We start from the raw sequence: 72,089 nt of genomic DNA on the forward strand, positions 1-72,089 counted from the left end.
TTCCGTTATATTACAATTTACGTTAATCGTGCAATTTTTGGCGCTGAAATATCTCTCATTATTATGAAGAAAATGACTTGCACATTTTATGCGATAAGTTGTTAACGTCAGCGTCCCCGGTATTACGCCACTTGGTTGCTATAGTGATTAATCATAAGGAAAAACATAGATCTGCAATAAAACTAATTTCATAATATCTTTGCCGTAGATAAAAGAGTGTATTCAGAATTTAAAAAAAAAAACTCTTTAGTAAAATAAAGGACATATAGGGACAGTCCCGTTTATTCTGGATGACCCCTGATATCATATTATCTAAGTGGCCCCTTTCGCTTGAATTGTCATCAAAGACTGTTTACATCTAGATTTCATTTCTTGTTCGGCATTCGAAGAGGGGCTAGCCCTGCATGACAATGTTTTTTGCATATTTTCGTACCCAGCAACCCTTATTATACAGGTATCCGGTTGATAGGCTTGCGCCACATTTGGTATTTTAGTTCATGTGTAAAAGATGCGTGTGAATGTCAATGGTTTTTACTCGATTTTCTGTTTTAATCCAGAATGAAACGACAAAGAGGGTGGGTGCCATTATGCTGCTTGCAACGCATTAACACTGATAAAAACCTGTCATACATCGTCTGTACGTCAAAGCCATACTGAAATTTGGCTTAGCTGATTTTATTTTGATATAATGTACTTTTTGACGTCAGATCATATCGTAAGGCATATTACACACGACGTATGACTTCAATTTATTCAGCGAATCTAATTATGATTTATGCAAGACGATCAATCTTAACTAACATTACTGATTGATAACAAGCTCGTTTTATTTTGATTGATTTAAAAAAAACGCTAACACGATTGATGTAGTTTTTTGCCTCTTAAGCATTATGTTGAAAATAGGTAACAGTTCTTCCCTTAATAATATTCACTGTTTATCAATATTCCAGTAAAAGCATTACTGCGTATGCATGTTTAGACTGTAAAACATTTCAGGTTTAAAATAGTTTATTCACCGAAGCAAATCTGTTTTCTTATATCTCAAACTATCCGGATACCGTATTCTGTTACAAATTCATTTCCCTTTCCATATTAAGATGCAATATAGTTCCGGTAACTCTTGTCGTTTAAATGGCACAAATATTAGTTGCTATTAACCGCATAATAACAAGTTGTTCATTGTCTTTTCAATTTTATATAAGTCAATTTGATTCTTGCTTGACAAAGCGCACGTATTCACCGGTATAAAACATAACTAAAACTTACTTTGTTTTTGCAAAGCTGTATATCTAAAACAGAACTGTTATGAAAGCACCCACATACTAATCTAAGCTGAGAAAACGCATCTTTTAATTCGTTTTCTTGCTACAGTACTTGACTTCAAAATGCGTCTTTTCGGCTCAAGGGACATATAATTAATATGGGAGGAGTATTATTGCTATGCACTAGTAGTTGATTTGGCTATAAAATCAATACAAAATATAAGAAATATAAGCAAATAAGCAGTGGTTTAAATAAATATTACTCGCAAATGGTTAAACATGATGTCGTTTCCTCGTTAACTATTGTTTTAAATTCATTACAATATCTAAGTCGGATCTTCGCAACATCATACATGGTCTGCAGACAGCGAAACACAAACGATTCGAGACGGCCTCGCCGCTAACATAAACACAGTTGATGTGATCCCTGGTGAAGACCAAAATCGCCCCGTCTGCCAGCTACGTAGCTCAACCGTCAGGAGCACCAACAAGCGCCGCGACATTTTGTGCCACATCATACAGCGACGCTCTACCTACGACAATTCGGATGTGCAGGTCGGCTATAGCAAAATCTCGACCTTGGTGAATCAGGCACAGTGTGAACAAGGTATACACCCTTTTGATAAATTCCCATTAGACCAGGATGCAACAATGTATTTATCGCCCAGCATACATAGCCATTTTGGAGACTCAAATTTGGCTTCCATTGAATCTCAGACTATTTCGTGTAGCTTTGTCGATTTAAGTCAATTATTAGACGTAGAACACCCTTAAACGGTCCTGTCATAAAGATAAAAAAGCAGGCTTTACTGATGTTGATAATTTCTCGACAAATTATTTGAATCTTAACGACGCTGCCAATTGTCTACTTGAACAAGGCTCAATATTTGCTGGATAATGGGTTGAACTTAAAATGAATCTCATTTGATACCCGAAAAACGGGTAGCAAATAAGTAGATATAGTTAAATAAAGTTATTTGATACTCTAAACGAAATGCTCTAAATTGATCAATTTCAATGCAGACACATGCTTTATTTCAGGAGAGTATAAATAATAAACCTTGGTTTGGAAAACAATATCGCCTATATTTATAATTTATAAAATTATAATTAAAAGCAAAACGAAATTAGCATAACAACAGAAATACCGATAATACTATCAAATTAGAGAAAGCCAGTGAAAAGAACAAGAGTACAACATTTTGTTAAATCAATAAAAACAATTTCAAACACGATAACAAATTACGAAATACCGAAAGCAATGAGCCCAAGTCTTTCTGGTCGTTTATTGAAAAAATCGCTCCAGTTATAAATGCATTTTTCACGATTTTTTTTTTAAAAAAGTAAGTAATTCGAATGATGCTGGAAATCCTAAAGTCTCCAATTACGGAATCAGAAATTGAGATCATGCTTAATAGTCCAACACTGTCAAATGCTCTTTTATGTTGGATGAAATATGCATCGAATACATGAACTATATAAAAAATACGATGATTAAAATGTACATGTCCCTGTTCAATATAATGTTTGAAAGGGGCGTAATCGAAGGTTATTGGACTACTGGACTTATATGTTCATTTATTAAAGGAAAAGGGTGCTCACTTACACTGGAAAAATACCAACCAATTACTATAACTAGTTGCACAGGTATACTATTCAGGTCTGTTTTGAATGGGCGCCAGGCAAAATTAAGCAGCACGCACGATTGCATTAATGACAATCAAGCTTAAAATCAAAGGTCGTATTCAACCGTAGTCTACGTGTTTACCATTAAATATTCGATAATATTTTCAAATACCGAAAAACACTTGTTCGTTGGCTATGTCGAGTACTCTGGTTTTTTCGATATTATCGGTAGAATTTAAAAGAAAAATCAATGAGGCTCGTGTAGAAGGTATGTTATTCTAGTCATATAAATATTTATTAAAATATTAAGTATTGCGTACAGATGAGGGGCGAAATGTCCTCAGCGGGCTTCGAACCTAATTGTGGAATATTATAAATAGCAAGAGCTTGTTTCGCTTGTTTTTTTTCCATTTTATTCAAATAATTTTCTATACTTTAATAACAACAAAGGTATAAACATAACCTTCAATTCGAATGAGACATATACCTATCTTACTTTGTTAACAATGTTGTTTGCCCAGGTAATATCTTAGTAGCATATTCCCTAGGACAATTAAAAAAAAGTTTTAATGAGTTTTATAGCTGTTGCCAGATTTAAAAATTAAAGGCCAATACTTCAAAATAAAAAATACTTATATCCGAAACTAATCAACGATTATGGCCAAGTAATAATTTTTCATGAGTTAAAATTAAATCAAAATTGTAGATTCTTACAAATATGTTGATGTTGTATTTTGTTAAAAAGCGTAAATGTATCCAGCATTACAATCTAAAATAATAATTATCTTTTCTTAAAAAGAGTCAATTCCTAGCTCTATGCAACTCAATTTTGTTATGTGTCAAAAACAGTTTGTCAGTTTTTGCTTCAGTCATCTTATAAAATAAGTTAGATTTATAAATTCATTTTATTTGTACCATAAATAAATAGCGGAGTATTGTCTGTTTCAGCTAAACATCATTTTTTCCCCATGAATCCCATCTACTGAGAACAAACTAAAGAAAAACAGTGAAGATGACAATTTAAAAATAAATATTTAGATTGACTGATTTAAAAGTAAGGAAAGCTATTCTATTGGCATCAGCATGAAATTTAGACCTTGTTTAAGATATTGCATGTAAGGGTTACTATAAACGCCTTATATCAGAAACCACATTGTTAAGTTTTTTTATGAGTTTTATACGTTCATTCGAATTGCACCAATACTACGTAGAGGAATATTGTCTGTTATAGCTAGATATCATTTCACTGCGTGAATATTGCATGGTGTTAGCATGACAGTCGTTTGTTCATAATTTCTCACCAATCTTAATATCATAATACCCGCGAGGCTAACCACCTTAGGTTGGCATTGTGTAATCATTATCATTTTGATAAAACACAATGTTTTATGCGTTTAACTCTATATTGCCACTGCAATAACTTTTTGTAAAAAACACAATATCTAACTATTCTTGTTTTGATGATCTAAAATATAACGTCATTCAGCAATACAAAAGTTTAAATGAACAGCTTGTGCAAGAACAGAAAACGGTTTCTTTTGCTTTCCTAACGTTCCTTGGATTTAACAAATAAATACGAGACACACAAGATAATTAGTATCTTCAATTTAAGAAAAGCAAACAATTATCAACAACACATGACGTTTAATTATAAATTCGGTATTGTTTGATCGTATCAGGTCCTTTTAAATTCTGAAGTTGTTAGTGTGGCTAATGCCATCTTTTTAAGCTTTATCTTCGTGATAATGGATTGGTTTGTGTACAATAAAAGTATCTTTTATACATATATGTTTTCAAATGAATTAATAAAAACATCTCAATCAAACTTGCTATACGAGAAAAACACACGATATAATGTACTTACACTGATCAAGAAAGCCGCACACACAATCCAGCAATATCTAATTATTTCCGACAAAGGACGCCTTCTTTTGAGGTAAAAGTAAATTTAGTCCAAAGAGCAAGGCGCTAACTTCATTCTTAATTATGACAATCCGCAGTCACGACTATCATATTTATAAAAAAACATTGCACAAACAGGAAAACAATTTTAGTCATTGTCGATCTACCTGCCTTTCCCTATTTGCATATATATATTTTAAGTCAATCGCAATGGGTAAAATACTGAAATTTAATACATCCATTTAAAAGTTTTCAAATGCGGGTTACTCCAGGTTTAGAAACTTTCCTCCTTGTTTTGTATTTAAATGTGTGTTTTGTACGCTCTGGGTGAAATTATTTACTTGTTATTTTATCCTGTTATCGCGTGAGACGTTGTAAGTCTGTTAACATACAAAGGTTCCTGCATGAGTTTGCTGAATCCACATTTTCTATATTTGCTCATACAAACTTTCCTTAATAATATATTCACTGTTTTGGATATAATACTGCCTAATTGAGACGGAAAGAAGTCTCAAAATATTTACACCGGGCATATTTTTTGTGCCTAGTATCACGAATGACCATAAGGGAATTGTGCTCATTTGGCTGAGCCGTAGTATAAAATGTCTGAACCCCTTTTGGTCAGGGCTCACGATTTGAAGAACTGCTAAACTGTGCGTCACGAGGGTTTGAGGTACCAGAAATACGGAAAATATATTCGTATTGTTTAACATTATAAATGTTCTATGAACAAATCTTTACTTTTATAACTGTGGATAACATGTATCAACAAAGAACATATAAGTGTTAAACGTACACGGACTTGTTACGATATTATATTTATAAAGAATAACTGAAAGGACTTTTTCAATAAAACAGCGATCACGATTGTAAAAGACTGGGTTATATACTTTTATGTAGTCATAGAAACGAGAGAGGGCCATATAATATGACAATCGTAATACCGCTTTATTCAATGCGCTTTATTACCTTTTAATATTAATATTACTCATCATTGAAGACGCCGTTTTGTTATCACTGCGGTACGTTCATTTAAAACGTTCACGTGTTTGTGTAAACTTAAACAATAAGTTAAAAAAACACTTTTTTTCTTTCTTTTTTTTTCTTTATTGCTATTTTAGTTCATCTCAATTGTCATAAGTTGTTTTGTCAAAAATACGCTAATCTTAAGAGTGGCGATGATTGAACGAGTTTTACATATCTAGCAAAATGTATGCGATTTTAAAATTTAAATTGAGGATGCATAAAAACGAGTGTTCATACACTGTATATCGGAGCCGGGTGAAAGTCAAAAACATACAATAAGAGTATTTTGAAATTCAACGTTATGCATTTATAAAATGTGTCTGCTCAAATATAATTCAACTTGATGGACATATTAATTAATAAATCAGAATGAAGTCAAAATATCAAAAAAGAATGATGCATCAAACAGGACTAAATCTTATTTATAAAAGCAGCAGTATTACCTTGACGTTAAACCAAGTTCATTCTGAATGATTTCTTAACACGTAAATGAATTTTGATACTGTTATTTTATGCAGATTGCCTCTGTCAATCATCTAGAGTGCAATATCAATTTCTCTCACATATTTTTAAAAAATCAAATAGCGTATTCCAAATTGTGAAGTATATGCTGTAAGAAATATTGTCGTGCTATAAATGTAATTTGTTTCAAACTCTGCGGACGATCAATAAACCGATATCGCACTTTTATGATTGATCAAAGATTGTTTTAAGTTATAATTGGTTACCAGGTTTTTTTTATAAACGAGAAAAGGGACCTAAATTTACTGAGTCTTATCTTAAACGGAAAAGAGCATTTTAAAAATACAGTATATGTTCGTATTTGCATACGAGCTGAAATTATATCATAGTAAGAATTACGTGAAAATAATGATTAAAAATGCTAATAAAAATCCGTCTGATTTCAATGTGTTTCAAGGACACCATGTGAAGCTAAAATAAGAACAAAAACGATTAACACATGCACATTTTAAAAATACCATATGAAATACGAGTTTTTTCTTAAACCGCTGATTCGGGCTTAAAAGATATTTTGATGAATAGCTAAGCTACGCGCGTTTAAATAATACTATTCTCAAACATTTCCATTGAAATCTGAAGTGCGAATATGGATTCTGCATTGTCCCAAAAGCTCCGATTGAGGTACACAAATTAGTTTAACCTGACTTCCTAAGTTATATAAACATCCAATAATAAAAACCTCGTTCCGACATATAATAAATAAAGTTCAGTAAAAGAAAATGTTATAATTAAATTATATATAACCATTACCAGCGAAAGAAAAAAACACGATTTCGAAACCGCTGGCCCGCTTTCAACATAACTTCACAAAATAGGAACCTTGCTGCCAGGACAAGGGCTGTTTTTCACCTTATGTCCTTATGGAAAACTTCTTTTTCTCAGAAACCTGTGGCCAGATTTCAAAACATTTTCACGGAATTTATCCCTATGTGGCCTTTCTCACAGTTACAATGTGCTCTTTTGTGACCTTTTTATCACATTTATATTTTGAAAGTTTTTGAAGCCCTTTTTAAAAACGTTTCGAATGCGGGGTACATGAGGGATTCTTCACGTATGTTGTCCAAACAATAAACTAAGAGACATTTGTTTAAACTGATGAAAAATATAGTTCCTCCTTCATTAATTGAAGTTTTCGTATTTAATGGCAACCCTTCAGTTATTGTTGTGTACCCTGAAAGTCGATCAAAAAATAAAAGAGCGAGACAATTTTAGCCACTAAAGTTAATACCATGTTTTATTAAAAGAAATATTACACACCACTTACGGACGGTCATTCGCATTATAAGGACCGGCCTGTCAGCCCCCGAAGATATATATCGACTTTTCCGATTCCGAACTATTCCCTTGTTTCTTTGTAACAAGAACACCGCTAAAGTAAATGCAAGGGGATGATGACGTTGTAAAACTTCTCATTCCTGTCAATGAACATTGTCATTCAAACCAGAAGTGTTATAGCCTAGCAGAGGATGAGGTGTGATCAAGGAATTACATATCAAGCATGTTTTCACAGAGAAATAAATATTTCCGAGGGCATGTTACGTAAGTCGTTCTTGCAAATTCAAACACTCCATTTGAACGGACGGAGCCTAGTGTTGATCAAAGAAGTTAAAGGGCAACCTTCTTGAGAATTGTAAAACACTTTTGATGTTAGCATCATTCGCAAAATGCAGCTAAATGTTTCAAATGATTCGGTCATAATTTGTGTTCTAATGTTTTGCTTATTCATTAGTCATTGACAAAATAACGGCATGCATATAAGACTTAATTTCAGCCTCATTCGAGCTGGTGCTTTGACAACTTCATCGCATCCCGGTGTAAAAAAAATCAAATTATAATTTCAAAATGGTAGGTATGATGGAAATACGAGTGTATTTCGAATAGCAAAAATGTTGTTCTTTGAAGAACAGTATTCAAAGTATCGTAATTAACGAACTATTAAAGGAGTTAAGGAGTTCATAAGGTGACAGTCATAATCTAAAAAACTGAATGCCCAAAAACGTTATAGCATATAAATAAAGTTCAAGAATACATATAAAAAAGTAATACTGCCAGTTGTAAAATATATGACTGAATATAAAATAAGGTTGAACCAATTTAGGTTGTGACGATACCCAGAAAAGACGACGTTACACAATCAAAGAAACACATAAAACATACTTTTATGATATATAAAAATATAGTATGCTGTAAAGGGCTATTACAGTCTCCCAGAAGTTGCCGAATTTTTTATCTTTACATTGACTGTCTATGCATATGGCTGTTAGTACGCACGCTTTGCTTCGATCTACCTCAACATTAAATAAATCTACATATAACAAACTAGGCTTAAAGTTTAGACTATTCAATTTGATGATGGGCGTTGATTAATAATAAAGTTAATGTTGGCAGACGTTTCACTGTTAACATGTTCATCTAAGAGATCAACCATCACGAACAAAAAGACATAATCTTTGGTGCTACATAAAAAAGCCCATAATAAAGAAGCATATTAAGAAATATTTGAAGAGTTTTTCATACACTTGCATATCAACGAATTTCGCACTCCATTTCTCCCCATTTTTTGTAGTATTTTTATGGGGTTTTATTTTGTCTAATATACATTTTTTTAACATTTGTTTTAAAAAATTGGATTTTTTCGATTAGAATAAGTACACATTTATAACTGATTTGTCTCTTTATATTTCTGATTCTTGTTTTATCATGTCAGGATGAAACATTTTTGTTTGATTGAATTTTGTTCAATGTTTCCTAGGCTATTTTTAACTTTTATTTTATGAAACGTACTATCTTACTCACAGGGTAATATGCATTGAACATTTTTTTTTGTTTTACATAATAAAGCTAATTACCTCTTGCGTTGTTTTTATCCAGTACGATAAACCTTTTGCTTTAGTCGAAACAACTTCAGGATTGGGCTGTATGTCCACTTCGCACATGTTAAAAATACTGTGGTAGTTCACGGCCGTGCATGAAGAGATTTACATTCATTTACGCATTCTTCAAAATCAACATCTTCTACCCAAACTGTCGGACTCTTAATGTTGATTTTGCCATGCAATCCTGTCCCACAACCTTCGTTTATCTCAGATATCTGTCCTTTAGATAAATCAAAGACATGTAACAGTTGTATGTAAACAATTACAATAAATGTATGAATGGATTAAAATGTATATCAACGCTGTCCGATAAATTGTGTTCCATAAAGATCTTAAAGTTTAGAACAATGCTTATTTCTGTTACTCGTGTGAAACATATTCAAAACGTTTGAATAATTCATCAAAAGCTATTAGTTTAAAGTTGCCATATACTAATAAACATAATACGTCGTATTAAGCAGAGTTAGATACTATCACGATCGCTTCACGTATATTTTGCAAAATGAATTATTTTACTGATCGCTTAAGCATTCTCTGTATATCACAAACACAGGATGAAGATACAGTGATGATCAATGACACCTGACTTAAACGAACATTGTACAAAATATACCTGCCAAGTCATTGTTTGAAAACAATTTTGTAAAATGGTATATAAGCTGTTTTAAGCTAAATATAAATATAAATTGTTGTGAACCCAGGAGAACCGTTAATTACTGACCGTTCCAAGACAACACAAAAATGAATTCATAACAGTAATGCGTATGTTATATGTTTTATAAGCCTTTCTCTTTTATTTGATTGTCTCTTGTTGAGTGCTTGCTATGTAATAATCATTGTAGCTTTAGATACGTCCATGCTGAAATAAGAATCATGTGGCTTTTATGCGTGTTCTTGTGGTTGCCATTGCTTTACTATTCGCAGACGAATGGTTATTTGCAACTGCCATTAACATTAACTTATCTTGTTTTATTTCTCTTGAAATATGTCAGTATCTTTAGTTTAAACATATTTATTTTGCAACGATTGTGAAACAAGTTATTACAACATTATATTAATCACTCTCGTTGGCACGATTTTACGCGAAAGTGTGCACGTGGTCTTTTGTTGTGGAGGAAACCGGAGAACCCAGAAAAAGATACTTGTCCGGCTTGATGACCACTAACCAAACTCACATGCGCTCAAGCCTGGAATCGAACCCGGGTAGCCTAGGTGAGAAGCGAGTGTGCTAACCATTGCGCTAACTGGACAACCAAAGAACTGTTGGAATTGTTTTAGCATCAATTTACAAGAAACGGATATGGACAATCAAATACAAAATATAGCTTTAAATCATTCCGAAAGTACACATTTCCACTGTTTTATGCTGAGCAATTCACAATATTATCTTCATATCAACCAAATACCTGATTTATTTTTTACAAAGCTTCAGATCGACAACATTGCTGAAAATTAAGAATCAATAGAGGACGAAACTTCTAACTTCTTAGAAGGAATATGGAACCAACCAAACGAACGAATACAAGCAATACTATCAGTAACAATTAAACGCTACTCTGTTATGAATTTCTGCCCTGTAAATGATCTTATCTACAGATTATTGGTTACAATCGAAACTATGAGTGAAATAATTGTATTTGATGTTGTTTTTTCTGAAACTGGTTAAGAAGGATAAGGTCAGGTCAACTACCCGTTTTGTTAAACGAAATTAGACTGGTAGATTTTAGGCATTACAGACAAAACTTTTCAGTATTAAGGTCAAAAATAAAATGCAATCATTATGTGATTGTTATCATGATATAATACAAATCTACTTTAACATATTAGAAATGTTTGGGAGGTGTGGTTTTACATTTTAAATAGTTTTATTTTTCTGCAAAAAAACGGTAAAATTAATTATTCTCGTAATTTCACCCCTTCTTGATAATTGAAACATAGAAAAGAATTATTGCTTTCCTTTTAATTTGTTCAATTTGATTTGTTGTATCAATTACTAGGTCGTTTATAATATATATAATGTGGGACGATAATGCTTACAATCATCAATTATTTACAAATATATAGTGCTTTAAAAGATGCACTCGAACTCCCACATGATTTTCAGAAATAAATACTATTGTTTTATTGTTCCATAAAGGATGAATAAATATAAAAAAACAATGGTTATATGAAGGATATCTTTCTTAATTTGAAAAATATGTGCATAAAACACAGTTTTCCTACCTCCAAAATATTTAGCATTCACCAACTATTTAATATTTTTTGGCGATTTCAGCTATAAAATATACGGTTACAATCGTATTATCAGTAATTCATATTTTCCATAAATGCATTTTTAGTAAATAGTTTAAGGTTAATCAGTCAAAACGTATGTTTTTTTATACTTTTTTGATTTTGCATAGGCGTGTCACTTTAAGCAAATGCAATGCGTTATAAATGTGGTTTTAACATTTTCCTTCTACAAATATGTCTGAATACGAATAAGAGTCTTATATTAAAACATATTACCTGTCCAAAACAAGATATGCCGTGTGTTGAACTCGAATCTCATATCTACTAAGCTAAATTAGCGGCATTTTAATCTTATACCAAGGTACAATCCTTCAAACATATATTGCCATTTAAAACGAATCAATCAAACTCAAAAGAAGCATTATCAATAAACATGTTTGCAATATTTACACGGACGAATAATAACTGAGCATCTAGTTAACCTGAATACTTCTTCCGAACGTCCAACGCTAAAAAATGTTGCAGTAAACATATAACTTACATAAAGTACAAAATGTACTTCGCAAATAAATTAAGACCTTTTTTGGAATCTGCGAAAAACGACAACTGTAAGCTGTCATTTTAGATAATAAGTGTCTTACATGGCCGAGAGTGTAAGATAGGTTCATCCCGACCCGAGCATAGAGTGTTTTGTGGAAATGAGGTTTACCGCGAGGGTTGGGATGAACCTTAAAACGAGCGGCTATGGTAGATGCTTTTTCTCCCACCTTAGTTAAACAAAACTCAGTAAAAATGTATTGTTTTTGCTGGAACTCTTTTGTGCGTAGTGAACATAAATGCATATGGATATGTGATAGTTTGTGGTTGTCATGGATATGCAGTGATTCAGATTATGTTAATAGTGAAATAGGTCTTTAAATAGGTCTGAGGTGAGTGAAACATTATTTCTTGAAAAGTGCGTAAAAACCTTTTTATGGTGAAATTTGAAGCGAGAAATAATTGATAAGCTTTCTAAATACTGCACCAAGAGAAGGTTTCTATGATGCTACAGACGACAGTCTTCAACAAGGGAGGTAATAACAATGTGGTGACTATTAAAAAGGAGTTCCATACGGGCGTTTTATCTTTGCCCGTGGGCGAGATAATAATTTCTAGCATGGTTAAATTTTTGGATTTACTTACCTGAGGTGGGAAAAAAATCCAAACCGACGAACAAGACGTCTTTGGAAAATAACTTTGATTGTTGATAAAAACATATTACATGTGGTACATTCATAATACGAAAACATTTTCTGCATTTTGTTTTGACTCGTGACCGTACAGTGCCCATATAACGTAAATAGTCATTGACATTTTGATGTTGGAAAAATTCAAGACTTGCTATAACCATGACCGAAACGTATCCAGCTTCCATAAGGTATCTCAAATATTGCCTACATAAATCCCTTGTTATTAAAACGTGGCAATACGTATTGGAAATATTAAAGTCAAATACACGATGGAAGTAGTTTGAATGAGATCCACTTAAGCCTTCCCAGTCGTAACTGCGCCAAACTTAACCCCCAAATATCTCTACCCAAACATATGAAAAAGGGTGAGAGTGGTAAAGCGGAACCGAGCGTGATTCCATCACATTCTATCAGGTTTCTTTACAATCGAGCCGAATCGATGTCATGAAATCACAATTACATATCGCAATTTCCTAAGCCCAAATGCCTGAATAATTTATGCTAAGTCTTGAGAACGTCAATGCCGCAGGAAATTTGAATAAATCAATTAGTTTGGTAATTGAATATCATGTCGAACAGGAGAAATAAAACGACATATTAAATCAGTTATATCAGTAATGATAACCTGTCATCAAAGCATGGATGAATGCGTTGTAAAGAATACAATCTGTTAAAAATGTATATGTAAAAACTACAGAAACAAACTCAGTAGCCAACAGTTTAAACATAAACCACACTTCAGACAAAGGTCACAAAAATACTAATAAACAAGAAACACAGTACAACAGCACAAAACTCCACAAATACACAGTACAAAATTATATACTTTATAGAAAATTAAGTGTGTTTATCAAAGAATGCTAGGTACCGCTTTGGAACGGTCAGTAAAATGTAAATTTCCTGGAGGATTCTGAACGACGTTTTTAATTTGGGTCGCAGTCAAAATTATAGATGAATACAAATACTATCATTTCATGTTTATTTTTTAAACTGATAAAGAACTATAATACCGTGCTAAATTGTAGGCTGTTTCCACACAAAATCAGTTCGGTTATGAAAATAGGAAAAAAATGTTTATGTTTAAATCATGTTTTACTAGTAAGAATAAGTTATTTAAAAATCTTTGTTTTTTATGAGTCTGATGACTTTTTTCAATATAATCCTGTTCAATTTCCCTCACACAAAGTTTCTAATGTGCTAACAAACGACTTAGCTAAGGCCCTGTTGTGTATTCAAGCAATTTCATGGAACATCTTTTAGCGAAATATCAATACCTTTGATAAAGAAACAAGCAGACGTACTTAAAAACGTCAGAGTACATACAATAGTCTCAGGTTATTTTTCTCTTTGATTTTTGAGACATATATTTCATTATTATAATGTGTTGCTATTTGCTCAAATATCAAAGGGTTTAGTTTTGGATTGGACATTTCTAAACATTGCTGAAGGTGCACACGCAAAAAAAGACGGGGCGCACCCGGCGCGCGCCCCTTTTAAAAATTGTGAAAAGGTTACGTTTAATATCAATATCCGAGTAACAATGTGAAAATAATGCACTTGAATGCAATATCACAGACCAAAATGTCTCAATCTTTCTTTAGGGACGACTCCAAGCATACCACGGACAACAAGTCTTAATCTTTAATTAGCACCCTTTTTGTCAATGCATACATCTCATAATTCCTGCATAATCAGGGTAACAAGTATAAACCGATAATAAGTCACCCCTGTATACTGCGGGTGGCCTAAAATGATCACACCTATCTGTTAACCCCTGCATACTCTTGACTACAAGATTGAACTGACCATAATTAACCCCCTTTTGGTCATCCCCGGCTTACTACAGGGCGCCTACAATTATTACTCCCCTTTGTTATACCTAGAATTACAATGGTTACAAGAATGACCCGACAAAATGAACCCCCTATTGTTGTCCCCTGCCTACTGCGGTTAGCAAGAATGAGCCGACCATTATTACCCCCCCCCCCCTATTTTTGCTGGCCCTGCTTACTACGTGCAAAAATGAGCCTTTGTACCAGACCGCCCATTAGTTTCACATTGATACGTTGCAACATCAATACTGTCATTTTTAACGTATCATTGTGAAACTAAGGGGCGGGCTGGTACAATGGCAATTGGATCCTTAAAATTATCGTCTGGATGTGTTTAAAACAACCGGCCATTAACTTGAGGCTTATAATTACAGTTTTTTAAATGTCGAAAACTTACTGTTCAAAATTGACTGTTACTTGATTCCAAAGAGGCTTCATGATCTTGCTTTTAAGAAAGCTTTACTAAATGTATTTGCACACACTTGTAAATGTTCTTTGTAACCTGAACTTCTTCTTTTGGATTTATAAAATGATTATATCAGACTTAACAAGCTGTGTTGTCAATGCATAAACACCTACTATTGAATTGCTTTACCCTTACTGTTTGTTATAAATGCAACGTTTTTGAACAGCATTTAACTATCATATTCCATATCCAATCACATTGATACGTTTGATATAGCTGAAAAAATATGAAATTACTACATATGTATGTAACGTCTACAAAGAAAACACAACCTTTCTAATCAGTCATTTTTCATTTCCCAATAAAATTATATATGAATATAGAAAAAATCACCTGAAATGTGACATCTATAATGACATGCAGTTTATACAACAAACACTTTCAATACGTTGTGATATGCTTTTATTTGTACCATGCTTAAGAAAACCATCATTTAAATAACAATTTTTTTTATTTTTATTTCTTCACCTATTCTTTTTATTTATGGGGTTGTCGTTATAAAGTTAACAATTTTCTTACACGAGCTATAAACAATATGATCATAAAAAATATGTTGCACTGAATTTACTCATACATAAATGACTTATTTTTTTGATGATGGTTATTTAGTTTTTTATTTAGCTAAGTGCTTGGTAACCAATTATGAAATGGGTTCAGTTTACATGAGCGTAAGCCCCTCAACTGGTTTTGAAACTCGTATTCAGAGCATAATTAAGATTAAATTGGTATACAAAGGAGAAGTTTACGGTAATGGTATATGTACTTGGCCCGCATTTACTGACATGTTTTATCTGTTTTGGAGACTTAGTCCGAACTGATGGTTCAATTACATAATCATTAATATACTCGGACGAAAGCGAGAAGGTACTATGCTCATCCAATAAGTAGTGATTCTTCCGTGTGAACTAGTTCCCCTTCCATTGCTCTTTAAACAGATATTTCTTAAGAAACACTTTATGAAGAATTACACCATAACGAAAACTAGGATTTTTAATGTGTATACCCAAAACAATTATGACAACTTTGTTATAATTACACAAATTAATTGCATAAAGTGGCTTTTCAAATAACTGTTATTAGTATTAATTACTAAACCTTCATGCTTACCATCAAGCCATATCTCCCTAAAGGGACATAACACAATGTTGAGTAACCTGAAACAAACATTTTCATCTTTCCTTATAAATATTAAAATAGGAGCGAAGTGGATTCGTTTAACATACAAGAGTATGCGAAAGACTAAACTCAATGAGAATAATAGTAATTATGCACCACAAACCCAACCTTATGATAGCTAATTCGCTTTTCTCGAACATTTATTTACAAAGTAATGTTGCAAAACACATCATTGTTGAACTAACAAATATGTAACAATGGTGTCTAATAACAGCGACGTCATGATATAAATACTACTGAAGGCGCCGACAATCCGATAAATTGATTTTTTCACGGTGTTGACTTCCATTCACGAGGGCTGCAGATGGCGTAACTGTTCTGTACCGTATTGTTACGGAGAACGTATTCGATAGCGTGCGGTTCAAATCAAAAGCATTGACGTTTATCCGTGAATTAATTATATAACTACAGCGGCCAATTTACGTGTTACCGTGGCAATGTGGAAGGTAATGTGTTGCAGTTGATAAAAACAAAGAAAATGAGAAAATACTCTCAACCATTGTACCCTATAAAGCACACCTATTCTCATGTGTGGGTGTGTACCGTGACACAACAATGACTCATAACGTTTATCTGGGGTCCCCTGTGGGCAAGATGTATTTCCGGAACCCATGACTACTGAAACACTTTAAGCGTTCTCTACCATCCAAGCTAAAACACCAGCTATTGCTTATCATTGCGCACAATCAGTCATTTCGAGGAAGTACACACACGATTCAGAATAATATATGTTGGCTGTACAGATTGGTCCAATAAACCTCTTATATTGCTGACCTAGTACAACAATAAGATGCTACTACATTGATTTTACTTAATATACAAATCTCAAAAATAAAACAAAATATAATATTGATTGATAATTTTTACCCCTACCTGCATTATGTTGCACTGGTAACATTGAAAACACCTCGCATCAAAGGTGGCGTTGTTAGCATACAGTGTATGTGATTTACAGGAAGTATCTTACCCAATCTCCACGCGATTTGCACATGTATCAAATATGATAGCTAAGTAGATGTGATGGAATATAGCTACACTAATATCGAACTGTGGCCTATGTATCTTTATCTAAATCCGTTTACTTCTTTTTCATTTTGATTTTGCAAATTATACTTGCAAAGTATCATCGTTAGATAATGTGACTATTCCAGATGATATCAGTTTTGATAGTATAATTATTACTTATATTGTTATCTGGTTTACTCTTACAAACCTCATTCTGAAATCCGCTCTCATATATTGAGAACATATCAACCCGGAAGTATGAATTGAGATATTTTTCATCAAGTATGAATTAGTATGGGAAGATGCGTATACGTCTCTGATTCGTTAATGTTTTGGCTCCTAACATAACTAATATCATAATTTATAATTGTAGTTTGTATATAAAAACAACAAATTCAGGATAAAGTATCAAATTGTTATTAGCATGCTAACCTTATATGAAGGCTGTGGAATATAATTAAGTATACAATTGTATTGGGTATTATTAACATTCGTTTTCAATTCAAACGCTTGAATCAAAACATTTAAAATGTATATCAAAATGCTCATCATAGATGACAGGAAAATACAGTGCTAGGTTCAAGATGGCTCTATCATTGTTATTAATTTTGCATTTTCTTTTCAATTTAATGTTTTTAAAGGCCTGCTACTGTTGATAAAATCTATAACATCCAATGTAATTCCTTTAAATGTTCGGGATTACGTACTCCTTTGTCTGTATATACCTGTTGCCTGGCAGTTTCGTCAGTTCTCAACGTTTGTTTGTTCTAAAAAGGGACATTATATGTCACAGGGGAGTTTGTACTTGCTGACATATAACCATTTATTTTAACCTAAATTACTATTTTATTGAAGTGTTTAAGATTTGGGAATATTATAATGACACCTATTGATTTATTTCTCAAATAATTGTATGATTCGTAAAGAGTAATAAATGTCTCAAGAAAAAATGTTTTACTGCCTATGAATATCAAACGTATCTTATTGTAAGTATGGGCCGTGCTTTCTACGACCATTTTATGTAAAGAGAGATTAAAGAAAGACAATTGAATGATGGATTTACATCATTGTATAAACATTAATACCCTTTTCGAAAACAGTGAACCAAAGGCCGAATTAAGAAACATCTTTTGCAAAACAGAAGAAAATCCCTATGCCGTTCAAAATAAACATCATTTTTGGGTTCTACCTCGACTCGATCGTGAAATTTTATAAGCATGTAGCTGCCAACAAAATTTCGTTAAACTAAGTATATGTATGTATGAACTAGATAAGGGTGAATATTGTAATGGTGTATGTGTAACACTAACGTTGATGGCTAACACGGGAATATTCATGCGTTATATACAGGAATTTTCCCGGAGTTTCCATTGTTTAATTTTGAAAAGAAAAAAAAAACGTTTAGAAACATTTAGTTTAAAAGTTTTATTAGTATAAAGGAAAAAAAAATACGCTACCAATTGCATATGTAGATCAAGCATTAAACACACAGGAACAAGGCTTAGTATAGTTATTATACACAAATATAACTTCTCTGATTACTAATGATTAACATATTCATAAATTGTCTGAAACTTTAAAACATCGACAAACATTTAAACAAAACAAAGAGAAGAACAGTTTAGGAGAAGTTGTACTGCACTGTAATGGCAAATGATAAAGAAAAAAAACAATTATATACAATCAATTGGTAAATTAGTATCTTAAAACAGCATGGTAAACGAAACTCACAAAACATATGCTCACACTGTATTCGATAAACGAGTATGTAAATATAGTTACTTATAGATATATCCAGACTTGACAGGCACTACAAATAATATTAACAGAAGTACTGTGAAATGACAAACAACGAAAATGTGATTGGCAGATATAATTTGTAACGTCATAATTATGATAGAAATATATGTTTGATGTCACATTTTGCTTCCAAGTTTATTTAATGCTAACCAACCTAATACTGAATAATAATCAGATATCAATGTTGAAATTGCACAAAGAAAACCTCACTTACTGTGCACACATCCATTATCTAAAGATCATCGTTATTAGGAGCAATTTGTAAAAATCTAAACAGTTAAAAACAGTAAAATAGGACTTATATAAGCAACAACTTATCACGTAATAAATGATCGAGCCTACTTACACAGAGTGTGTCAGTGTTGTGAATTATAGCACTTACGGGGGCCTGTGTTATCAATTAAAATTCAAATGACTAACATCCAAACATATTAATAAGCACTTAAATTAAAAACAACAATTATGGAACGCTTGGGATCATTAAGGGCTGAAACGGACATATTCACGCGTCATATGCAGCATAGTTCCTGGAATTTCCATTGTATTATTATGAAACGGAAAATACGTCTAGAAAATATGTAATTTAAAAGTTTTATTTCGTATTAGGGGAATTTACAAACTAAGCTGTCAATTTCCTAATATGTTGACCAAAAATTACACACACACGAACAAAAGCTCATGTTATTGATAATATACACAAATATAAACTTCTCTGATTAATTATAATTATGATATTCATACATTGTCTGACACTATATAACGAGAACTAACAATAAACACAAAACAAAAAAGAGCAGTTAAGGAGAAGTTGTACTGCACTGTAATGGCTAGATATAAGGAATGAAGGACATTTAATCATAAAGCCGATCTTCACACTATATTCAAAACATGAGCATTGTCAACAATGTCTCCTATAGATATTTATCAAAACTTAAAAGGCAATACAATTTATACCAACAGTATAACTTTCTGTGCAACGAAAAAAAACATAAACGTGAAAGCCAGGTATAATTTGGATCGTCCTAATAATGTTCAAAATTGATGCCTGAAGTCATATTTTGCTTCCAAATTTAAAGTAATGCTGACCAGCCTAATACTGATTTTAATGTTGAAATTTCTCCAAGAAAAAAAAAAGTGATTACACTTATGATATCAAATTATAATTGGATTACCTCGTTAGGTTTTATGGTTGTTTTTTTAATAAAATTGGCAGTGTTTGAGGTGGCCTGGGCTGATCTGACCAACTGATGCACACTATAATTTAGTGTGTTTCTAATGTCAAAAATTTCTCTTCCAGTTACTGTTAACGCCCTATTATGTCCATATATGAATAACAATCAGCAGGGAGATAAGAAAGATCACAAATTCACTCAAGCGTCTGGTATTGCAGATCGGTGTGAAAGTCGTTATACAAATGTTATACAATGCATAATAATATTTGTTTCTGCAAAAGAAATGGGTATAAAACATTAAAACGAGTATAAAATATTACCATTTCATATCAATCTTGATTACCGTTTAAAGCATTGTTATTAGGAGCAATATTCACGTATCAAAATATTGTGAAATGTAAAAATTAAGCTGAACATATGGCTGTCCATGAAATATCATGCAAAAATATTGTATAAAGATGTTACGCAAAGAAGACAACAACATAAATCAATAGCTATTAAAATGACAACATGAGTTATGCTGATAGAATTGGTGTCAAAAATATGTTTTTAGATTTGTCATGATGTATCTCAACAAAAATATATTATAATGACATATTATATTGAACTTGAATACTTTATATTGAACAGAAGACATGGTAACGTTTGCTTCTATTTGGCTATTGTAGTTCATGAAGACTTCCTTGTATGATGAACTCCCGTCGGTATTATGATGTATAGAACTTTAGGGTGCGCGTGTTATCAATAAAATCCAAATGACTAACGTATTAAATGTTCTTTAATTGAATCTTGTGCAACATGTACGATAATTAAGGACGAATGATGTTTTAACATTTAATAAAGTACAACCATACATACTAGCATTTTTATGTTCAATAGAAACTAGCAATAGTTACATTTTTGCTACATGTACTGTAAATGAGTAAACATTTCACGAAAGTAAATATAGTTGATGTTTATTATAAAGAACGCTTAAGTGGTAGTTAGAGCTTGTTTACCTTTTTTAGCAATACATTTACGGGACATGTTTTGTTTATAGCTCAAATATAATAAGACATATTCAATAATAAATTGAATTTAACAGTTTAACTTACATCTGTCATCTTTCAATTATTGCATAATTTTGTATAAATGTGTGTACAATGGACTGCGCCAAACACTCATACTACTATTTAGATTGTCTATATCCTTAAATATCTCCAGTTTTACACTCGGCAGCCGACTGGACAGCACTTTAAGGTTGCCCCGTTTCATCGTTAAAGTTGGCGTAGACGTCGAAAGAACGAAGATATTCCGAAACGCAGCCATGACAGAACACAAATTGTTCCTGGTAATACAAATGAAAACATGCTTTAATTCAGCAATACTGTCTAATGCATATATAATTGTAGCATAAATGCGTTGCCATGTATGTATTGGACAATAAGTAATATGCTGATAACACTTCGTTAATAAAGGGACTTCCAATCAACTGGAAATCATAAGGAGTCTTTCGAAAGAAACAAAAGTGATACGATATATTATATTTGTAGTATATTTTGTTCGTTATGGTTCGTTTGATAAGATGAATTATTCACCTGATTCGGTATCGCTAGCCTCCGCGTGGTTTTGACCTTCCTTACTGCGTTAAGTACACTAACTTCATGTTCCACCGCCATTTTGTGGAGAAGCAACGATACCACACAGAACAGACCGCTCTTGCCCGCACCGTCACTGTGTTAACGAAATGCTGGTTACTAGCTATACTTATAGTTTCTTATATCCTTAATAAGTATGCAGTCTGGCAATAATAATAACAGATCACATGTGTCATGCACATGACATTAGAAATAGATCATTATAACTAAGAAATACGTGCAAGTTACACCAATTGTAATTACTTAGATATACTCACATGTTACATCACGTTACACCAATTAATTGGATGTATAATTTCAATAGTATGTTAGCCTTTCTTAATGTTTTATGGGTGCATCAACCAGAATTGCACATATCTAAAATATTGATCATTTTTGATGTTGTGTATTAGCAACAAGTTAAAAGTGTGACACTTAAACTTAAAAACCCCACAATGTTTACTTACAAACAATGGACCAATATCGGTCCGTCATCTTGCTGTTTCATGACATTATCTATCACGTTCAGAAATGACAGGAAGTTTGTAGCCGACCGTGGTATGTTCTCCATTTCATCCCAGTCAGTAAATTGAAGATGTGGAATGGTTCGATAAGTGCTCGTCTGAAATGGTCACCATGCACACGTTAGCTGTTGTTGACATTTAACTATACTGTCATTGAATACACAATCAATTGTAAATTGCACCAATGTTTATGTTTTTTATCAATTATTCAAACGATGTATTGAATGTTCAAATATTGTCTAAACTACGTTTGTCGTCAAATTGTCTGCATTTGAAAGGCCAGTGTTATAATAGGAAATATACTTCATAAAGTAGTGGACAGGAATGGTCATATCCTATAGTTTCAGTGTATCAGTGTGCATTTGTTTTGAAGTGATTCAGTAAGAGAAGTAATGAATGTATTGTTACTACTACATCCTACCCCTTTGTGCTGTATTGTCAATGTTCGTTCTGCGTAAAATGTTTTATTTTCCTCTCTTGAGCAGCTGACTTGGAATGTTCCCTTTTTCAAAAGTTCTTGGTTGGCCGCAGGGTAGTATATTCCAATATTCTGCACCATGTGTTATTAAGAAGGATATCAGAAAAAAAATAAGTTGAATGATACTGTATTTAATAATCAAAAGCCACATGGAAATAATCACAATATTGACCACATACATTATTTAACTCAACAGCATTCTATTGTGTAATACTTGGTATATGGTATCGACGAATTGTTTTTCAACGCCTGTTCGGAATCTGATAAGATTACCACGTGTTATAATTCATTAAACTAATTCCTTGATAGACCGGCTAAATGAATGTCTATTTATCCTACCTTTTGTTTGTCCATGTCAGCTTCGAAGCTGACGATACACGAACACCTCTCTTGGACAGCTAGTGTCAAAAAGTCAATAACCGTCTCTGGAAGTGGAGTTTGTGCTACCAGGTAGCGTTTCTTCATTCTGAAGCTCTGTCAAAATGTGACCAAACACAATCCGTATGACTAAGTAACTTTATTACATACAAGACATCTATTCAAGACCCAGCACATGATGATAAGTAACATATATTTATCGGCACGTTTGAAGAAATTTAAAATACGTTAAGACCGAACTAATGAAAACTCGCTTACGTGAATGTACACAGCATTGATGTAATCTGGCGCTCCTGGTTTTAGATGAAGATAAAGTCTTGGCCGGTTTTCATTTCCTACACGAAAGCAAATTTTTAAGCAACAGAGATTGTTTAAAATGTATAATTCGTATTTACGGCGTGGCGATTTCTATCAGACTTTGAATGATATATTATGTATTAAAAAAGTATCTAAATTTTGTTTAAAAACTACACGAACACTTCTGTAATATATGCTTGCAATTTACCCGGGATATCGGCGTTTGCTCTGTTTTTGCTCAGGTGCTGTTTATTTCGCTCCACTGCTTCTGTTTCATCTTTAGATCGTGTTTCGAGCGTCTGCTGCAGATGCTGAAAAAAAACAACAACAGATCATTAGAAGAAGATTATTAATTACCTTAAATCGTTCAGACATAGACAGGAATTATCATTTTATTGATGCAAATGTAATAATATGCATTTACAGAACAGTACAAGCGGATATGTGAGGTACTGTAATGTATTTCAGATAATTCTCACCGACGGTGGCACTATCTTGTGTAACGTTCTTTAGCGGTCTATTTATGAATTTAGTTTTCCTCTTGCTTCATGGCCTTTTGGATTAAAAATCAATGATTCGAAAAATAATTTAAAGTATTCTAGTCGTTAAATAAGAAGATGATTAACATTCTAAGCATCGAAAAAAAAAATAATTGGCTAAAGAAATTGCAAAACTTTACATACTTTAAACACTTCAGCGAGGCGTATTTCAACATCGTTTTCGTGCTACTTGCATTTATAAAGAACTGCCCTCTGTTACACTCTTTTTAATTTCTCAGGACCTCGAAAAGCACCAAAGCCAATGGACTAATGCACCTACTTATTAACAGCGTTTTGAATACCCAACGTGAAATGCGTCAACTTTGGTACAAACTCCCTCTTTCTTTGACAGAACTGAGTAAAAACAAGTGTTCAGGGATGCACTTCCAACGCCAACACCCATAGGAGACCAAAAATCCACAAGGTGAGAACTAAGAATGATCATTTTGAAAGTAAGTGACACGTGTTTCGGATTGATGTAAATTGACTGAATTTTTGGTCCAGACTAGATTTCGGCTTTCCAACATCAATACAGAGCAGATATAAAAAACACAATATTGAAACTAAGAATTATCACTCAAAAAAGGAGTCCTTTTGTCCCAGCTTTGTTAACTGTCTGATGCCCCTTTACAGACTATCTCTTGCAGTGTCTGGCTAGACACTTGAGCCAGACTGAGTTGCAGTTTATTTATGCAAGGAGGTGCATGGAATCAATAGAATCATGGGATAATAATATACGAATTTGCGGCTTGCGCAGACCTCTTTACTACTTACTATTAGTGAGTGGCGTACTTTATGAAATGTATGCAACCTACTTTTAGAACAATCTCATTACTAAATAAAAACTGTACATTATTTAATGTGCTCTAAATCTTTTTTGTTAAGTACTTTGATTATTTAATAATAATTTTCGTCTGCAAAGATACGGTCTTACACTGTATACATATTTACCTCAAATGATAACGAAAGTGTGAGTGAAATCGAAACTTAATCCAGTTTAAAGTAAAGTTATACTATTTTGAAGAAATGCACTCGACCTTATGTTTGAAAATGACAAAAATAACTATATTAAAGCTTGTAACTGATTAGTAATATCTACCTTGTTTATGGCAAAAACTATTCATATAATAAAAAACCTCATCCACTTCAATCATGAGGCGGTTACATTATACTTATAAATTCCAAACTAAAAACAACGGACTCAAAGGATAACCATAATGTAGCTTAGCACAGCTGATACGAATAAAGTTCAAGTCCCTTTTCTTCGGACTGTCGGACTGTCTCATGAAAAGGTTACTTATAATTTGGTTAAAACGTAAGCTCACTGCTTGAAAAAGGTTTCAAATAAAAACTGATATGCATTAATAAGTAATTCTACTTAGAGTACATTTGTAATAAGTAGATAATAACGTATCATATCATTCAAATGAAACAGATACATGAAAACTAGGTTACCATGCATCCACTACACTCATTTTATGTATTCACATGTACTGAAATGTAAACCCTCGGTTGATTTAATGTACCTTAAACTGAGTATTTAGTACTTGTGTTGAGTGTCTGTTCATGTACTCGTTGAAGTTTTCTCCCTTGATTTGTTTGCAGTCGAATGTAAGTGAATAAACCACGGCGGTGTGTAGAAACTGATACTGCCCCTGAAACAAGAATACGACACTCTTTGCCCAGCAGGAAGGCTTTCAATATTTTCTTAATGATAATTTATTTGGAAAACTTATCCATAACTCGACGTGTTCAGCACAATTAAGGTGATCATTTTCCAAACGACCAGTTCCAATTAAATGTTTTCTTTAGTTTGTAGATGACGTTTATAAATAGATAACATCAGAAGTATAGTTTGTACCAGTTTTAGAAAAAAACATTTAACAATGAAAAGGGAGGAAAGGCATTTTTTAACAAAGCCTTTATACGTAATGACTTGTGGCCTTCAATCCGCGAGAGTTTTGCAAATCATAACGAAATGAATTAATAGGATGTTCTTGTTTTGGTTTATATATAAAGTGAATTATGTCTGCTTAATTCGTAGGCATCAATTTTTATTGACGAATAGAGACCCCATTAGATGCATTCGCTTTGTTAAAGTGTTTTGCAATAGCAGGGTAAGCTTCATACAAACTATTAACTTACAATTGTTTGAACCATATTCGGCCTATTCTGACGCATTTTGTGGACACACCCAGAAATGTCTATGGCTTTCTCAGCTTCACCTTCTTTCGTCAGGATATCCAAAGCAATGTAGGTGCCTGTTCTCCCGACACCTGCGCTGTAAAGTAAGAGTAAAACATACTCGTATGTGCATCAAAATTATACAAACCTGTTTATTCAGAATTTCTTAACAAGTATCTTATCTATTTTTATTTAGTATGTCATTTTGTTTTCTTTGATACAGTTAAGATTCTTCATTACCAAGGGTAACTCTTACTGCTCTAAGAACTAGTTCCAGGTAGGAAAATAATAATTTTCTCATTATTTCACGTAAATAAGAGTATATATCTTCAACGAGGTATTAGCTTGTTCCTCAACGGCTTTACTGTTTTTCGTTCAGATACATATTTTAAGAAATATACTCTTAGAATTTTGTTTGGTCATTTAAAAAAAAAACACTTACATTTTTTTCATTAAACAAGTAAGGTCCGATTCAAGAATTAGTGCACTTGTACCAGCGTATACATCATCCATATGCGTAAATCATTAGTTCAAACATGATACTTTACATGAAAGTACTTCGACATAGTTACCCGATATCGTAAGGATATAGGAAGTATGTTAAAATGTTATATTTCTATATTTCTCTAACTGTAGACTTTTAATATGTTATATTTGTACCAACCTGCAATGCACAACAGTTGGTCCATTCAGTGTACTCGGCGTACTCTGAACACGCTGTCTGAACTCTATCATCGCAGTTACATCGTCTGGTATTGCCTTGTCTGGCCAACACGTGAAATGAAGATGATACAACGTCCTTTCCTCCGATCCCTTCAGTTATATGACGGTTCGAATATGATAGTTTTCAAATGATAACGCTATACTAGTAATGCCTATGAATTGTGGTGTGCTCTTGAAACGAAGCTCTAAAACTAGTTTAACTGCCCAGCTTACAATTTTTTGTTTACCATTCCCAGGCAGAGGAGCATGTTATCACGGATTTTTTACATTGCTAAAAAGAAACACAAAATCGGACGAACATTGATTGTGGTTCACCTTTTATTTGTTTGTTTCCTAATTTCGCTTTGGGTTTGAAATTAACATTATACCGTATGAACGTTTCATTTGTTACATGATGCTGTCTTAACATATTCCGGCTTTTGGTGACGGTAGTTCTTAGTGTTAATATACATTTTTAGAAACGTGTGGCATTTCGACATTAAGTAATTACTAAGCTTATAATAAGTTAATGGGTATTTACAAAAGTTTGTAATGAATGTGAAAGGTCAATGGTATTTTTTAAATCGCCTGACTCTACTTCGGATAAAATAGTTCCATCCTACGAATGAGAACTCTTCACATAAAACTGTTTCATTTGATAACATTTATTTCGATTTATTGAAAAATATAATTGCGATTCATTGCGTTTAATTTTGAGATATTTGGACGCAAAAGTAGAAGTTTCAAGTAGATTGTATTGGTACGCGACACTTGAACTATTCATATAAATATATTCTTGCTGTTCGGTAAAGAAGCCTTTATTAAATAATCATTCTCATAATCATCTTAAGCAATTTCTACGTCCAAACTAAATATTCTACGTTGTGGAAAAAGAACAGAACGCACGAAGCCTTTGTTTCGCTGTCGGTGTCATACAAAATCAATAGCAATGGTCACAGATCAATGTTTTTTTAAGATATAGTTACTCAGTAACTGCATATGGTGCAGAATACAATAAACATATGAAGAGCAAAGGCTAAACGTCTGAATTTTATTATTGTCAAACATTCTACCGAAAACAACAAAAACGAGCATAGGAATTTGCAACGTGATACTCTTTTTTGTATATGCGATATTCCTGTAGTACTTCAAATTTGCCCATCATTATATACACTTGAATATTTCAATAGCTCCGAAAATATTCTCTACAGAATGGGGACAGTTCACCTGTGAATATATGTCGGTTGCAACCCCATTATGCACTTCCTTTTTTAAATAAATACTATCTCAGAATTTGAGCGTCATATATTTGTTTATATTTCTATTGTTGTACTTAGAATAAGATAGGCACATGCAGAATTGGGCACTTTACATAATTTTGATATATTCAAAAAGAAACTTTATCTATGATACAAAATTAGTACGGGTTTTCATTTGCGGTGGTCATGTGTAAAACGACACGTTAAACTAATAGCATTGTTAATGTAAACCCGGAAGAAAGGAGTATATTTGCTATCTTAATAATACGCAATTTTTCAATGGGTGTGCTGAGGCATTACGGTTATAATGGATTTCAGATATTTTCTGTATGATCTACCTGTTTCAAATTATATTCCTATATTGATAAAATATTCAATGCAAATGTGAGACATGTTTTAATTCTATAATGATTATACAAAAGTTTGAATTGGGTAAATGTCCAAAGATCATGTCTTATTTCAATTAAGATGTTAACTTAACATTATTCGCTAACTTAACAATATTCACTAAATCAATAGTCTTAAATAGTTTAAATATTAAAAATTATACGTTCAAATCCACGAAGAGTTGACACTACAGTATGGAAACATGTGTTTTATTATTATAACAATTTAACAGGAATTTTGAGTTGAATTCAATTCTGTCAACGACCTTTAACTCTGGCTTTAGTGGTGCGTTATTTTGAAAGCTCTCCACACGAGCATCTTATAGTTTTATTTATTAAATAACAAAAGTGATTGTGTTTATGACCCGATCCCTAATTTCTCAATTGAAATACTATTGTATGCGCTATCGTAATGCGTATTTGACATATTAGGTTGTATTTTGTCCATAAGTTCCATAGTATTGGTTCATGTTAGACGGACAGACGTACAGAATACGATCTATTGACATCCCTCAATTGAAAATTGTTGGCAGTTCATAATGAGAATAACAAAATTCTACATTCAACATACGTACTATTTGTTTTTGCTTTCTTCATCATTTAATGTAATTTTAATTATAGTGCAACATCGTAAGGCAATTACTTAATATTAAAATACACTGACATAAGTGATTGTCCTAGTGTTTACTGTTAACTTTTGAGTAATTTATTTTGTTGTGAAACTGCTTAAATTTGAAAATAACATTTATATATATACAAGTAAAATGATACCTCATATTCTTTCGTATGGGTTTAAGAGTCACAATGAAACAGGTGAATTTATCAAAATTTCAATAATTCATACCCTCTCAATATAATGTGTAACTTAATCTAACAGAGCAATATAATATGGCTTATTATGTCCCCATAGGCAGGTCACAAAAGGCTTCAACTACAATAAGTATGGGTAATTTGTCAAATTAAACCCGGAAGAAAAAGTTTATTCACGTTCAGGTTGTTTTAATCTTAAGATTCATTCATATAACAGAAGGGGGGTCATGTCTTAGTATTGAATGAAATATGTTTTGGTGAATTTCGTACAAAAACGAATTCCCCATGCTTGTATCTGATTTTATTTGAAAGAAAAACGATAACTCGTTAATGTTAACCAAATATTGTGCTTTCGTAAATTAAATAGTTTTGTCCAAATGCATTGTTTGTATTTCCATTAGGCAAGTCGATTTATTTTTTGTTTGTACACAATACGAATGCGAGTGTTATAAGTCATCCTTAGTTTTACTGATACTATTTATGGGACAGTAATCATAAATGTAACATTAAAATTTTCACCTAGTACTAGATAAGCTGTACTTTATTTTCAAGAATGATCAAAACATATTACATGACATTCGATGCGAGATCAAACTTGTCAACTCACCATAGTCACTGTGAAAACTCTCCTAGTAAACTCAGCATACTCATCATCCGAGCAGCTCTCAACTTTTATATCACCATACTTCTTAGTAGTTCCAGGATTTGGCCAGTATTGCTCGCATTTAGGGGACTGAAATAGCACATATAATCGTTATCATCAGGCACCATTTGCAACGTTTAAACAATAATGATTATAGTTATGGTAGTTTCATTAGCAAGGAAGCAATCCTGAATGTGTTTGCTCCCTCAAAATATCGTATTACTTCAACAGGTAAAATACTTTTCACAAACTGCTATATATATATCCAGCTCTTTAAAGTACGTCGGTGTAATTGGGTTCAGGTAAGAAGTTACGTCAGTTAACTTCTCAGACGGACAACGAGACAATTCTAACGGATAAACTGTACACTGATAGACCACGGGTCTATAATGTGCATTTGGACCTGTCAGGTATGCACAAAGGCCACCTTAAACGTGATATACGAGTATTATGACATGTTAGTTTGAAGACAATTAGAACAGACTAAAAAGATATAACAAACATTATTTGAATACATGAAATAACATTAATTAGACGTTATATTGTTAAGACTAATGTTAGATGTGACGTTACGTTGTAAATACCATTACAAAATGTGACGTAACATTGTTAAGACTATTATAAATTGTTAAATGTGACGTATCATTGTAAACACTATAACAACATGTGGCGTTGCGTTGTAAAAACTATTATAACACGAATCATATGATAAAACCTACATTGCGCATTCATACTCATGATATCCACAGTGCAGGTTCTGGGAATTGTATTTTAACGGTCATGACCTTTTTTAAAATGCTATCGTTTCAAGCACTTTTAAAAAAATGCATTTGGTTGTATACTTACTCCCTGTTCAATGAGGTTGGTAACCATGACAATCTTCTCAACCTTTTGTTGCCAAATCATTTTCCAAAATAAGCCGAAATCTCCTATTTGTTGTGACATTGGTCCTAGAAAATAGTTGTGTCCAAACAAAGGATAACATTGAAACATTTACACACAAACTAATGTTACTAATGAGAGGTAAGAACAATTAATATGCCATAATTGTGTCAAATTATTAAATCAATCCAATTGAACAGCTGATAAAAAGGACAAGCATGACATAAATTCATTTGTTTAATTGAACGTGTTACTAGATCTTTTTGTGTTTGGTATCTTTTTCCATGGCAATGTGAGAAGTGTTTATTTCAATTTTCATAACGTTGTTTGTATAGTTTTAAACATAAATGATTTGTTTTTCAATAGAGCATATGGAAATTTTAAATCAACAGATACAGTACAATACAATACGATACATTTTCTCATCCTAAAAATTGTAAACTGAATACGAAAATGCTATGTATTAGTTTTCATGCATTTAAATAACGAAACTAAAGTTCTGCATGTTTAACAAAAAGTCGTTATATATAATGACATCTGACGCCGTGATATGGGTATCATATGTCATTTTACCTCTTACCTAATGTGGCGATATACTGCTTCGGCTTTTTATACCCCTGAAAAGGTGGTTTGAAATGAAGTCGCTATAATTTATGTAATTCTTCTTTCTGAAGGTTTAATAACGATGACAAAGAGTAAATGGGACCGCGATTGAAATACAACAAACAACTAGGAAGTTTTGGAAATAGTATTTTCGCATTTGAAGTACGAATTTTTACCCATTTTATTACGGAGTAAAATATGAGTTATTAAATTGAGGCCGCCTATCCATGATCAGTGCATATGCCGCGACACAATGAACTTATTTAGTAATTTTTACCAACAGACAGAAAAAAATACCAAGGAAGACAAAATTAAAATACATAAAGCTTGTCAAAAAGTCATTACTAGTGACCTCCGTATGTTTATTGCACTGAATATACAATAGTAAAAATGTTTTATATAATAAAATTACATTTCCCACATCCTGAGGTAATTTAGATTTTCCTCAAGCGATTAGGTGCGAGTGGTGTTTCGATCACGAGGGTTGCGGGCAACGAAATTGATTTTGTACCATGTTTTCAACGACAACATTGAAAAAATAGCAAGCGGAACAAGTGAAAATCGTTGCTATTGAATCTTAGTTCGAGAATGATTACGCTCATCTTACGTTATACCATTATAATATGGGAGTTGGTGACTGGACGAAAGCAAAACACAATAGTCAAGGATGCAACAATAACAGTAAACCGTACATACGTCAATAAAGCTTGCGTTTATGTAGTCTGATCCGCAACTGCTTCTAACCTTTACCCTTGAGTCATCGTCTAAAAGGAAGGGAGATAATCAGTGTGTCACATTGTTAATAACTAATTAACTACTTAAATCAGAAAGGGCATTTCATAGCTTGAATTATAAAATAAAACTAAACGGCTTGAATCATTTATTCAAACAATTATTATAACAGTGAAAAACCCATGACAAGTATTAAGTTACAAAGACTATAACTTACATGGATAAATTCCTTTGTATCGATTCTTACTTATATTTTCTTTCTTCTGTGATTCAACATATGGCTTTGATAGACCACTGGAAAATTTCTGTCAACAAAGAAATAAAAAAAACTTAACATATTTAAAGATTACGAACAAGGGGTGTAGTATGCTTGCCAATGACATTTTTGGCAGCATTTGATTATACCCACTTAAGCTCTTCATGTATGGCGCTTTAAAACGTATTCGCTAATAATTATGAACACATGCCCTGAAATGTTATATTAACCTTACATCATTGCCAATATATTCAAATGCACAACACTAAAACAAATGATGGCAATCCAATCGCTCCTGCTATTTACCTCAAATTCTGTCCTGAAGGCCTCATGAGTCTTTCCATCCACATATATGACGAGCTGACTAATGGGTATTTTTGACTTACAAGTGGATGACCCAAGTTCATTATAATACGTCTGGTCGTCTTGAGAAGTATTGTTAAGAGCAGCGCCAGTGCTCTCGTCATCTACATAACACAATACACCAATAAATTAGATATTAGTTGTAAATTATTTTGGGTATTTGTTACACGATCAATTGTTTTGTACACTATAACATAATAGCCTAACTGAATATTAAACGATTATTTTAAATAGTTTGTAATGAATCTGCATCTAACAGATTGAGATATTTTTACTAACATTAGTATTTGACTTGCCCTTTCCTAAATGTCTTTGTAAAACTTACCTATCTCAAGGTCAGTTTCGATTTCTGATGCAGTCACAACATGTGTCGATGTTTTTTTCTGTATTGGTATGAGCTTTTTTGCTGATGGCAGGGACCCAGCTACACTTTGTTGTGTTGATTTCCTCTTGATATGGTCTTCGTTTGCTAATGATAGCAAGTTAAGAATAAAAGATGATTTTCAATGAAATGCAGTTTATATAAACAAGATGCCTTAACTGTTTAATATATTTTACTAGAAAATAAGAAAGCATTTATTGTTATCAGATATGGTCTTACAAATTCATTCATATATAACTTTCCCTTAACAAAATTGATAAGGTAATGACAATGTGGCCTTACTGTGTTTGTTTTCGTCCTCGTAAATGTTACCCAGAAATGTTGTATTGCTGTTTTGTTTGTTTTTGCTGGACGCGGACTGGCGAGCGGATCTAGTAAAATAAATGTCTAGATAAGGATCTTTCAATATCCTAAAACAACATGAACAAATATTACTCTTGATGGCATGAAGTTCATATCATCTTTGTTCAGTATGCATGCTATTTGTATACATATATTTATTAATAATATATAAATAATTATTATAATTGAGCTTTCAATCATCGGTTATTGTGTTGAAATTTGTGTTTATGCTTTTTTGTTTTGTTTAATCCGTGTAAGCATTGGCAACGCATTTGACACGTATAATATTTTTATTGTGTCTATGTTTAATCATCATATTATTTTTTCATCATTGATTACCATGTTTTATACCAACAGTGTGTTATGAATCGTTTTAATGTAGAGCGTTAATTTGACCACGCAAGAATGACGTTTAGAAATATCAAATTATGTATACATCATAAGTGTTTTATGGGAACACACATCATTTGTTTTATAATACTTGTTAAATAACAATTGTAAATTTTACAACTAGTTTTGTTGCTTTGTGGTATCTATACCTAAACGGACAATAGTAAAGTGCGTGCGTAGATGAATGCAACATAAATGATGCTTGTCTTCTGTTACATGTAAGAACTTGCAATATTCAAAAACGCATCAATTGCTAAAATAATAAACTATTAAATACAAAACATAATTTTGGTAACACAATTTTATACCTTCGTCGAAAGACGAATATTGCAACAACGACGCCAATGATGACTACTGCGCTACCACTTAATCCTCCAGCAATAGCTGCTACTGGTGGTCCGGCGCTGACTGCGTCTAATTTAACATATATTACATGTTTGAATATCGGATTACATGATACGTTCAGCTTTGTAAACGTAAGAAACAATGGTGGTGATGATGTAATTGCATAGTCTGTGAATTCTATTTTCGTTGTATGGCCTTTTGTTTGTTTCATTGAACAATTTTAATATGACGAAAATGGCATAATCATATCGATATGAAAAATCTGCACATAAACAGAAAGTTAAAAAAGAGTATATTACCCTATTATCAGTGAAAATAATAAATTTATGTTTAATTGATTATATATTCGAATCACAGTTGGAAAATATTATTAAAGTCTTACCTGAGCAATTATCGCCTTCATAGCCATCAATGCAGCCAAATGTGCAGAACCCATCGGCATTACAACTCGTGTCTGAACCACTTTTCTGACAATTTGCAGGGCAGTTTGTCTGGCATAGAATGCCGAAATTATCTCCAAGGCAACCGTTTAAACAATGGCCAGTACTGCGATCACATTTGCTTTCTTTACATGAGAAGCTGCATGATTCATTGCAATAAACTCCATGGACTGTTTGATATCTACATGAATCACACATACCGAAATGCTGCTTACAAGTTTCACAATTTACACTGCAATCCATATCACATTTGCTCCCCCAAAACATTTCCACACAGCCATTCGTACACTCGCCTGTTTCAGAATTGCACTGCTTGTTTTTACAATTACTATTGCAACTGACACAACTTCCATTGTCATGCGGATAAAGTCCGTTTTTACATTCTAGACACATACCGTCACTCCAGTTACATATTGAACAGTTGGCACTAAAGGACGAACAGCGTATAGAACAATCTAGACCGTAAAAGCCATCAATGCAACCAGACAAACACTCTGGTCCACTTTTGCATACACCACCTTCGCAATTATCTGGACATTTACAACACGCTCCTTTATCAGCATAGTACGTTTGATCCATACATTCAGTACATCTGTCCCCACCACAATATTGTGACTGACACTTACATTGTTGTTTAGGATTAGCGTAACCCTCCGTACACGATGTACATGTATCAGATCCACTTGCACAGTTACAGTTAGGAGGACATCGACATGTTGTTCCAGTGTATCCATTTTTACATGACATGCAGTGTTGTTTATCAGTTTGTAGACATGTTGCGCATGTCAAATCACAAGGGGCTGTGCAATTGTCACCCGTATATCCAGCAACACATCCAGTGCACTTTCCATCATTTCGTGAGCACGTTCCGCCAATGCATGTACCCGAGCAAGGTAAGTCACATAGTTTTCCGTAAAGCCCGGTTTTGCATTGCTCACATGTATCGCCAGAAAAATTGTGAAGACACGCACATGAGCCTTTGGTTTTATCGCATGTCAATTTGATACAACCAGCACTGCATAGCTGACCACAGAGCATACCATACCTTCCATCAACACACGTATCACACATTACTCCCATGAAGTTCGGGCGACATAAACAAGTGCCATCTTTTGCACATGTTCCATTTACACACCCTGCAGAACACGGTTCATCGCAATGTGTACCATAATACCCATGTACACATTCACTGCATGTTCTACCATCAAATCCTTGTATGCATGTGTCACACATAATACCTTCAAAATTTATTTTGCACGGACTACATGTTCCATCGTTATTACATTATTTTCCAGTGCACCCGACTGAACAGCTGTTGGTACAGTTACTATTCAAGTCATAAAATGTGTACTTGCATGTGTAACATGGGCTTCCTGTGCTATGGGCGCACGTAAAACAGTTACCTTTGCAGGAATTATGACATTTGTCGCCAAATATTATGGCAACGCAACCTTTATGACAATAGTTATCTTTAAACCCGTAATGATAACGACATTCTGTCTCGCTGTCTTTACAACACACACAATCATTCGCACAGTCCACCTCCTTCCCGTCTATAGTTATGATCGGCTCTGAATGATTATACAGAAATACAGTTATATTTAATAGTCTTACATGATTTCACAATGTTTATTCTTCTCCATATCATTATTACAGCAAACAATTTTACTGAACTCACATAAAAAACAATAACACGTTAACGCACCTGCAATACATGATCGTACTACGCAGAGAATAACACATATCCAAAGTATCATTGTGTTGTTGTCGTGCTGAAGTCGTTGTCTGCAACGTCAATAATACATGTTTAAAATAACGTACATTTCTTTGTTATGTCTGTTTAATATCATGAAAAACACTTTGTTTCGAGTAAGTTATATGTCAACATCAATGCGCTAATTACCATATTATGAACTAAGGCATGGCCTCCGTGGGTTAAAAGTCTCACTGCCGTAAATGATATGACAAAAGTTTACTACGGAAACGTACCAGGAATAAGAGGGAAACGTTTGTCATATGTTAATGGGACACGCTCATGTTTTGAACATCAATTAGTTTTCCCTGTAAAGCATCTGAAAACTGTTATTTCATCATTGATTTACTCAATGATACCAAAAAATAGAAAAAAAATACTATGGTATAAAAAAGTATTTTATGTTTAGTTGGGTCCGGTAATGACAACAAACCGACGCATTAACCACAAGGCTACCAGGGCTAATACAAACGTGTAGGATATTTTGACAGTTTAATAATACATTGATAACATCACATAATCATTTCAAACATCCAATCACGCAAGAAAAAAGACGCAAATCAGTAACCATTAGCGTGTTAAACGCTCCTGAAAAATGTTGTCTTCAAAGACGATTTTTCAGCAAATTAAATTACAATTTGCTGAAGGGTTTAAACTATTGACATTTTAGTTTTAACACCTCTGATTTGCCACTATTTATTTCGTCATAAAAAGAGCATTTCACGGTCGGATCCATGATTAGAAGCCAGAGGGGGCTTGACTTAGGGATGCTATTTTTTGACATGCGCCCCTCTAGTAGAAACATGAATTATTTTGTATTTGCAATGGGGTTTTTATTAACAATTTCTAGTTCGAAATGGTGCATTTGGGCATATTGTAATACTTTGCTTTCCCAAATACTGAAATTAAAAGTAAACTTGGACAATCTTTTTTTGATTTTCTTCTATTTTAAAAAAATAAATAAAAACAATTGGGGGGGGGGGCGCCGTGTCAGCCCCCTCTGGAGCCGTAAATGAATTTAACAAAACCATGACTGAGTACCTCTTATACAATTTGGATATATTTCATCTAATATTTAATATAAAGCAGCTCTGATGCAGTTGACAAGTTAGTTAATATTATGCAAAATAATAGGGAAAAAATATACTATACATGTATATACAAAACCATGCTCCAAAAAGAGTAACAGTGTTGTCTAATTGTAAAACTTATGTAGAACAGCGGCAACACGACATATTTGAATGCACTAGGTAATAAGAATATATTGAAAACTATGTAATGCAGTATCACAAATGAGTTGTCCCACTCATTTCAACTAAAAAAGATCTATTAAGCATTTGAATAAAATATCGCGACGAGGTACAATGTACCAGATTACAGGTATTTATCCGGCAGCGATTGACTTGGGGAATCTTATACTGTAATATGATACAACAAATAAAACATGTTCAATAGCGTACTAAGGTTTATGATCTATCGCCTCACTTTTAATTTTCAAAGCGCTTTTAATTCGTTATAGTGTAATTTCTCCTGCCGCTTTATTCAGTAATAATATAAATTATTTTAATAATTTCTGCATACATCCTGTCTCATAAAGGTCGCAGTTTATTACGTTTTGTTTGGTGGAGAAAATACAAAATAAAGTATAAACTAATAACAAATTCTCATTTTACCAGACTGAAATTAGTGTATCATAATCCCATTTCCCTTCAAATAAGACCATGCAAAGTAATGTAGTCCATAGTCCATCTTTACAAATCATTAAACTACATAAACTCGTGTTACTTGTGAAGATGAAGATAATATTCAAGCGTACTTAATAAACACAATAATATTGATCTCAGTATTTAGTTCTAAAGTCAAAGTTTGCCCCTATACTTCGACTTTGTATTTAATTATGAATAATGTAAGACATTGATTCTTTACCAACACTTCTGATTGATAACGAGCTCGTCTGACTAATTTGAAAAAACGTTAACACTGAAGATATATTCAATTTGTTGATTATATTGAACTGTTCTTACATAACTAATATCCACTTGTTATCAATGTTCCAGTTAAAGCATCAATGCGTATGTAAATTGAGACTGTACATCGTTTCAAGTTTAAACTAGTTTTGGCACCGATATATGAATTAAATAAAACTGTAAACTAACCAGAAAATATATTATTGTTCTTGTATAATGTATCTTCGCTATAAACTAAATCATGACAATCCAAAGTCATGACAATCATATTACAATTAAATCCCTAAAACAGAAAATATCTCCATTTCTAGTCCTTCTAACCTAACATAATTCAGCAAGATTACTATGCACTGAACAGGGCGGTATAACATAACACAACAAAAGCGTTTTCAAGATCTATGAGTGTTCGCTTTCGAGTTGAGTATAAGTGTTTTTTTTTGTGTTTTTTTTGCGCTATGAATTAAATAGTGCTGTGTTCCTACTTTATTAAGTTACAAGAATACAATATACTTATTAAATAAGCAAACTGAAAATGAATTTAATCATTGCAATTTACAAAAACAAATACGTTATTATAGTGTTACTGCAGGGACTGTGGTATAGGTTACCGCCTCTTATCCAAGAGGTCGTTAGATCCCACTCCACAAGGGCGTAGATCGATATACCCCTCAAAAAGAATGATATGCTTCACGCCAGAAAACGGACACGATATTGGTCATAGTGGCTGATAGTTACCTATACATAGATAAGTTTGAACTAACGGCATGTTTGTAGCTTCAACAACGCATCTAATTGTATGTCATTTTGAAGATGACTTGCAAACTTAACTTCATGAATATTTACTTCGTTTGGATGTCTTGTTAAGTTGGATTGGCGATTCAATGTGCATGAAGGATAAGTTTATTGAGTTACTTACACACTGCATAACGTACCCTTCTTTGTAAAATCATATTGTCTGTATGCAGGCATTTTATACTTGCATTTAAAGAACTGTGTAAATGAAATTACAAGATCAATGGTCGGGCCTGGTTTAACAACATAAAATTGAGTTGCAAAGAAAAAAATCATGTTAGTTTAACAAATTTCCGAGCGTTTTCTGAATATGTTTAACTTTACGATCTCCCCTCGTATATGCATATCAAGTGTTCACCTATACGTTATACTTTAATATGACCTTATTTGTCCATGTATGTAATATAATGTGTGGATGCAAGAAACTTGATTTGACTTCATCGACTTCACTGGAATCCAACATGTATACACCCTTGTAAGTATACGGTTCATAATATTATACAAAAATATACAAATGATTTTATTAACCGTATTATTGAAAGGTTTTATACAATAAATGCATTTCGCTGAGGTCGATTTAGCCGGAGGCTGATATCTTAATCATGCAGGAGAACGTGATTTTAAAGAGTAAAACGGTAGTTATTTCGAATCATACAATGCTGTAATGTGGCAAAAATGAGTTGAATTCGAGATTGCAAAATGACTTGAGTATTTGGGGCCAGGGTTTAATAAACAAACCGGCGAATGCATGTTAGTTCGCATTGACATGTTTCCTCACTCTGTCATGCGGGGACTTCAGCGATTACCCAGACTACATGTCTTGAAACGTTTCTTGCTAGTAGTTGCCATACAAAGTAGTTAAAGCCTCGAGTACACACATGTTCCACTGAACTCGTGATTCACTGACCGTTACCAGGCGGTAGTTAGAATATTGTCTGTACATAGGTTTATACCTTCTTTTCAGTTATTTGCTGACTAATTATTAACTTATGTTATTGTTGTCCAAATTTAATACAACATTGCCTTCAATGCTTGGGACAGTGCATCTGATAATATTGATGTGTATAAAGTTAAAATAAATTGAATTAAGAGAACTATCATTTATGTACTAATGGTAATACGGACGACAAAGAATACTTCTACCCAATACAATATATTGCTGTGATCGTATGATTTGGTGTTATTCTATTATGCAATTTATTTTGTACCCTAATTATATTTTTTAATGTTTTTTGTCATCATCATTTTCGTTCTCATGGACATTCTGCCTTTATATACTAGTAGGAAGGAAGACTATGCGGAAAGGATTCCGGCGGCAAGATTGACTTTGTTTTTATCAGATACTAAATAGGTATCATTCATACCTTATAGCGATTTTTATGTTTCTTTACTGTTTAAATGCATCAATGATTCCAATCCCATAATTAAAACAACTGAAGGAATCTCAAATTCCAAACGAGTAGGTCGGCCTTTATATTAACAATACATAATGAATGACAAGAGTACAACAGACTTTGTTCAAATATTGTGTTTGTAGTGCATGACAGTAAAGATAACCTTATTTGTTCTAAATATTGAGATTGGAAGTGATGTACCGAGTTTAAGAAATTAACCTTAAGATTGTCTGGCTGAAAATACGATAAAGGGGATGTGTTTGCGGCCAATCAGACAGCCAGACACTATTGGTTAGAAACAAGATACAAGAAAAATTATTTCACGTCTAATACCCATATATTACCGCAGTAACTCACATAGTAGCTTTTCAACAAAATACATATAACATTATTTGTAGTTGGTGTCCGAAGTATTTTGATCTAAAACCCCGACTGATATATGTATGATGTACCCTTCACATCAAAATGGACTGGAAATACCGTTGAAACATGATAAACCAATTTAAAAAGCGAACTCAAGGTTTATAAATGGACGTATCCGTTTTGAAGCTAATTGAGCTTTTTATGCGTTGTAAAATTAGTAATTCTTTGAATACTACTGTATTATTAATTGTTATTTTCGGCCTTATGCTATCGTTGTTGCACGAACTTTGAAACGTTATTGTTTGTGCAACGAATAATAACAAAATCCTTGTTTAATATGATAAAGAAACATCGTATGGAAACTTCAATTTAATTTCCGTTACAGTATCATTTATCCTCTTATCTAAGTGGCCCTTTACGCCTGAATATTGTAATCATAACTGTTTATATGTTGATCTTATTTCAAGTTTTACATTCGAATTGGGGCTAACCCTGCATGACAATGTTTAGACATATTTTGGTACCCAGCAACCCTTTTATACATATGTGGTAATTTGGGTTATGTGTAAAACATACGTGTAAATGTTAATGGTTTTTACTCGATGTTCCGTTTTTATCCGGAATGAAACGACAAAGAGCTAGCACCTATGTCCCCTCTGACAATTGTTTGTCGTTGCACATCATGTAAGGGTGGGCTTGCATGTTCTTAGCGTCACTGCCTAACAGGACATTGTGTTATGTAAGTGGATCTTTATCCTATTCTCACCACAGCCGTTCACTATGTTCATGATTAAACCGTCAAGTACGACTTGATTTGGTGAGTCATAGAATGCTGCTTGCAACACATTACCACTGATAAAACAATTTCTACATCAAACGTACGTCAAAGCAAATGATTTACGTTAGTATATATCGGATTTTGTAGTTCGGTTAAATATTTACATGATTAAATAAAACAAAAATCATTTAAACAACAACTTCCATCATTATACGATATTAAAATTTTTCTTAGCTGCTTTTATATTGAAGTAATGTATTTTTTGACGTCAGATCATGATTGTTATTATCCATCAAAGTATATTACATACAACGCATAACTTGAATTAATTCAGCGAATCTAATTATGATTTATGCAAGACGATCGGTCTTAACTAACAGTACTGATTGATAACAAGCTCGTTTGATTTTTATTAATTTAAAGAACGTTATCACGAATTATTTAGCCTTTTGCCTCTTTACAATGAGTTGAAAATAGGTAACAATTCTTACCTGAATAATAACCACTATTTATCAATATTCCAGTAAAAGCATTATTGCGAATGTATGTTGGTTATGTTAAACCTTTCAGGTTTAAAATATTTTTATGCACCAAAACAAACCTGTTAATTTATTATTCAAGCGGTAGTTTTTCTTCTAAATTGTGCCTCCGCTAAAGAAGTAATGTTATCAAAAGTATGATAATTCCAAATGGAAATGCACTAACCTCAGACTAAATAATGTCGATTCGCAGTCGCGACTATCATGTAAGATTTAAATCTCTGAAACAGGAAGAAAATATCGCAGCCATTGTTAGCCATACTCACCTAACAAGATTTCGCAATGCACTGTATAAAGTTTTGTAACATGAAAAAACAACTTTTCAAAAGCGTTTTCAATAGTTATAAGTGTTCGCAATCGATTCGATTATAAGTGTTTGTTTTAGACGCTATGAATTAAATAATGTTGTGAACCTACTATAAATTAATTATATATACTTATTAAATTAGAAACTTAAAAATGAAATGTATTAAATAATTGCAATTTACAAAAACATATACCTAATGACATTGTTGATACAGGGTCTATTGTCTTTTAGATTGTTGATGCAGGGCCTGTTGTCTATTAAATTGTTGATGCAGGGTCTGATGTCTATTAAATTGTTGATGCAGGGTCTGATGTCTATTAAATTGTTGATGCAGGGCCTGTTGTCTATTAAATTGTTGATGTAGGGTCTGATGTCTATCAAATTGTTGATGCAGGGCCTGTTGTCTATTAAATTGTTGTTGCAGGGCCTGTTGTCTATGAATTTGTTGATGCAGGGCCTGTTGTCTATTAAATTGTTGATGTAGGGTCTGATGTCTATCAAATTGTCGATGCAGGGCCTGTTGTCTATTAAATTGTTGTTGCAGGGCCTGTTGTCTATGAATTTGTTGATGCAGGGACTGTTGTCTAAGTTATTGTTGTTTCAGGCACTGTTTTCTAGTAAGTGTTGCTGCCGGGATTGCTGTCTTAGTCATTATTCTTTCAGGGACTGTCGTCTGAATTAGTATTGTTGTCTATTTTTTATTGTTGTAGGGACTGCTGTCTAAGTTAATGTTGTTTGAGGGATTTTCATCTTAAGTATTTTCGCTGCAAAAACTGCTGTCGATTTTATCAAATACAGGAACTGTTGTCAAAGGTATTGTTGTTGTAGATACTGGTGTATCATTTATTGCTATTGCAGAAACTGTGTGTTGTCTTAGTTATGGTTGTTGGTGATACTGGTGTCTATGGTATTGATAATGAATCTATTATTGTCTTATTTATTGTTATTGCAGCAATTCCGAAAATTGCAAATGATAGATGGTCAACACTTAATGGCTCTACGGCCTTGGTCTCCGTTTCGAATATCTCAACTAATATATAGATAATACTTTATTAATGGGGCCTTTAGAAATTTGAAATTGAATAGAAAGTGAACAAATTTTGCTTGAGACGTGAATGGCTTCTCAGTCGAATAAGAAGATGGTTATCGTTGGCAAATTATTACATGCCGTTTTGCAAGCCCAGTATTGAAATGCATATTAATGTAATATATGGTTAACGTTTGTTTCGACAATGGTTGTATATATGATTTGATACGTTACAGTGTGCTATGGAAAGTCGATTTTGTGGTCATGAGACATGTTTGTTGGATTCTCATTGGTTTTCTAATTGTTTATGAATCTTTCTTGTGAATAAACCTTCTTGAATAAGAAACCTGATTTTAAAGCACCTTATATTCAGGTCCAGTGGCAAGTATGACAAACCACAGATAATCATATATTTTATAAACGTATAGAAACTACTTCAAAGTCTAATAGTAAGTAAACGCTATTCAAACTTATAATCAAAATAAGGTCATGCCTGTTTGGCAGATATAATAAAACACTAATTATAACAATGGGATACTTTACATTTCATGCATAACGTCGAATTAAGCTCGTGTTTTTCACGGTGTAAATTATATTCGTCGCTTAATAACCAGGTTTAAACAAAATGCATGTGAATATTAATGGATTCTACTAGACACTCAGTTTGAATCCCGAATGAAACGACATAGAGCTAGCACCTATGTCTCCTTTGGCTATTGTTGATCTTTGTACATTCTGTCTGGGTGGTCATGCATGTTCTTAGCGTCACTGTCTAACAGGAATTCGTATTATAGAAGTGGATTTTTAGCAATTTTCTAACAAAACTGTTCACAATTTTATGTTTAAACAATCATTTTGGGCTTGACTGCGTAGTTTCATCATGCTGCTTGCAATGCATTACCACTGATAACTCGTTTCATACATCAAACATGCGTCAAGCAAAAGACATTCGTTGCATATCAGAGTTTGCGGTTTGGTTTATTGTTTACATGATGAAATGAAGTATTATTCTCAAACGGTCATGATAAGATAGTACAATAAGGCTTTGCTATTTGTATATTTAAGTTATATAACTTTTGAAATCAGACCCTTACCCATATGATTGTAAGAATGTTGCAAATACTTAATGAATAGTATTGCATATTATTGTATATGTTAGAGTAAACATGTTACAAATGTTAAACACTTCTGAGTGATAATGTTTATAGCTGTTTTACACATGCAATCAATATTGCATTAAATGAGTTATAAATGTTCATGATTTCTAAGTACCTGTGTTACTGTTATTCTCAAATGTTTGATGTTACAGTCGGTTTGAAACAGGGGGGGGGGGGCGTTATCTCCCCTTTTATTCATGTTATTTATAAATGATATATATGAAAATATTGATTTCAACTCACTCTGTACTAAACACCTTGAACACCTTGAACTACTATCTATGTATATGATACTATTTGCAGATGATATTTTGCTTTTTACTACTGATGCAGCCAGTCTCCAAGCTCAGATTAACTCTATCTTTAATTATCAAATGGGGTTTAAAAATTAATGTTAACAAAACAAAAGTTTGTATATTTAAAAAAGGAAGCAATACAGAAATATTGAGTTCTTTATAAATAATGAGATTATTGAAGTTCTTGATAATTTTACGTACTTAGGTACTTACGTACGTAGGTATTAATTTTATGTATTCAGGCAATATGTCAAGTGCTGTTAAAATGTTACATGATCAAGCCCTTAGGGCATATAATAGTCTCCTGATGTTGTTCGATCGAGTCAAATTAGATGTCAAGACCAAGTTATTGTTGTTCAATACTATGATGGTGCCTATTCTTTTATACGGGTCAGAAGTCTGGGGAGTTTATAATTTTAAAGAAGTTGATAAACTGCAAATAAGATTTTTAAAGCATTTACTTTGTGTCAAAAAACAAACTCCTAACTATGCTGAATACGGTGAATTTGGAGAAATTCCATTATCTATCGTTTGCATGCAAGGAAAGGGCAATCAAATTCTGGTTAAAGATTATGAAAAATGGTGACTGTCCAATGAATAATGTGTCTCGATCAGTGTAATAATATTAATGGCCCTTCCTGGGCGACTAAGATGAAATCTATTATAAACATTTTAGGATTAAATTTTCTTACTGATAATTTTGATGTAAATGCCGAATACTTTCCTTTGTTAAAAGCTGGACTCCGTGACCAGTTAATCCAAGATCAGTGCGGATCGATAAATAGCATGACTAAATTAGAAACATATTGCTCATTGAAAACAAATTTTGAATATGAAGAACATCTTGATAGAATTGAAAATGATATTTTACGCAAACATTTTTCTTCCATGAGGTTGTCTGCTCACAAGTTAGAAATCGAAGTCGGTAGATATACCGGTATTGCAAGAGAAAACAGACTTTGCAATTGCTGTAACGCTAATGTTATAGAAAATGAATACCATTTGTATTATGCTGTAGTAAAGTTAGACTCTTACGCTTAAAATATCTAGGTAATATATCATGGCAAATTTAAATATGTTTCAACGACTAATGTTAAGCAAAAGACAAACTAAGATAGCAATCTACATTAAAGAAGCCATGAATCTGAGAAAGACTTTCCTTGTACAATAGTAATGCTCCTTATGTTAACCTTTGTTTATTTATGCTTTTTCCCTCTAAGTGTTTAACAATTTATATTGTCATATTTAATAACATGATGTATATTTATTATTATTCCGTTACTGTTTATAGTTGATTTATGTTTTTACCATATTTATGTTGTTAATGGTCAAAGGGTATTTTATGCTGAGCTGCCAATAAACTTTGAAACTAGTATGTTAATTGTATAATCCAACCAAGCATATTATCGACGACGTGTGATTTCTAATATGTAAGCGGATTTAATTATGATTTATGCAAGATGACCAGTCTTAACCAAAATTACTGATTGATAATGAGCTCGTTTGATTAATTTGAACAACTTAAACACCCTTTCCCATAAGTATTAACTTGAAAGATTCATGCAATACGTTGATTATATGGAACAGTTCTTACCTTAATTATATCCACTTTCTATCAATATTCCATTTTAATAATTAATGCGTATGTATATTTACACTGTACATCGTTTCATGTATAAACTAGTTTAGGCACCGATATAGGAATCAAACAATCATTGAATGGATAATATATTTTTTTTCTTGTAGAATGTATCTTCGATATTAATGTAATGTTATGATGATAAATCCAAATGGAGATGCACAAACCTCAGTCTAAATCATGATAATACGCGGTCACCACACTCATTTTACATTTAAATCCCTTAAACAGGAAGAAAATATTTCCATAGCTAGTCTTACTTACCTTACTCAATTTCGCAAGATTAACATGAACTGAAAAGAACGGTGTAACATGATTAAACATTTTCAAAAGCGTTTTCAAGATTTATGAGTGTTCGCAATCGATTCGATTATAAGTGTTTGTTTGTTTTGCGCTATGAAATTAATAATGATGCATACCTACTTTTCAAGCATATAATACTTTTTCAATTAAAAACCATAATTTAAATGTATTAAATCATTTGGTTTTACAAAAACAAAAATACACTTAAATTTTGTATGTAGGGACTATTGTCTAAATAGTATTGTTGCAGGGATTTTTGCATAAGGTTTTATAGGAAAAGGGACTGCTGTCTAAGTTAATGTCATTGCAAGGATTTCGATCTAAATTAATGTCGTTGCAGGAACTGTTGTATACGCTATTGTCGGTGCATGGACTTGTAAATAAAATATTGCTATTGCATGGACTGTTGTCGTAGTTATTGCTATTGAAGAGACTGTTGTCTAAGTTATTATTGTTGCAGGCACTGTTTTCTAAATGGTTGTTGTTGCAGGGACTGTTGTCTTAGTTGTTGTTCTTGCAGGGAATGTTGTCTAAGTTATTGTTATTGCAGGCACTGTTGTCTAAGTATCTGTTGTTGCATGGGTTGTTGTCTGAGTAATTGTTATTAAAGGGACTGATGTATAAGTTATTGTCTTAATTATTGTTGTTGCTAGGACTGCTGTCTATATTATTGTTATTGAAGGGAATGTTGTCTTAGTTATTGTTGTTGCAGAGACTGTTGTTTAAGTTTTTATTGTTACAGGGATTGTTGTCTAAGATATTGTTGTTGCATGGAATGTTGTCTAAGTTATTGTTGTTGCAGGGACTGTTGTCTAATTTGTTTTTCTTGCATGGACTGTTGTCTAATTTGTTGTTCTTGCAGGGATTGTACTTTTAGTTATTTTTGTTGCAGGGACTGTTGTCTAAGCTATTTTTATTGCAGGGACTGTTGTCTAAGCTATGTTTAATGCAGGAACTTTTGTCTAAGTTATTGTTGTTTTATTGCTTTTGCAGGGACTTTTGTCTAAGTCATTGTTATTGCAGAAACTGTTGTCTAAGTTATTGCTAGTGCAGGGACTGTTGTCTTAGTTATTGTTGATGCAGGGGTTGTTGTCTAAGTTATTGCGTTTGCAGCAAATATTGTCTTAGTTATTGTTCTTGCAGGAGCTTACGTGTTAGTTACTGCTTTTGCAGGGACTGTTGTTTAAGTTATTGTTATTACAGGGACTGTTGTCTAAGTTATTGTTATTGCTGGGAATGTTGTCTTAGTTATTGTTATTGCAGGGGTTGTTCTCTAAGTTATTGCTTTTGCAGCAAATGTTGTCTTAGTTATTGTTCTTGCAGGAGCTTACGTTTAAATTATTGCTTTTGCAGGCACTGTGGTCTAAGTATCTGTTGTTGCATGGGTTGTTGTCTGAGTTATTGTTATTGAAGGGAGTGATGTATAAGTTATTGTTGCAGGGAATGTTGTCTAAGTTATTGTTATTGCAGGGACTGTTGTCTAAGTTACTGTTGCAGGGACTGTTGTCTTAGTTATTGCTTTTGCAGAGACTGTTGTCTTAGTTATTGATGTTGTAGATAATGTTGTCTAAGTTATTGTTATTGCAGGGACTGTTGTCTAAGATATTGCTTTTGCAGAGACTGTTGTCTTAGTAATTGTTGTCGCAGAGGCTGTTGTCTAAGTTATTGTTTTTGTAGCAGAAGTTATTGTTCTTGCATGGGCTTACGTCTAAGAATTGTTCTTGCATGGGCTTACGTCTAAGTTATTGTTCTTGCATGGGCTTACGTCTAAGTTATTGTTCTTGCATGGACTTAAGTTATTGCTTTTGTGTTATTGCGCGGACTGGTGTCAATTGTATTGTTGTTGCAGGGGTTGTTGTCTAAGTTATCATTGTTTCATGGACTGTTGTCTAAGTTATTATTGTTGCAGGGGCTGTTGTCTAAGTTTTTGTTGTTGCAAGGACTGTTGTCTAAGTCATTTTTCTTGCAGGGTCTGTTGTCTAAGTTATTGTTATTGCAAAAACTATTGTCTAAGTTATGGTTGTTGCAAGGACTGTTTGTGTAAGTTATTGTTGTTACAGAGAATGTTGACCGAGTTATTGTTATTTCAGGGACTGTGGTCTTACTTATTGTATTGCAGTGACTGTGGTCTCAGTTATTGTTTTTGCAGGGACTTTTTTTATACACGAATAACGTATAAACTTCCTGCTTTAACTTTATTTTTATAAATAATGTAAATTTATCAATTTATCTCGCAACGGTCTTCTGTTACAAATTCATTTCCCTTTTAATATTAAAATGTAAAATAATTTCGGTTACTCATGTCGATTAACCGAGACAAATATTATTTGCTGTTAACCGAATCTCAACGTACGTTCAACTCGCATATGTTGTTTATAGACGTTTCAATTGTATATAAGTCAATTTGATTCTGGCTTGATAAAACAATATAGTTATGTAAGACAAATAATCTAAGCTGAGAAGACGCATTTTTAATCATTCGCTTTTTTGCTACAAATTTTGACTACAGCATGCCCTTTTTCAGCTTAAGGGACATACATTTTTTTTATATTAAATATGGGTGAAGTTTTATTGCTACGCACTAGTAGTTGATTTGGCTATAAAATAACTACAACATATAAGAAATAAAAGCGAAATGCAGTGGTTTAATTAAATTTACTCGCTTATTGTTGATCATGATGTCGTTTCCTCGTTAACTATTGTTTTAAATTCATTGCCATATCTAAGTCGGATCTTTGCAACATCATACATGGTCTATGGAAAGCGAAACACATAGTTCACGTGCGCCCAGGTGAAGATAAAAAACGCACCGTCTGCCAGCCACGTTGCTCAACCGTCAGGAGCACCGACAAGCACCGCAATTTTTAGAGCCACATCATATAGCGACACTCTACCTACGACAATTCCGACGACCAGATCGGCCATACAAGATCCCCCCCCCCTTAACCACGACCTTGGTGAATCAGGCACATTGTGAACAAGGTATAACCGCTGTTGATAATTTCCGCCCAGCAAACGTCGCCATTTGGGAGACTCAATGTTGGCTTCCATTGAATCTCAGATAAGTTCTGGTAGCTTTGTCGATTTAAGACGTTGAAAATCCTTAAACGTTAAAGATGATGTCAAACGTCATTGCTATCAATTGCGAGAATGCGCTTGGAGCCAAACCAAATACGTCTTTATTATATTATACATTGAACAATGGACCAACGCCTTCCTTAATTTATAGCTCTTTATTTCTAACAGTCCATTTCGACAGAACACAATAGTTGTTGAAAATACGGGCGGCGGCTAAAAATATGCTTGACGTGGCTGACGTGAATATGACCAGCAATATAGAATGCACTTTGCAATTGACACGTTGTTTGCAAAAATGATAATGAGCTGTGTTTTTCGTCCATTGGCCAGTTATTCGATGTTGTGAATAATGTAGAGAAACACAGTTGTACCAAAGTGTTTCATTATAATCAAAGGCACACCACAACAAGCAAATAACAATATTCTTGCCTAATATATACCTGTCACCATCCGTCTAGGTCCTGTGATTTAATTGAAAGAGTATAGTAACAACAATGGCCCATTAACATGTTCATGTCGCAGCATACCGCGCGCGACCCGTTTTCAATCGGGATTTCTTCCGCTTTCTACCTTAAGCCAGGACTCCCGCTTTACTCGTTCAGGTCCCAATAAGTATAAAAATAGCGTAGGTATGTTTATCGACATTTGTAACGTAACTTGCTTAATAAATACAAACGTGGCTTCCTTAAGAACACTGTTGGTCTTTTTTAAACTGTACCACTCAGCAAGACATCGCGTGGGACAAAATGATTGTTACGTTTATAATATCAATCATCTAAAATAATGTATGATCGGCCACATAATAGCTCGTAAGTTTTTTTTAACATTTATCTCTATTGCTATTGCTCACGAAAGCGGAAATCGCGCGATGTTTCATATATTTTTTTACATTTTTTTAATTAATAAATAGGTTAGCGCAGAAGAGTTGCGTCCCTTATCGGAAATGACGAGGGTAGGGGATAAAATTGTCCAATACAGCAATAACTGCTTTGATTATCGCTAAACATTACAGAAAAACAGTCATAAACGCTTTTTCGACTCTGATAAGTATTCCGCTTTTATTTTGTTATTATATTTTTCAGACTACAAACTACGTCTCCAAATTTAGATGAATACTGTATTTTGTCAGATATCCCATTATCGTTGGCATAAGGTTTTGGATTCCGGAAAGTTTCTCGACTATTTCTATTCTGTTCGATTTCATCGAAATCTGAAGCGGGTTTTATGTTTTTGTTTGTTAAATCAACCATAGAGTGGTTTATTCACTACCTCAATGTTTACCTTTTACAGCCATGATGTTAACTTGTTCTACCGCAAATGCCAAGAAAAAAACACAGCGCTGCAAGATGAAAGGTGCCAAAACTTAATATTACAGTGAATATATTATTGAAATAAAGCGCCGGTGATGTTACCAAGATTTTGCATTAAATTGAAAAGCATGACAGATGCATGTATGTGGAAAATGGCACTTGTTAATTACAACTATTCCAGCAAAAGACATAATTAGTTATTTAAATATAATACTATTGAATAGCTGATTAAAAAGATTAGCACATATGGTGATATTGTTTAAGAATGTTTGATTTGTGTGCGCTGTAAATAGTTCACTAAATTTTGAATATACTGTAATTATTTTACTGAAATTTATTTTTATGGTTATCATTTTACTGAATTTAAATGTTTTGTATTTGTTTTATCGAAATTCGTTATGTGATTATTTATCTGAAATATGTATGTTCGATTATTATTTTAAGTGCTTCTGTCTGCTAATTTAATTTTCTTTTTTTTCAAGTTTAAAATCTATGATCATGGATTTGGAAAATATGTTCATGTATTTGTATCACGCTATATTAAAGAAACCAATGTTACTTATAACACTTATTTTGATATTTTTCACTATTCATAATCATATTGCCTTTCGTGTTTCACCTGTGATAGTATTCATGTACATGTTGCTGAACTGTTTATCGCTATAATACATAATTATGATTTCATTTGCTAGTTCATGATATGCCAATACAGCTCATATACATATACCATTTGGTTCGTTTCTGAGTAAGAGAATGGATCGATTTAAACAAAGTTCCCATTGTAAATCTTAATTTGTTATTAATTATTCACTTTCAATCATATATGATTTAAAGTTTGCCGTTACTGAAAGTTTTACGCCAAAAGTATATAGTATTATTAACCTATTGTATAGTCTGGCGATAGCAACTGATTAAATGCTCATTTAAAACATTTTTTTATGATAATATGACGCTTTGATCACGTAACACAGTGTTCTATAATCGTGGTCATAAGTGTAGGTTCTTCCCTGACACGGAGTGTGAGACCCAGTATCCCATCGTTATTTTATTGTTATTTTACATATCACATCGTTCCAGTCCAACTGTACAGCATAGACATGCAGGAGGAACGTTCACACCATTTGTCGTCATTGAGAAAGATTTACTAAAGACATATACTGTAATACAACTGTTAAAAGCACCGGCAAAATATGATATAAAAAAATCAGTTAACACCCATCTGATTACATTGTACATTACTTGGCACATACTAACTTGTCCAAAGTAGAATACCCAGGGCAGTGTATATTGTATTACAATCATCTGTATAAAGAAAATGAAAAAGGAAGTTTAACTCATAGATTTATGTGAGATTTATCACAGCCCAAAGTACGTACGTGTCATTAAATGAAATTCAAATGATGAAAAGGAAGTATTATTTTTTCCTTGTAACAATGCTCAACTGATAAAACATATTTATTGCTTAAGAAGAAGCGTTGGGCTTTAATTACATGCATCAAATTTCTTTAGTATCGGAAACAGGATGAACACGTTTAAACTTAAACTTGTTGACAAAAGCTAAGCGGAAGTATTAATTGTACGTAGCGTACAGATTGCTTCAATTGTGGTAATTTGAATACTTCAATACCACACATGCTTCAATGTATTAGCTTTTCAACTACTAAATTTACTAACAATATGATTCTTCTTCACATATAATGTTTTAAATGTCTTTAGAAAGAGATAGATTCATAAAGGGAGTAAATATAAAATATGTTTTCTTAAACTGTTAAAATACCCAAAGGGATGTATAACGCTATTTAAATGTTTGTGTCCTTGTGCTGTTTGTGTTTTTTCGTTGAGTACATGTTGAGCATTGCTTTAAAGGCATTCAAAATCAAGTTGTTTTTGTTTAATTGACCGTTCCTGATGCTAGGTATGTAATAGTATTTTTCTTGCTATTAGTTATATTTAAATCATAAATTATATTGTGATGATATTGTGGCCCCTGCAGACCTAAGACGTTGCAAAAAGCGCGCATAACTCACACAGCACGTGATGCGACCCCATCAGAGTCACTAACCGATGTTTGGATATCGTAGTCTATGTTTGGAATTAAATATCATAATACAAATAAAAACTTGGAGCTGCTTATATTTTCAGTTATACGGTTTTACATACGTCAATTTTAATATCATGAATACCAGTCGTTATCTTCATTGTAACAGTATCGGTTTTAGTAAAATCTGAGAGGCCTTAGCAAAAAAGCGTCTGGTGTTGCTTAATCAGCCGTATGTGTGGAGCATCATTAAAGGCTCCACACATACGGCTGATTAAGCAATACCAGATGCTTTTTTGTTAGGGACCACTCAGATCTTACTCAAACCGGTACTAAAGATACTGACTGGTAATCATCCCCCTAAAATGCTATCGACAAATATAAAAATTAAATTGCAAATCCATAAAGTTTTCCGAATATATTGTTCATAAAGCAATATTGTGCTGGTTTTTAGACAAATGGACATAATAAAAAATCCACATCGTACCCCTAACCACCTCATGATGATGTAATTTTCATTTTTGATAAAAGTTCTTGGTAAAGTTATCTCGGTTTAAGAGCTGAACATTGTAAATGGAGTATCGAAATTGAGTAACAGTCAAACAATAGAAGTACTGTAACCAGCATTGCTTTTAAGTACATACATAAGCCGAGTTTCTAAATACAGGGGGTGTATTGTGTCGAAGTAGAGGGACACGCACAGTATCGATGTACAAGGGAATTCCAATTTCTGTATGGACTGACCGGAAAAGGCTCAGTAATTAAGTATAGCGAAAAGCCAAGTATCAACGTACAGGGACGGTCACATCTTTGAAGTGCAGGGATAGGTCAAGCATTTAAGTACAGGGACACATTCAGTATCAATGAAAGCGACAAGCCCAGGGTCGAAGTACAGGGACAGCCCATTAATCGATGTACATGGAAAATCTCAGTATCAAAGAACAGGGAGAAGCCTGGTAGTTTAAACAGGGACAGTCTCAAAATCGAAGTAAAGCGAAAAGCCAAGGATCGTAGAGCATGGACAGGCCCAACGTCGAATTGCAGTTTCAGGCAAAGAAATAAATAAGCTCAGTATTGAATAACTGAGACAGACCCAATAAGGAAGTACAGGGTCAGCCCATATTCGAAGTACAGGGACAGGCCAAATGTCGAAGTACAATTACCGGCACCGTTACAAAGTACAGGGTAAATCTGAGTATCGAAACAAAGGGATATACACTGTATAGAAGAACAGGAACACGCCAGAGTATTGAATAACACGTAGAAGGCAAGGCTCGAAGTGCAAAGACTGCCCCAGTACACAACAGTATAGGGACAAACTAAGTAGCCTAAAACTAAGATTTTGTATAGGATTGCACATTATCCTAAAGCGCAATGTACCACACAAGCATGTGTTATAAATTCGTAGTGGAAGGTAAAAGCCTGTACATTTGCAGTCATAATAAAAAATAAAATGCATAGTTATTCCACATATTAACTAAATTAATTAGATAAAATGAAATGTACAAGATCAGACTTACTATGATTAAAGATGTACTGATATCATCCGAAACAAGAGGATATATGTTAAAGCTGATGCTTGAGGCATAAATTCCAAAGTAAATAATTAGTCGAGCGTGCCGAAACCGTAAGGATCAACATCCACGACTGTCATATTCATCATTTTCCTCAAACAGGAAGAAAATATTGCAACCATAGTTTGTTTGCCCACTTAGCAATATTAACACAGACGGTAAAGATCCTTGCAATGAAATGAATAGATCGTTGAAACATGATACAATTTAAACATTTTCAAAATAGCGTCCTCGTATCTCAGATTTATGAATGTACGTATTCGTTTTCAATCTTAATGAGATGTTTATGCGCTGTAGAGTAAATGATACTTTGAAACCTGCGGTATTCAGTAAAGTTAAACTCAAATAATTATTATATCATTAAACGAGATGAAATCATAATGTTCGTTGAAACATGATATAATTTAAACATTTTCAAAATAGCGTCCTCGTATCTCCGGTTTATGAATGTATTCGTTTTCAATCTTAATGAGATGTTTATACGCTGTATAGTGAATGATGCTTTGAAACCTGCTGTATTCAATAAAGTTAAACTCAAATGTTTATATCATTAAACGAGATGATATCATAGTGTTCAAAAAGAATTAATTGGTTTTATTCGGTATCAAGCTATCGTCGATGCCCTTACTATTACAAACGTTATTAGTTTATGCAACGAAAAGTAGCATAGTCGATTTGTTAAAGGGACAACCTTGGCTTCCAAGCTAGCACTAAAATCTAGATGTATTAATACTAAGATTATGGTAGTCATGCGTTGAGTGCCACATAGAGCAGTTGGTACTTTAACGGAAAGTAAATAGAAGTTGTTCCATTTTATAAATATTTTATACTTCATACCCTAACTTTGCCCTGGACTAAAACACAAGAAAAACTAAGACTACAAGCTACGAGGGCAGTGTCTAATATCTATACATTTCAGAACTGAAAAATGAAAATGTACGTTTGATTTTGATAAATATTACAGAACGTTAACACGATTTATATAGCCTTTTGCCACTTAACAACGAGTTGAAAAAAAATCGGTCCTTTACATCCAATTCGAGCCAACGAGGCATTCGAGCTAAGCGAATTAGAGCCAAGCGAATTCGAGCCAACGGGGTTCGACTATATTTATATGAATCGTTGTGTAAAGCAGTTGACATAACGTAGAAGTATGCCACAGGAACCCTAACATTAAGGCTAATGGACTAAGAAGACGCTGTTTAAACGACATCGGCCAAAGGATTGAAAGCCTATTGTTCCAATATGGGTGCAGTTATGTATGGATGATCGGTAAAGTTTGAAAAATGACGATCTTAATATGAAATGTTAACGTAGTAAAAGTTTGTGCCATTCAGAAATTTAATGAGTTTTAAAAACTTTATAAAAAGTGTTTTACTATAGATGTTTTAGAAGTTTTTAACCCGGCTAGATTACTATCCTTATACTGAAAAAGTCATAATCTAATTTTCATTGTTCTAGCAATGATGTAGAGATCGAAATGATAAAACTGATCGATGCGTTAGGTTTTGTCTCTAGTATTTTGTTTAAAGCGAGATGTATGGTGGATGTCAACGTTACACAAGATAAATATCACTGTGTATTATTTTGTGAAATGTATGATAATAATGTGAGACAAACATACTTACATTAGTAATTTAAAAACAGAATTGTAACTGTTCACTTCTTCTATAAATTAATATAATCATAAAAACTAATGCTATTCAGAATCAGTTTACATTAAAATTTAAAAATAAATAAATAATTAACTTACTTTTAAGTTGTAAAAATTCATATAATAATATTTTAAGGTGCCTAATGCTTAATTTTGTTCTAAGACAAAGGTGCTGGCATATTTTTTACAATTTGTTCTGCATCAATGAATGCCTACTTGTTAGCAAACGATTAAAATTACGTTTGATTTACTTACCTGAATGGGATAAACTCGGATGTATATATCTCATACCCCTTGTGTGAGCACACAGTGACTTGGAGAGTTTTAGTAAAAGATTATGAATGTAAAACGTTTATGAGCTCATAAGATTCATTTTATGATAGATGTGAAGCAGATTTCCTCTTATTTGTTTTTAAAGACAAAATAAAGAAAACAATACAAGGAAAAATAGCAGAACCATTATCTGCGTGATGATACGATAGAATTGCTATGAAGCGGTTCAAGAGGGGGTGGTACTTCCCTGTTTATTTATTATAACAGTGACTCGTAGTTTCCCTTCGCATGTAAACAACATAACGTGTTTTAATGATATTTGAAAAAAAAACGTATTACAAAAAGGGTTGACAAATTGTACATATAAGGATTTACATTCATTTCGGGGGCATAAAGGCGATAATAGTGCGCTTCGAGGTAATAGCCATTTCGAGCGGGGCATTTAAGATCGCACGAATGCCCACGAATCAATCCTTAACACAATGCAATAAAAACCGTTCAATGCGCCAAATTATTGCTGGTTGTTGTAAAAAAAGTGAAGGTGGAAATAGGTAACAGTTCTTACCTTACTAATATCCACTATTTATCAATATTCCAGTTAAAGCATTAATGCGCATGTATGTTACAATCGTACACCGTTTCTGGTTTAAAATATTTTATGCACGGAAACAAAACTGCTAACTTATCATTCAATCGGTAGTTTTTCTTGTAGAATGTGCCTCCGCTAAAATGTAATGTTATTAAACGAATGATAAATCTATATGAAGATGAACTAACCTCAGTCTAAATCATGACAATCCACAATCGCGACTTATTACATTTAAATCTCTGAAACAGGAAGAAAAGATCGCAACCATTGTTAGTCATACTCACCTTACACGATTAAGCAATGCAATGAATGGAGCTTTGTAACATGATACAACAACTTTTCAAAAGCGTTTTCAAGATTTATAAGTGTTCGCATTCGATTTGATTATAAGTGTTTGTTTTATGCGCTATGACTCAAATAATGATGTGTACCTAACACACAAGAATAAAATATATTAAATTAGAAGATCTAAAATTGAAAATGTATTTAATTATTGCATTTCGCAAAAACAAATACCTAATTACATTGTTGATACAGGGCCTGTTGTCTATGAACATGTTGTTGCAGGGACTGGTGTCTGAATTATTATTGTTGATCGGATTGTTGTTATTTTTTTATCGCTGCATGGACGGTTGTATATTTGTATCGTTGTGGGGACTGAAGTCTTACGTAAATGTCGTTGCAGGGATTTTGATGTAAATTAATGTCGCTGCAGGAACTGTTGTAGAGTTATTTCAATTGCAGGAACTGTTGACAAAGGTATAGTTGTTGTAGAAACTAGTGCATCAGTTATTGTTATTGCACGAACTGTTTGATGTCATAGTTATGGTTTTTGCATTACTGTCAAAGCTATTGTTGTTGCAGAGAATGCTGTCTAAGTAATTGTTATTACAGGGACTTTTGTCTAAGTTATTTTTACTGCATGGGCTGCTGTCTTAGTTATTGTTATTGCAGGGACTGTGGTCTAAGTTATTGATGTTGTCGGAACTGTTGTCTTTGTTATTATTCAGCCCGCCATTCGAACAAGGGTATATTGCTTTGCACATGTCGGTCGGTGGTCCGTCAGTAGACCAAAGTTTGTCTGAGTGATAACTCAACAATGCCTAGACCCATGGGCGTCAAACTTGGAGGCTGGTAGTGACCAGTAGATGACCCCATTTGATTTTAGGGTCATCGGTCAAAGGTCAAGGTCACAGTGACCTTGAATGATAAAAGGTTGTTCGAGGGATAACTTGACAATGCCTGTAGCCATGTCCCTCAAACCTGTGATGGAGGTTGGGCCTAACCAGTAGATGACCCCTATTGATATAGGGGTCAAAGAGTCAAAGGTCATGGTCATGAATCATATTTATAAATTTTGTCTTATTTACTTATTTCCTTCTGCTAAGAGGATACAATTTTATCTGCAAATACCAGTCATCATTTGAACATGATAAAAAGCTATACCTACTTTCCTTGCACTTTAAATGGTCCTAATCTTAAAACTGCATCAAAGTCATCCAATGCCAATGAAAATTCAGCTGTCATATTGGTCAATGCATATTTTATTCAATTGTCCAAATAATCCTGACAACATGACGCTCAGAGGGGGTGCATAATGTTTGACAAACATCTCTTGTTATTTAAGGGTATGTAGTCTGTTGTTGAAAAGACTAATGTCTAAGTTATTGTTGTTGAATGGACTGTTGTCTAAGTTGTTGTTTTTGCAGGGACTGTTGTCTAAGTTATTGTTGTTGAAGGGACTGTTGTCTAAGTTATTGTTGTTGAAGGGACTGTTGTCTTAGTTATTGTTGTTGAAGGGACTGTTGTCTTAGTTATTGTTGTAAGGGACTGTTGTCTATGTTATTGTTGTTGCAGGGACAGTGGACTAAGATAGTGTTGTTGCAGGGACTGTTGTCTTAGTTATTGTTGTTGAAGTGACTGTTGTCTTAGTTATTGTTATTGCAAGGACTGTTGTCTAAGTTATTGTTGTTGAAGGGACTGTTGTCCTAGTTATTGTTGTTGAAGGGACTGTTGTCTTAGTTATTGTTGTTGAAGGGACTTTTGTCTTAGTTATTGTTGTTGAAGGGACGGTTGTCTAAGTTATTGTTGTTGCAGGGGATGTTGACTAAGTAATTGGAATTACAATGACTGTTGTTAAATACATGAATAGCGTATATACGTGTTGCTCTGATGAAAATAAAATAATATAAATATCAAAATATCCGGTTACTGTATTCGGTTTCAAATTCATTTCCCATATACAAATACAAAATATTTCCCGTTAGTCGTGTCGATTAACTGAGACAAATATTAGTTACTACTAACGGAATTTCAACGTTAAGCTGTTACCGTCGTATCAAGTGTCTATAATTTAATTTGATTCTCGATTGACAGCGCGCACGGTAACCGGTATAAACATAACTAAAACTTAATTTGTTTTTGTTAATCTGTATATCTCAAACAAGATGGTTATGTAAGCTCCCGCATAATAATCTCAGCTGAGAAGACGCGTTTTGTCATTAAAGAAATATTTCAAATCCGAACCTGCAACACATAACATGAACATTTGGCATTCAGTTCATTATCAACGTTCAGTAACATATAAATTTATTGCGCTGAACACAAAACCAAACACTTAAAATTACACTCTAAGCTACCCTCTTACACAACAGCCAGTTGGAACTGTATATTGTAATTGCCCGTTAAACGATATCCCACTTGTAAGTACTATTTACTATTACAAGTACAATATCATTGTAGAAATATCGATTGATTAATAAGGTGAGTTTAATTGTATTTCATCTTCCTATTTTTCCATTATCCAGATGTATGATGATGATTTAAACAAAACGACAATTCTAGACAAACAACGGATTGCCCATATTTTCTTTGAAGTGTAAGTTATGCATTCTGAAAGCTGATTCCCAGATCGATTGATAGGTGGAGTGGAATTTAATCCATACCCAAACCCTTCAGGAAAAACATTTAGCAATGAAAGCTGTTGATCAAGATCAGCGGTCACACTTAACTGTAAAGACCGTAGACGGGAATTACCTCATGTTTTTGTGAACCTACATATACGATGCAGTTTTTTAAACGCTCAGTCTCAAGATATGTTCGATATTTGATTTCAGAATGTTCAAGGTCGTAAGGAACAAATTCTAAAACAGCTTCGTCCTTCAATATGTTGCTTATTTCAAAATATGGAAGAATGCAAACAATTATTCAACCAAGATTAACTATAGATCCGAAATCAGTTGATATTAGTGTTCACAGTGCAATTTCTGTAATTGTATTAACATATAATGATAGTGATTCCTTATGCCATAAGTATATTGAGTTATTTAACAGTTATTGAGATTATGCTGTTTTTATTTTCTATTTTTATATAATGGCGTTGTTAATGGCAGTGAAAAGAACTAGTAAGTAATAAAAACAAACGTGCAATGAAAAAAAAAATATAAATATAAAACCGTCGTAAAATTTGAAAATTTGGACTGCGCATGCGTAATGATCATTTTTTAAATATGTTAACAGCACTCGCTTTTCCCAAAACTATTAAGAATTGTATCGATGTTTGTTTGATGTTTTTTTTATGAATCACTGGTTTTGCGATGTTCTTCACCGGGACAGAAACGTTGACAAAAATCGACCTTCATGTGGTCTAATCATTCGGTGTCGAATTTTATAATTTACGTCAAAACACAATATTACCATTCGTTTTTACTTTGAATGAGTGTACTCGTGCTAAAGTCGGTATAGCAGTCATTTCAAATTGACATAAAAACCTTTATCGGATGTTACGTTGGGATGGCCGGGAACTGTGTCTCACTAACAGTATATTTGGCCTTATTGACTTACACTGTATGCGCCAAAATTTGTAGCGAGTCGCGTGAAATTACAATTTTTTTATAATAGACAATCATACGATATTGTCCTCCTTGTTTCTGTCAATGTTAGTATCATTTACGTCAATGCCATGTATTATTACTTTAAATCTTCAATAAGGGTTTTGCTTGACAATTGCCGTTATGTGCGTGATTATAAACTCATTTGAAACGAAAAACAACAACTTGTGTTTAAGTTAGCTTAACAGTTAATAATTCGGATGTTACTTGCGGTGATGTAAGAGGTATAAGGGTTAAAGCTATAACTATATTTGATCAAATCAGAATGCGAGTTTACGCAATTGCAAAATAGTTGACATATATTGAACATAATTTCAACACTGAAATGTAGGTACACCCAGCTATTCCGGGTTCAAAACATCGCCCATGACTCTCATGTATAGAGCGACCTTTTATGAAACAAGCAGTTTTTGTCACTGGCATAATAATGGTAAATTGGTAACATTCGCTTGCACAAAATTACTAAAGCAATCGCCTGAACCTTTGTTTCTAGCTGTATGAACTAAACAATAACACTCGAAAGAGAAAATAACCGAAATATTGTTTTGCTGTCCAATAATTTGATAACGATTGGTTGAGTTGATCCGATAATAATACGATAATTCACATCCTTCACTCAATACTGCTACCAAACAGACGATTGATACCAATGAATTTAACGAAAACTCAAGCGTCAAGTGACACTGATAACTTTCGATTCTGAAAGTTTTGCTAGACGGCTTGATTTTTTTTTGTTCATTTTATAATAGCAAAATCTCTCAGAAATCTACTGTGCTGATTGCGGAAAATCAAGCTTTAAATAGTAAAAAAGGTTTGTGTTACATTTTTCGTTAGAAGCTATACAATGTATTATATCACTTTCAATGGGATTTGTTTGCGTTTTTTTATTGCCCAAACAATGTCTATTGAAGTAAATACTTTTATTTTTTCAATATGAAATATAGTATAATTATCCGTTTAAAGCGCGACTAAATATGTGATAAAACGAAGATATTTGTAGGTACCGATGTTTTAATTTAGATTTTCAGTTCGAAGGAGCTACATACAACGGATACCCTCATTTATTTTCAAAAAGTTGTCCAGAAATATGAGACAAACTGACCGTAAATATAAATAATGTGAAAAGATAAATATACCATTCAGAAACGTATTCGTTTAAATACGGGGTCTTAATTATGTAATCATATTGTAACCAGGCATAGCGTGGTTGACAAGCTATTATGCTTACGTTAAGATATATATATATATATATATATATATATATATATATATATATATATATAGCGTTTTGACTCTGTTTATGTAAACAGTTCTAACATTTGACCTTGTTGTGGCATGTTCTGTTTTTATCTGAAATTAATTAAACTGATTAGATTGATAATGTCCTTCAGTTATTTGAAATGATTTATCTGTTTATTAATTACAGTTGTTTAGATACAGGTTAGATGGTATCTTGCCTAATCGCTTTATGGTGTAGTCTGTCTCTTTCCGATCATATCTTTTTGGTAATCTCAATTCAAGTTTTTGTGAAATTCATTCGGCTGAATACATTATTATATGGAATTTTGACTAAACATGGTCAATTTAAGGTTACCTAGATTATGAAACTGATTATTATTCCTTTGTTGGTGGATTTGGATTCTTTACGAAACAATGATATCTATGGCAGGTTAAATATTGAACCTAGTGTCATGATTTGTGGAAACTTGATATAGGATCTAAAGTCTAAGCTATATACTTTAGCCAGTGGTTTTTGAGTTCTATCTTATCGCGTTTCGAAGATGTTATGAAGGAGAAATCGTATAATAGGCGGTTACACTATCAATGAACATTTTTCTGAAAATAAAATCATATATTTCGGGACCTAGCTCCTATTTATAATCCGTCCGTCCATCCAAACATATATTGATGTACCTTTTTCGTGTTGTGACTCATTAGGGAGAAAATATCTACGCTTGTTCTTAAGAAATACATGTAATACACATAATTTAGACCGATTTATTGTTATTTTCATTTTATAAAAATAAACATTAAAAACGTTAATGTTTTTTCAAAGGTGAAAAATGATGCATTGGCATACATTTATAAATCAAATACGAATTAAGGTATTAGCCGCGTAATACACACTTTTTTAAAGCTTTAACCGACAACATAGTTATAATCATGGTACACTATGGGACTTTTATCCAAATTTTGAAGGTTTTTTACCGTGAATTAAAAAAGTTATTTATGTTTCATTACACCCACCCCCAAACTGCAAGGGCTACAAAGATCGACAAGTAAATATTTTGTCTATATTTGATTTTTTTCGCATTATCAGAAATTATGAAATAAACACAACAGTTTCTGGTAAAATAAACTTCAGTTAACAGAAAACTAAAGTTCAAACGAACACATTATTGATACACATGGAGAAAAATCATTTTGATTGATCTTTCGATTCTTCGGAAAAGAGCAGTTTTTCGATGTTTGAAAATATATAGCAGTTTTATAAAATTCATAAAAAATAGTCAACTATAAGGCAATCTGCTGAAATCATTTTAGATATTATCTATGATGTCTATTGAACAATTAAAAGACAATTTATGATAGTTTACCGTCCAGTTTTGAAGAAAATATACATAATGTCATGTTACCATACATTTTTATAGCTAATAAAATGCTTAAAAATCAACCTTATTTATAAAATGTACTCTTTCAAATAAATGAATATTACTTATAATACTAACTCAGAATACAGAGTTTAAAACAAATGAGTGTACTTTTAAACTAAAATATGTGAAGAAACAAGAACACTAAGTGGGCTCGCCCCTCCAAAAATATCAGAGTGAAAGTTCTCAACTAATGTTGTTTTTTTTTAATATTATAACATGTAAACAATCTCTGTGGGTAATTTGATGTATATCTGTTTTATTTTGTCATTGGTATTCTAACAATAAGTATTTTCACAATAATTCTTCACTCTTCAACATTTGAAGTTTGGTCTGTTCCCATGCTTTGTACTTGTAGTGTGTGCACAGATGATAACTACTCAATGCTGAGTCAATGCTGATTTGGTTTTCATGCACCTTCAGGTACTTTACCCATCAAGAATGTTTAGTGCTGTAAAGGAAAAAAAGCTGTACTTTAAAGCCTTTCTAACTAATTAGTATTGATAATTATACTGCCATACATATACAAAATAAAATATAAACAGTTTAATATTTCTCGACATTATTTTGAAAAAACAACAACAAGCTGATACATACATGTATATATATATAAAGAAAATTATTAAATTTATCAATAAAATTCATCATCATCATCATCATCATCATCATCATCATCATCATCATCATCATCATCACCACCACCACCACCACCACCACCACCACCACCACCACCACCACCACCACTTGACCACCATCACCACCACAACTTGATTACTGAATACAGTAGGTTTATAAAAACAAAAACCAAGTCAAATATGATTTATATGAAATACTCACATCATCTCGATCAGATGCGACTGCCTTGTGGATGGACATGGTTGTCAAATCCGCTCTCAAGGATCCAACATAGTATTTAATGCAGGCTGGAATTCTTCATAACACAGTGTTGTTGATTAAGTAATATTCAGTCATTTTCCTGCCTGGAAGAAATTAGACTTCTGATTATCAACCAGCAGAAACTACCACCGTAAAATACAAATGGACAAGTATTATACATTCTGCACTAATATCTGTTTTAGCCAAGAGTAAGGGCTGGTAGGCACAAATGTGTAGTTGTTGTGCATATGGTTGATAATGATTCACAACAGTATGGGGTTTTAACGAGATCTACACCAAGCCAATGAATGTCAATAGTGTCCTAGCAGATGCGGCTTCAAGCCACAAACCACATACAACTTTTTTCACAGGTTAATTTTGAAAATAGGCATTTTGTAAACAAATAACGGGTATGTACATGTAGTGTGGTATGTTAGAAATAGGTCACGTACCAAGCCACATCATTTTTAAACAAAATTTTATGTCTTATATTTTTCTAAAATAAAACAATCAATTTAAAGATTACATACTCATATCATATCTTAAACATAAGTTATGTACATAAGTACATATAAAAATATGTAACATGTACATAAGTACATGTAAAATATGAACATGCTGTCTAAACATTTAGCTAATAATAAAAATGATTTAAGAATTCCAAAGATAAATTAAAAAAACAAACGTTTTTGAACACATCAACGTACAAAACTGCTCAAGGATACTTACATTCAGAGCCCTTTGATACGAATATCGCAGTTCTATGCCGATTGTTGACAGTTCGTTTTTTCGAGAGAAAATCTTCTCTTACGAGTATATTTCACTTATAATCCATGTTTAACTGTAATGACTCAAATTGTTAGATGTATCGTAATCAACTGTCAGCGTGTACTTTTAGTTTTTATTTATTTTAAACGTATATTCATGAGAAAAACATCACAATGTTTCCAAATCCTACGATGTAGAAATTCCATTATTGACCTATGAATAGCCGGGAAATACCTTCTGTTTCTAAAAATAGCAACATCCGGTACAGGCCGAATACGCCCGATGTTCGTCGCGATCTGTTACGGCGAGTGGCGATATATGTCGATGTTACCCGATGTTTCCCGAGTTGTATTACATGGCTAATACCTTAATTACACAGACCAAACTAAATTAATAATTACATTAAATATACTAGATCAAACTTACTATGAATGAAGATGTACTGAAATTATCCCAAATTAGGCCAGAATTCAAAACTTATAAGTAACTTGTGCCGAAACCATTATAATCCACAGGCACGACTGTCATATTTATAAAACAAAATCTCAAACAGGAAGACAATGATTGCACATATTGTTTGTCTACCTACTTTAAACTATTAAGACATACGTTTAATGTGCTTGTAATGGACTGAAACATGATACAACAATTTAAACATTTTCAAAATGCGTCCTCGTTAAGGTTAAATGATACGTTTATGCTTTGTAGAGTAAATGATGCTATGCAACCTGCTGTACTATATATAGTTTAATTAACAATATATATGAACACGAGATATAATCATACCGATTTTAATCTATTGAAAATATCATTTTAATCGGCATTATGCTATCGTCGTTGCACTTACTTTTCTATATATTACTTATGCAACGAAAATTAGCAAAGTCGATTTGATAAAGTCAACCTTTGCTGTCGAGCTAGAACTAGGATCTAGATGTATTTGGTCTAAAAAGAAAACCAAACTGTACCATGTTATAAATATCCTATGTTTTATGCCCTAACCTTGTCCTGGACTAACACACACGATACTACAAGCTACGAAGGGAGTGTCTAATACCTGTATATTATATAAAATAATCGGTTATTTCAATGATAGGACGCTCTTAAACTGTTTGACTCCATAGTTTTAAATATACATTGTTATTCATCCGAAATGTGTATTTTTTGTAATGATAAAAACTGTTGAGAGTGTATATTCAAGCTTTTGTAAAAATAAAACATGTTTAAAAAGGAATGATTCAATTTGTTTTGAATAAAGTGAGTGTGGAAGTCATCCCCTAAATGTGATATATATGAGCCCTTGTGTAAAGCATTGGCCGAAACGGAATAGCATGCCTAACCACGGGTACCCTTATAACTTTTATTTAATGCTCATCGCCTAAGGGGATGCTGGAAGTTGGAAAGAGCCATTCAAAAAATTCATGGATTTATAAATTCCTTATCGAAAGTGTTTTGCTAAAAATATTTTAAGTATTTTAATCCCGGAGATATATCTATTTAGTATACTGAAAAAGTCATTATCTTAATTTAATTGTTCTAGCAATGTTTTAGAGAAAGAAATGATAAAACTAATAGATGCTTAAGTGTTGTCTCTGTTTTAAAGCGAGGTGTTTGTGTAATATATAATATGTTAAAGAAGATGAATATCACTCTTTATTAAGCAACTATCACGTATTTGACGCGATACGGGAACCATCGCGGAACCAATACCATAATTGACGATATATATCGTTTAAACTCGGCCAATATCACTCAAACACGGCCACTATGATTTTCCTCCGTTTTTATTGGCTGCAACTCGCCAAAAATAGGATTTGAGAAATGGACCATTTTCATTTGCAGTCGAAACTCGGCATATATGAGAAATATGCTGGAAATCATATCAAAGGTAGCCATTTTGTATTCCAGTTACTGACTGTTTTGAAAATGTTGTGCTTCATTTAAAACCTATTTGGAATCATTAGCCTATTAAATATTTAAACCTCTTTGAACATTTGATATTACAGTTGTATTTAACCTGTTGGTGCATTTTACGACTGTTATGTTTGTGTACACCGACAAAAGGGACGACGACGGTGACAAATTGGACGTTTTTTTTGCAATCGAATTACAAAATAAGACGAAAATACATGCTGCCTTACACTGCACAAAGCTTTATTCATAAGTAAGTGCAATTATACTAAAGGATGCATTTCCAAATCAGCAAAGTCAAGTGTAGAAAAGCAGACATCATGAATGCATAAGGGATAAACACGGCTTCAATATAAACTTATTAAATGTAAGTTATTAGAATGCTTTTAACCAAAATGTCGTACCATACGTAATAGTTGAATATTAAAATACTTATTAATAAGTTGATATCATAGTGGCCGAGTTAATTGTCCGAGGTCAGCAGTATTTGCCCTCTGGGCTCAGGCAAATACAGCTAACCTCGGACACATAACGGGGCCAATATAAATCACCTACAACATTTTATTATATTTAATGTTACGTACTGTAAAAGGTAAACCAAATTATTATTTAATGTTTCCAGACATATGAATTAAAAAGCCCATGCTGTTCAAAATCAATTTCCTAAATTAGGTGGCGTTTTTATTAAACGTTGACTTTGAAAACGATACAAACGCAACGGCAAATTTGTATTTCCTTATCTTTTATCGCTGTTATCATAATTCCAAATCAGGAATACAAGATAATTGATTAGTTTAGAATAGAAAGTTGTGTATTCTACTTGAGTCGAGTTCACTATTATAAAATTAAATTGTGAAATGAAAAGAAAGAGTTTCAATGATTCGTTCTGAACATATTCGTATATAATTGTGGATTTTTTAAAGCAAGTGAATGGAAAAAAGAATTGGCAGTACAATGTTGTTTGATTTTTGTTCCGACCTGGGTTACTCTAAAAAACTATATTTAAATGGAGAGTAAGTTATCTCATCGTAGTGATGATTGAAAATCACAGTAATACTACTGGAGTTAAGGTAATGTTTTGATAATTTCAACATGTAAAGTACTTATTGTTCTTTTAGAATCCAAAACTATAAATAAGTCAAAGGTCAGTCTTTGAGACATTGGCGGGTTTTTGGCTATGCGAGGATACGTTTTAATCAGACTTTTCTACCATAAACTATATGGAATTTAGAGAACGGAATATCCTTACATATATACATTTTTTATACATATACGTCATTTAAAAAAAACAAAAAACAAATGTAAGATTAAAGTTGAGGTTTTATCATTGATGATATATTTTCGAAAGAAGGCTATAGATTCTTATGAAAGAGATCATTGTACTCAAAATGTCACAAAAATTGCTTTTCTACGTCCCTATATTGAACATTGTAACGTAACAGCTCTAGAAATACAAATGGGGTGTATTAAACATCATGTCACTTGTCACAATGATAAGCCGTGTGATGGATGAACCACTTTATCCGAGATCATAGCCTCAAATGGTTACCAACTGAGCCATCCTGTTGTTTCACAAACTACAACTATTACTAATAGGCTCAAACGAATCTTAGATGTTTTCGATTTTTACAAAGATTAAGGTTTGAATAAGGATTTTAAAAATATGGCTTATCGATCATTAATTTCCTTTAGGCAATGATTTTCATCAATTTTGTTCATTTTTTGTCGTTGATTTTATTTTTCAGTTTCAAACAAAAAAGTTAGTAAATCTAACCAAGCGGTTAATGTGATGGACGCTGACACAGTTTGCGTTTAAACTTCGAAAATAGGTACGTGGCAGAACATTAATTTAAACAGAATGAGCATATGTTTATTATTAAAACCCTTTAATTTTGAAACTTGAAGAGTCCTTCAAGTGTCAACATGGTTAACAGTTTTCAAGTTTTTACTTCGTTATCCCATCGATGCGTTATGCATAGATCGACAATTTGCTTCCTTTAATATCAGTGGTAAAATGTTTAATGAAACAAAACCTTAGTGTACTTGGTAACTGGATAAAACTAGGTGGTTAAACTGAAATTTTAAATACTAAGCGTATTAATATTAACGTACATCAACCTGATACTATGGTGATACTAAGTATATTAGTATTAACGGAAAATATACCCGAGTCTGGTGTTTCGAAGAAAAGGTTCTTCGTTTTGAATCCACCACAGGAAGCAAGGACTCACAATGTAGATATGACTGAAAGTTCATGCCAATAAAGCACGTAATTTAACATTGACACAGTGGTATACAAACACTTAACGGCAAAATGTGAACTAAGGTGCTGTTCTACGGGCTTGAAGTATTATGTCATAGCGTATTATTGACGAAGTAAAACATACTAAGAGTGTAAGGGAAACGTTTTTAAATATATATGTTAATGCAACTATTTCATACAATATTAAATAACAAGCAATTCTGTTGTTGTTGACAATTGCTTTAATATATACACAAACATCTACAATAATATTGTATACATTAAATATTATACTATATATCAAATTTTAAGTGACCTACTCATTTCAACTCAAAAATACCGACTATCCTTTTGAGATAAAGCACACAAACACGCTAGAAGAATATGTAACAAACAAAATAAATAAACAGTATCACATTACAAAAATGATTGCACAGAAGAGTATTAAAAACAGGAAAAAAATGTTTTTTACTTGAACTGAATGGGCAGAAATCGAAAACTGACTCAATTACTAATAATACTAATGTATCCTTCACCCTAACAATTGAAAAAATGGTCGCACATGTTTTTGATATGGGCAAATTCGTTTCTGTTCAATATGCTGTATTTCGACTTTTATGTTTAACACAAAGCACTCATAAATAGTGTTTGAGATAAACCTATACTTAAACATTTTATATAATAACTACATGTTATGTTTTAACATAATGTTGTATTTATTATATTTCAGTGTGTTAAAGTCAAGTATGACTGGACTATTTGTATAAAATGATTTAACAGTAAATTTCCAGCGTGAAACAATGCTTTGGGGAGTAAAAGCCCAATGCTTTATTTTGCAAAATTCGGGATCAAAATTCGCGCGTCAGTATGATTAACTTTCAAAGTTCACCTTGGGCAAATATATCAGTTTAGACTTTTATCGCAGTAATGCAGGCCAGTTTTTGTCTGCATCGGAACAAAATCGTACATGAATTTGCGATTTCTGGTTATTAAAAACATGAAAAGTAAAATGCTTGATAATAACGGATATACGCTGTGAAATCTGAAATGAAACTAACGCTCAATTAGCAAACATCCCAACGGGGTTGACATTATTTAAAAGAAGATGACTTTTAAGTCTACCACATATTACAATTGTAAACTGGAACGATTTTCTTTCATGGTAAGGCTATATTGGCAATTTAAACATTAAAGTCAAACATTAAGCCTCAAAGATAGTATAGCGTTATCAAAAATCGCTCTTGGTTTAGGTTTTTCTTTTACTAAATGACATGCTATCTACAGGACCTTCAATATTGCAAGCCTTACTTTAAGATACTATGAAATCTCTGTAGCAATGTGTTTTTGTTGGTGTTTATGTTATACTTTTAACGCACTTTAAAGCCATTAAGCTGCCCCGATAAAAATCGGACTCGAGTGGATGACTTTTACAAAGATAGGTGATTCTGAAATATTAATCAGGTTTGAGAATTCTGCACACGTGATATACGGAAATGTTTAGTTCAGCACTAAAAGAGCTTTATGGAACGCAAAGCCTTTGAACGTGTTTTTATACATTTTATTTCGATCAAGCATTTCTTTGAAAATGTGCATTTATTGTAATTGTTCACATAATACTGGTAAAACCTTTTGGATTACCTACAGGGCAAAAATTCGAAATAAATGGAAGTAGTGGGGTAGGAATTCATGGTAAAATTAATATCAAGAGTCCGACAGTTTGGGTAAGAGATGTTAATTTCGACGAATGCTTGGGTGAATGTAAATTTCGTCCATCTTGCACGGCCGTTAATTACCACAGTAGTTTTAACCTATGCGAATTGGACCTAGAGCCTAGTCCAGAAATTGCTTCGATAAAAGCAAGATGCGTATTATACTGGATTAGACCAACATAAGATGTAATTAGATTTATTATTTAAAATGAAATATATCTGTTGCAGACTTCAATTTAAGAAAATAGGAACGTTTTATGTAATAAATGCTCGTACTCATCTGCATTAGACATGAGTCCGGTAGAAGGTCAAATGTATACGATATATATAAAATATGAAATACATGAACCTTAGTGTTATATGTCATACTTACAAAACATACAAATGTTCAAAGTCGAAAAGCCAAAGAACTTTGAATTTTACTAGAGAAAGGATGGTACGAATATTTAGGTGTTTCACTTAACCTAAATATTATAATAATGATATCACAGTAGTAAGATGTCCAGTTGATATGCTCTTTTGATGCAGGTTAAT

General features: G+C 32.9%; 2 protein-coding genes across 2 annotated transcripts; both read right to left on the minus strand.

The window, feature by feature from the left end:
* Positions 1-19,741: 19,741 nt before the first annotated feature.
* LOC128204886 (receptor-type tyrosine-protein phosphatase S-like) lies at positions 19,742-33,391 on the minus strand. The gene is made up of 18 exons (XM_052906288.1): positions 33,337-33,391; positions 33,104-33,247; positions 32,722-32,882; positions 32,377-32,464; positions 32,124-32,191; positions 31,405-31,441; positions 30,789-30,892; positions 29,907-30,032; positions 26,807-26,955; positions 26,104-26,239; positions 25,485-25,613; positions 23,628-23,730; positions 23,381-23,457; positions 23,084-23,218; positions 22,688-22,816; positions 22,210-22,364; positions 21,704-21,839; positions 19,742-21,453 (listed from the first exon to the last, which is right to left on the minus strand). Exons 1-18 carry the CDS (start codon positions 33,389-33,391, stop codon positions 21,361-21,363), a joined length of 2,025 nt encoding a protein of 674 aa, XP_052762248.1. The 3' UTR covers positions 19,742-21,360.
* A 1,184-nt stretch (positions 33,392-34,575) lies between these two features.
* Positions 34,576-46,857, minus strand: LOC128204887 (multiple epidermal growth factor-like domains protein 11). Its single transcript, XM_052906289.1, has 3 exons — positions 46,645-46,857; positions 36,383-36,462; positions 34,576-36,248 (listed from the first exon to the last, which is right to left on the minus strand). Exon 3 carries the CDS (start codon positions 35,908-35,910, stop codon positions 34,576-34,578), a length of 1,335 nt encoding a protein of 444 aa, XP_052762249.1. The 5' UTR covers positions 35,911-36,248; positions 36,383-36,462; positions 46,645-46,857.
* Positions 46,858-72,089: the final 25,232 nt, after the last annotated feature.

Source organism: Mya arenaria, chromosome 10 (genome assembly GCF_026914265.1).
Source record: "Mya arenaria isolate MELC-2E11 chromosome 10, ASM2691426v1".
In the NCBI taxonomy this organism is placed as follows: Eukaryota; Metazoa; Mollusca; class Bivalvia; order Myida; family Myidae; genus Mya; species Mya arenaria.

Coding starts and splice junctions, on each gene's coding strand:
- LOC128204886 (XM_052906288.1), bottom strand. CDS start 33,391: ATGAATGAATTTGTAAGACCATATCTGATAACAATAAATGCTTTCTTA. Junction 32,883..33,103: donor CGAAACTGACCTTGAGATAG/GTAAGTTTTACA, acceptor TGTGTTATGTAG/ATGACGAGAGCACTGGCGCT. Junction 26,240..26,806: donor CCAACTGTTGTGCATTGCAG/GTTGGTACAAAT, acceptor CTTACTTTACAG/CGCAGGTGTCGGGAGAACAG.
- LOC128204887 (XM_052906289.1), bottom strand. CDS start 35,910: ATGTGTGACACATGCATACAAGGATTTGATGGTAGAACATGCAGTGAA.